The following is a 72,089-nucleotide window of genomic DNA, read 5'->3' on the forward strand; positions in this document are numbered from 1 at the left end:
CAAGGCACGTTTGGCATAGTAGAACTCAAAATTCAGATTGGGCTGTTTCCGAAAAAGTTGTAGAGAATCGAATTTTCCTTCAGGTGTAAAAATTTCAGCTTAATAGGACTTTTGAGTAAAAAGATCTAATCCAAGTACCGAAACTGGTTTTTATATGAAAAATCAACTTATTCTTATGCAAATCTTTTTCTTTAAAGGATTTTCCCCATACGTTTTTTGCTTATTTTTTAAGCTGATTGGACTTAATTTTTAAGCAAACCTGGCTTATTTTCTAAGAAACTAATGTTAGGATTAGTGCCCTAAAATCCTATTGTATGATGCTATAAATGTTATTTTGTATGACATATGTATGGTAACATTATGTATGACATAATGTTATGATTAATAAAGTTGCTTTATTATTATCTAAAATAATTGTAACATGAATATTTGGATATTATCATATAGTCCATGAGATGCATACCATGTGATTTATGTGAAAAGTCATCGAAGATATAAATCATAGGTTCTTTGTAAACTCAAAATTTTAGTTCGTAGTCAGTGATGAAATTGGGCATTTCATCTGTGAAGACTATAACATATCAACTAATATGATTTTTCTTGATCATGGAAGTGGAAACTTCTAGTTGATGTGTTGATATGTTTTAAGAGTTAAGACATATTGAACTGGATCGCTGTGAGATTTATTATTTTTGTAACGACTGTCAAATGAATAATAAATCTCACGACTTCTTTTTACATAAACTCTTAATCCTGAGAGAATAATGGACCTAATCATGAAGTGTAGGTTGTTTTGATATATCAGGAGTGAGATCTAAAGTAACGGTCAAAATCTCAGTATGTTGGGCAACCACATTTAGTGTTGATGGAACATATATTCTCAAGATGGAATTCATAGTCTCTTAATGAAGATACAAAATATTCCCTTGAAATAAGTTTAATGGGTTTGTTATTTAGAATGTTAAGTCTAATTACTTTAGTAAATAGTTACTAAAGTATATATTTATGAAATTGGATTTCATAAATATATGATGAATAACTTAAAGGATTAAACCGGGTACTCAATGATTAAGATACAGTAATCTACAAAGTGGCAGTCTATATTTATGACTTTGTATTATTACGAATATTTTATGAAGGGGTTGCGTGTACAATAAAATCTTGGGATATAATTTATTAATAAGACCTAGAGTGTAATTATATTTATATAGTGGTATTAAATATAATTAATGGTAACTTTGCATTTGTCAAGATTTGACAGAAAAGCCCAAGGCCCATTGGAGCTAGTGTCTTCTTTGTTCCATTTTGGTCTCACTCTAAGCCATATACTAAAGCTCAATTGGAAAGGCCCAAAAGGCTAGCCCAATTAGATAATCAGTTGTAAGTAGAGAAACATACAAAATTTCCTTAAGAACATGAAATGGTATGTATGTGAGTGTTAGACAGTTTCTAATTCTCCCTTGAACAAATTCATAGAAACTGATTGAGAGACCACACTTCTTGGGCACAAGTGGAATTGGAGTGAAGATTGAAAGTGTTCTCAAGAACTTCTGATCTTTGGTTTTGAAATTCACCATACCAAGGTACACTCTCTTATTCTTGAATTCTGAAATTTACATAGCACATGTTATCAATTGCAAATGAGGTAGATCTGTTAATTTTCCACTGTGTATGTTTTGTATGCGATACAAACATGTATTTTTCCATCAACTAACACCTCTATAAATAGGGGAGGCCTCCCAACATTCAGGGATCTCTTCTGGACCCTTTTTCTGACTTCTCTACTCCCCTTACGTTAAAGACATCCTAGAGACTTTTGCTTTAAGAACTTCTTTTTTGTAAGTAAAGTATTTTAGACCTCAAAGAAGTGAAAACTTCTTTGATTTCTAAAATATTCTTCTGTTGAAGAGCACACTCATGCAAGAGGTATCTAGTTTCGTTCTTCTATCTATTTTTCCTTTCCATTAATTAATATGTTGTGATTGTTCATTGCATGAATTTGGTTAATATGTTTGATTTTATTATGCCTTGTTCTTAATTCATGTTTGCCATGCTTAGATACTTAGTTGGAATTTTTTTGACATGTTCTTTAGTTGATTGTCTGTTTGAATTTTTCTTTGATTTCAAAATTTGCTAATGATCATCAAAACCTTTTTTTCAAACACAAAACTGATCTGTATTTTATACAAATCTAATTTTTTTTTTTCAAACACTAAACTAATCTGTATTTTCCTTAAATACAGATCTGAATTTTTTTAAACACAAAACTGATCTGTATTTTCCTTAAGGCAAAAATGCAAAACTGACCCTCTAACTTTTAGCTTTTGTTATTTCAGTCCTCTAACTTTCAGTTTTGTCATTTCAGTCCTCTAAGTTTCAATTTTTGTCAATGTAGTATTTTGTTAGGTATCAGTTACTCCTCCAGTTAAGTTTGGCATTTTTTTTTATAAAAAAAAAAATTAATTTTCGCAATTAACAGAAAATTTAAAAAAAATGTAAAAAAAAAAAAAAAAGTAAGGGGAACAACGTTGTTCCCCTTCCCCTAAAATCAAAACCGAAAAACGGAAAAAGTGAATCTCAATCTCTCTCTCAAGATCAGTCTCTCTCTCAAATTGTAAGCAAACAATTTGAAACAGACATATTACTGTCTAGACCAACCTTAACAACCATAAAGACACATCCGAAGACTCAAATGCACCAGAAGCATGCACAAAGATAATAACCCCAACATTGTAACTGAATCAACTAACACACCCGCCTCCCTCATTTTAAGAAACAACAAAACCCCATCATAAAATCTTGAATTTGAGTTGCACCTAGATATCAAAGCATTGTAACAAATAGTTAGCTTTCTTGATTCACCATTTTCATCAAACACCTTACGTGCATATTCAATAGAAGAGCATCTACAGTACATTGAGATTAAAGAAGTTTGTACAAAGGGATCGAGGTCACACCCAGTTTTGATGACATGGCAATGGAGCTGTGAGCCAGATATTGGAAGGGAGAGAGCGGAGCAGGACTTGAGAATGAAAGGGAAAGTGAAGGCATTGCGGGAGAAGCCAGAGCAGAGCATTTTGAGGTAGAGAGTACAGAGAACGGGGAGGTTGAGGATGAAGACTGAAGGGGCCTTCCATTTTTATTTTTTTTTAGTTTTTTTTTCTTTTAATTACAATTTTTTTTTTTTTAAAGTCAAACTTAATGGAGTAGTAACTAAGACCTAACAGAATACTACATTGACAAAAATTGAAACTTAGAGGACTGAAATGACAAAACTGAAAGTTAAAGGACTGAAATGACAAAAGCTAAAAGTTAGAGAGTCAGTTTTGCATTTTTGCCTTTCCTTAAATACAGATCTATATTTTTCTGGTCACAAAACTAGTTTGTATTTTCATTAAATTCAGATCTGTATTTTTCTGGTCATAAAACGGATATGTATTTTCATTAAATACATATTTGAATTTTTTTCTGATAAAGTTTTTTTTTTTTTTTTTTTAATTTATAAAATTGCAGATTTTGAAATTTCAAAGAAGGAATTAAGAGTTAAGTTAGAGCCTTTCTTTTCAATATGTGATGCATGCATAGTAAGTTTGTCTCATGAATGTGAATCCTCTTTTAATTTTTTTTTTCCCTTTCAAAAACAGATCTGATTTTTTACAAATCAAATCTCTTTTTTTTTTTTTTATCTTACAAAAACATATCTGATTTTTATTAACCCAATCCCATTTTTTTACTCTTTACAAAAACATATCTGATTTTTACAAATCAAATCTCATTTTTTTATCTTACAAGAAAACAGATCTGATTTTTCTTGATCAAATCTCTTATTTCCCTTTGCAAAAAAAATCTGATTTTTACGAATCAATTCTCATTTTTTTAATTTTCAAGACAGATCTAATTTTTCTTTGAAAAAAGGACATATTTATAAGACAAATTTGTCTAAATTAATTTTTGTCAAGTGTCTGTCATTTGTGTTACAACATATCATTCAACATCATTCAAAGTATGATGGTCATTAGAATCTAGAAGACCAGACTTTTTCTAGGTGGAATGGGTGCCTAACATTTTACCATTCTGTAAGTTAGCCCCTGAACTTAGGATTTTGGTTAGTAGATTAGTGTTTTGTCTTTAATTTTGGTAGAATGTACCTAGAACCAAAGTTTCGTATGTTTTCGCATAGATTGTAACTAGGACCAAAGCCTTGTAAGGTTAATCTACCAAATTGTACTTTTTTTTATTCAATCAATGACATTTGAAGTATTTTTGGACATGTAATTGTATTTTATTTTTTCTTATTTTTTTGTATAAAAAAAATAAGTGGTTACTCCACACAATTACCCAAAAGAAAGGTGCCCTAAGCACCCAAATCTCTTTTTGAGAGCACCCCTCAAAAAGTGAGGTCTCTCATACACATGGTAGACAACTTGTGGTACATGTCACTTCTCAAATGTCACGTGACAGATAACTATTGGCATGTGTCAATCATTTTGCTATGTGTCACAAATAAATAAAGAAACTTAAATTTGCACTGTAGACACCTCATCCTATACCTCTTACGACTCGGGCTCCTGTTCTCCAATGACAACATCATTCTGAGGTCCAAGGTTGATTTGGGGCCCAATCTCACAAAATCTTGACTTTGAGAGTTTTTTTTTGGAAAAGAAAGACTACAAGAAACCCTAAGTTTGTGTATGCATATGCACAAGCACACTTGAAACATGCATATGCATACTTAGGGTATGCGCACGCATCTAGGGTTCTAGAAACTATGAAATGAAAGCTTTTTGGACATAAATTTGTGTAGAGCGAATCCCACATCATCTAAAAGCCACCCCACACCTCTATTTTACCACCATGAAAAATCTATAGAAGGCACTTTTTCAAAGGAGGACAAGATATACAAGATTCACTAGAAAATATTGAATCAAAGAGGGAGTTTTTCACACAAAAAAACATCATCAAATCAAGTTTTCCTTGGTTGGGACTTATTTTGGTCTTGGCCTTTGAGTTCTAAAGTTTACTAACCTTTTGGTTTTATCATTGATTAGATTGACTGAGGAGAACAATCAAATCAAAGATCTAGAGAGTTTTTGTGTTAAGGTAAAGGTTCAAACTTTGGCTTCTTCAATTTCTTCTGTTTTTTTTTTTTTTTTTTTTTTAATTGCTTTGATCTACTTGTGTTAGTTTAGGTTTATTCTGTGTTCGTTTTATAAGCATGATAGGTTGTCAGTTTTCTTGTTTTGCTCTGTTTTTCTGTTTTGTATTTCTAGGTTTGTTTCTGGGTGTGTATGCGTGTGCATGCTTCATGTATGCATATGCATACTTGAAGTGTGTATACGCATATAATTGGGATGCGCACACATACCCGATGCCCAGAAACCCAGATTTTGTTTTCTTTGCTTTTTATTTGTTTTCTTTCACATGTTTAGGTTCCGTTTAACTTGTTATCCACATATTTGCGTCCTATGTTAGTAATTTAACATGTTTTGTTTTATTTTTGTTTAGAAGTATAATTAGGGTTTGTATCTTTGTTGAATGTCATGAACATGCATTGATCCATGGGTGTTGTGATGCAGTGAGGTAAATCAAGGTGAGTCATACATAAATCACATAAACATGCATTTTAGTATTTTGAACATGAGTTGTCTAAATATTTGCTAATATGTTTGTTTGAATGCCATGATGTGATGTTTGCTGCCCTTGGTGATATATACTTGTGCCTTGATAGACGAATGCTAGGTTTGGGGATGATATGCCATGTTGATTGCTTTAGATGCATGTTAGTTAGTGTGTGTGTGTGTGTTTAGAATAACATATTAGAAGACCATTTGATGGGATTAGGATGCGGAACACAATAAGTGGAGGTTGACCCACAGGTCGGGTGGGTTGGGTGCCTAACACCTTCCCATCCCCATACCTAAACTCTAGATACGTGCTCTGGTAAAGATCATTCATTTCACAAGGATGCTATATATATATATATATATATATATATATATGATTCCTAGACCTAATATAAGTGGCGACTACATTTACACCCCCTCCCATGGTCCACCCTAGGCCAAGGCGTACTTCCCACGAGGAGAACCAAAACTCGTCGTGGGCACTTGCACCCACATGCCCTATCAATTCCACCATTTTAATAATTACCCATTATAAACTTCTTAATTGCTCCATAAATATTTCCATTCTTATTCCACAATAAAAGTTTCCTTAGTAACCTAAAATCCATGAGTTGTAAAAATGAATATTTAAATTACATATGATTTGCTGTCAAAAAAAGTGGTGAAGAAAAAAATAAAAAATAAAAATAAATCTCATTTATGAAGATAATTAATTCTCCATTATTCTATAATTGAATTTTTAATGTAATGACTTTTAAGCCAATTTAATTCACATTTTTGTGGTTATTTATGTCAATTTTTTAGTAATTATGTATGTTTCAAATTATCTCTCTCTTCATTGTCTTCATCTTTTTCCTAATACCGTTGATTCCTCCCAAAGGGAAAAAAAAAAATTATGATTTTTTTTCCTTTCCTTACATCTCAATACCTATTCTCTCTCACCTCATAATTACTTCATTTTCCTATTACCCTATTAATTTCCATCAACATTAGAAATTGAGCAAATCTCTCCGCGTCTCTTTCTCCTTCTTAATTACCATACGGATTGACAATTGCTTCTTTTTTTCCCCATTACGATGGGGAGTTGCTGTTAATTTTCCATTTCTAAGACTCAATTAAACATTTTTTTTTTTAACATTTATATTTATAGGTTTATCCCAACCTTTCATAATTTGATGTGACGGTTACCAAAACGTATGAAACTACTACTCTTCTATAACTATTCCCATTCCTTAAAAAAATATACAAACTCAACTCTCTATATTTATAAGATTTGCATTATCTCAATGATGCTTAGGAATTGTAATGGGGAAATTACAATTCCTAAGCATTTTCTATTTTTATCTCCACTGTCAACTACTCCTCTATCTAATTTTTTATTTATCTTTAACCTTATTCTTTGATATATTTTATGCTCTCAGCTCAAATATTTTATTGATATATTTTCATGTTTTTAGCTCGCATATTTCATTTATGTATTAAAACTTTCAGGTTGACCGAGTATTTTATGGCCAAAGATTGATTGTTTCTATGAGCTTGAGAATAATTGTCATTATTTTGAGGTTAGTATCAAATTTTGATCGGTGCATATTGGATAAATATTTAATACAGATTATTAGAAGACATGATTATTAGAAGACATCCAGTATGGTTATTCAATTTAATATTTGTAAAATTTTAAGCAAAAAAATTAGTTTTAAAGGGTGGGGCCAGAGAATTTGTGGTCTCGGCCCACTTTCCATTAGGGCCCAAGGCCCGCGCCGAGGAGAGTAGTTGCCAAGAACAGGTAACGAAAGTCCAAATGGCCCAGAGATGCAGCCGAGGATGACCCTGTCCTCAGCATCCCAAGGCCCAAAAGGGAAGAATGACACGTCATTAAAGGCAGCCTCTAAAGCGCTCCCAAAGGAAAAGGCGAGTAGAATGGGACTCGCACGGGGGTACAGTGTGGGAGTGGTTCAAGGAAAAGACGTCACCTCCACATTGAATGTGCTAACAAACGTCCTAGCCATATTAATGGGAAAAGACCCCTGAACAGTGTGGCTTCGGTTATTGCAACTAACAGAAAGTGGGGGGAAGCGACTGATGGGACAGGCACTCGAGTAGTTACCTACCTGATCAACAGATGGAAGGTCAGGATCAACTGAGAAGGGCTATATAATGTAAGAATTCATGCGCCAAGGAGGAGGCGGAAAAAAAGGGGTACAAAGGGTGAAAGGAATAATAAGAACATGAAGCTCATCGGAGGAAGGCCAAGAACTAGAACCTCTCAGGCCGTGCCGAGGAGAAAACCTTTTTGGGCAAGCACGGTTCACCCTTGTGTGATTACCATGAACACCATGACTAACCACTGTCTGGTGACCAAGGCCTAGCCTTTTAACCCACTCTCTACAAATTTATTGTTTGGGCCTTTAACATTCGAACTCAATAAACCAATTTGGAGTCACTACAAATTGAGTCCTTACAAAAGGAATCAATTTATTTGTACAATTTTTGTGTGTCTTCGGTATAAAATTTGTATTTAGTATGTATTATTTTTTGTATGGCATGTAGTAGTATTTCAGGTCTTTTTTTTATATGTATTTCTTACAGAATCTGCTAAGGTTCTTATGATGCCTCATTAATCTAAGCTTAGGAAGATTGGGATGAAAAGCATGGTTCAGAAAATGATCACTCTAAATTACCATAAAGTAATGTTGCTTATTGTCTCTATGGTTGTTGCTCTTAAAAGTTGTGTAAATTACCTCTATTTCTAATACACACACATAAGACAGACACACGCAAACACATACTTTAGTTTCAAGTTAGATATCAATTTCACTATGTCATTGAGTTTTTGTAATAATTAGTGTAAGGGCGGTTTTTTGGGCCCAGGCCCAGCAAGTAAGTGGTTCTGGCCCAAAAGTCCCTAGACAATGAATTTGTAGAGAGCGGGTTACAGAACTAGGGCTGGATGAAGTGAACGTCAGTTAGATGTATGCCATGCAACAGACTGAACGTGAGAATATTCCATTTAAGTTCACAGGATATTGGTCCGAGGAGACGTATAAGTGCACCTCTTGCTCTGGCTACAGACTACAGAATTCTTTCACCTCTCTCTTTCTCTTTTTCCTAAATTCTCTGATCCCCACTGCATGGGGATCTCCTTCTCTTATATAGCCTCCTTAATTTGATAAGGACCTTACACTTGTTAACCATCTGGACCTTCACTTGAATACCTGTCCCATCGGATATCCACCTATCTTTCTGTGAGTTGCACTGGCCAATGTAACACTGTTCGCCTGTCTTCTCCACATTAATGCGGCTGAAAAAGTAGCTTTCTTGCATTTAATGCGGCAGTTGTGGGTTCTCTATGGACGTCTTACCTTTTCCTCTTTCCTACTGTGTGTGGCTTATCCTACTACCCACGTTTGTCTAGGATGGTTCTTCACTGTGGAGGGGGCGCACATTGGGCCCATATTTGTGTGTCCGAGGAGACATTCCTCCTTAGACGTCTTTTAAAACAAACTGGGCTCCACAGGATTGGGCCATGAGCTTTACCTTTGGGTCGTGGTTGGGCTCCGTGCGGGGCCCAAGGCCCGTTGTTGACTTTGGGAATTTTACCCCTACAATAGCCCCTCAAAATTTCGGCTCCTTCTTTCTTGTCCGAGGAGGAAAGGCGGGATTTTGACATTCATAGGACTATTTATCGTGGATTCCTGCTTCACCCGTGCGGCAGTATGCTTATCACGTGACTCATTAATGACGGAGGTGTTTAATGACCCATGAGGCGCTAATTATTGCTTTTAGCGGTTTTATATCTTTTTAATCCGACGGTTGGATGTTAAATCAATGGTTGGGATCATTTCCGTTTCTCTAGGCGGGAGTATGTCTGTCTAGCTTCTCCCGGATACATAAGATTTTCGAAGGCATTTCCTTCTCATTTTTGGACAAGCACTCAAGCACTCAGGGCACTCCAACACTTTCCCTTTCGAAGTGTTCAAGCCTTCACAGTCGTCCCCTTGAAGATTTCCTGCAAGTTCCTCACCCGTAAGTGCACATTCCTTTTCCATTGCCTTTTTCGGCTTTATTCCTTAAGTAAATCGTCTTTGCGTCACTTAGGATTAGGGGGATGGGTAAGCTTGACAAATAGGTAAATTCCCCGGCCGGTATGGAAGGCTTTAGGGCTAAATACTGTATTCCACCGAATGTAGGTCTAGAGTATTGTTCTCTGGAGGAGGTCTTAATCAAGAGGAGAACGGGGCAGGTTGCCATTCCAGTGATAGCTTTTGTGGAAGGAGGAATGACCATCCCTATGGAGAGGATAACTAGGGATTATTTGCGTGGTCATAGGTTGGCCCCTCACCAATGCGTCGCGTATATGTTCCGGATTCTGGGGTGCATAGAGGTTTTGAACGATCAGATGAACCTCGGCTTTACATGGCATGACGTGGTTTATCTATATGAATTGCACAGCCTCGGCGACTCATATTACTTGAAGTCCAGGTCCGATGAGGTGAGGTTGATATCCTACCTTCCCAAGTCCAACAAAGGCTTGAAGGACGACCTTTTGATCGTCTCCGGACAATGGCACGACGGTATTCACTACCCAGTCAGGGCAGGAAAACCAGGTGGGATACCATAGAGTTAGATCCCTTGGAAGGGATCTTAGTTTTGATCTTTCTTTTTCTTCATTTCAATTTTGACTTTGCTTGTTTACCTCCTCGGATTAACATAACCCTCTCTTTGGGCTTTGCAGACAAGGCGCATACGACTCCTCGGCTAAGTTTGGTCAACGTCCAAGCACTCAATTTCCTTCTAAGGTCTGAGATTTACGTGAGTGCAGACGGGCAATTGCGGGCTGCACCTCTGATTTTGGACTACGAGCCCCTTACTCGTGCTCTAATGGAGGCCGGCCAAGCAATCAGGGCTGGTAGTCCGCGATTGGCACGGATCAACGTCTCCGTACCAGGTTTTCTTGCTTCGAGAGATTTACCTCCCGTCCAACTGCCTGCTCAGTGTGCTTTTCCCGCAGTAGTTGTCCCAGCGGAAGAAGCCGGTTCCTCGCACTCGTCTTTGGAAGATCAGATAGACAAGTTCCATTTCGCCGAGGAAGGAGAGGTGTCGGCCAGGCCAGTAGAGCTTTCGGACTCTGATTCAAATTTAGACCGCGCCTCGGTAGCCCCTGATCTTGGTTTAGCAATCGCACAAGTTGATACCAGTCAAGAGCTTGAAGAAGAAGGAATGGACCTGAAACAAAGGTCTGGTCTCAGGGACCTCCTTTCCAATAGGAACAAAGGGCAGTCCTCCAAGGATGTCCCGAAAGAACAGCCGACCTCCAAGGCTCCTCCTCATCCTCCTCCTCCTCCCACATCGGATGCAGCACTGCAGCCCATGCCCAATTTGAGGCGAAAGAGGCCTGTGAGGGAATTGGAGGAGGGCGAGGTTAGCCAAGTAAAAGCCAAGCCTCAGAAGAAGGGCAAAGAGACCAAAGAGCCCAAAGAGAAGAGGACCAGGTCCATTGACAGCCGAGACGAGGCGGCTATTCGGAGGGAACAGCAAATATGGTCACCACGGCTCGAATTGGACGGCGCTCCAATTTCCTGGGATGCGACCCTGTGGGAATCCCAGCGAGGGCAGGCGTCATTCTTGGCTGAGGCCCTGCAGCAGCCTCTTCTTTTGCCTCGCGACATGAAGGGGCTCCGGGATACTCGGCAACCAGACATCTTCATGTCACTGAAAAGGGACATGGCTATGGTAAGTGAAAACTTCTACTATCTCGTTCTCTTGTTACGTATCTATTTATTCGTCAGTCTCTATTAATTAGGCCTTTACTTTTCTGGCGCAGGTTACTCAGCAAATCTTTATTGCTGAGGAATGGGCCAAAAAGGCTCGTGAGGACCTTTACAGTGAGGTTCAGTCCCGCTGTGCTGCCGAGAGGACTGCTGGCGACCTCAGGCAGGAAAATGATAGCCTCAGCAATGAAGTGAAGGAGGTCAAGAAGGGCCATGCGAGCGCGGAAGCCGGCCTTAAAAACGCCACTAAGCAGGCTGAGGATCTGCGCCTACAGCTCTGCTAGTCCGAGGAAAATCTCGTGACAGAGAAGCAGGCGGTTTCAGATCTTAAGGCCGAGCTTGCAAAGGTCAAGGGGGAGGCCCGACTGGCCAGGGAGGCGGCCGAGAAAGCAGTAGCAGCATCTTATGATCGCGGGGTCAAGGACACTAAGGTCAGGCTGGCCGAGGAGGTGGCTGCTGTATGCAGGGAATACATTACCCTGTCTTGGGGTGTAGCCTTGGACCGGGCGGTAGTCCCAGCGGATTCCGATCTCAGGAAAACTAAGAATATCTTTTTTCCTGAGGACATTCATGAGATCCCTGACACGGTTGCGCCTGAAGAGCCTCTCCCATTGAAGGCTTTAGCCTCGGACTCCGCTCTGCCTGAAGCTGAGGATGCACAGCCGGCCGTGAAGGATAAGTTGCCCGAGGACAGTCTTTCAATCAGGGAGGTTGTTGCACAGGCTAAGGAGACTGTTCCGAGGCCCCAGCCAGCAGACGACCAGCCCGGGCCTGCTCAGGGATCAGATTTAGGAAAGTAGTGTAGGATTTTACTTGTTAGACCCTTTATTTTTTGTTCTGTTTAATGGTTGTAAAAGGATCGCTTTTGGGGATTTTAATGAAAGGTGTCGTTTCCTTCTATTCTTGTTGTTTTACTTTCTCTTCTGTTTTCATCATGAATGGATGTCTATTCTGCCATTAACTGTTGAAAACCAAGCATGAGTGAATGAATGTGTAAAATATGATAGTCGATAATTAGACAAAATGGCAGCAAGGCTAATTTCCCCCAAGTCTGTGGTCTGAGGAGCCATGCAGGACTTGGGTTCTGTTTAACACTTAGTAAAAATGGTTTCGAGGTTAATTTCCCCCAAGTCTATGGTCCGAGGAGCCAAGCAGGACTTGGGTTCTGTTTAACACTTAGTGAAAATCGCCGTGATGTTAATTTCCCCCAAGTCTGTGGTCCGAGGAGCCAGGCAGGACTTGGGTTCTGTTTAACACTTAGTGAAAATGGCTGCGAGGTTAATTTCCCCCAAGTCTGTGGTCCAAGGAGCCAGGCAGGACTTGGGTTCTGTTTAACACTTAGTGAAAATCGCTGCGAGGTTAATTTCCCCCTAGTCTGTGGTCCGAGGAGCCATGCAGGACTTGGGTTCTGTTTAACACTTAGTGAAAATCGCTGCGAGGTTAATTTCTCCCAAGTCTGTGGTCCGAGGAGCCAGGCAGGACTTGGGTTCTGTTTAACACTTAGTGAAAAATCGATGCGAGGTTAATTTCCCCCAAGTCTGTGGTCCGAGGAGCCAGGCAGGACTTGGGTTCTGTTTAACACTTAGTGAAAAATCGATGCGAGGTTAATTTCCCCCAAGTCTGTGGTTCAAGGAGCTAGGCAGGACTTGGGTTCTGTTTAACACTTAGTGAAAATCGCTGCGAGGTTAATTTTCCCCAAGTCTGTGGTCCGAGGAGCCAGGCAGGACTTGGGTTCTGTTAAACACTTAGCCCAAGTAGCTGTACAGTAATACGGCGTCAAGAATGGTGTCTTTCATTAATAACAGTACCTTTTCAGGTTATTTAAATTCCAGGGGCGTGGCACTACATGTTCATCCAAATCTTCCAAAAAGTAAGCTCCTACGCCAGCTACGGAAGTGATACGGTATGGGCCTTCCCAGTTTGGTCCAAGCTTACCCCATGCAGGGTTCCTCGCGGTGCCCAGGACCTTCCTCAGTACTAGATCTCCGGGCGCCAATGGCCTTGACTTCACTTTGGCGTCGTAACCCTGTTTGAGCTTTTGCTGATAGTGCGCTAAGTGGACCATTGCACTTTCCCTTTTTTCTTCGAGGAGGTCCAAGCTTTTTTCCAGAAGTTTGTTATTAGCAATGGGGCTAAAGGCAGTAGTCCTCTGTGTTGGGAAGTTTATCTCCAATGGGATGACAGCCTCGGCTCCGTAGGTCATGGAAAAGGGGGTTTCCCCCGTGGACTTGCGAGGGGTGGTGCGGTATGTCCATAAGATGTGGGCTAACTCTTTAACCCATCTCCCTTTCGCATCGTCCAACCTCTTTTTCAGCCCATTCACTATGGTTTTATTGATGGCTTCCGCCTGTCCATTACCCTGTGGGTAGGCCGGTGTGGAGTATCAATTGATAATTCCCAGCTCATTACAGTATTTTCTGAAGGCATCGCTGTCGAACTGGAGGCCGTTGTCCGAGATCAGGGTGTGCGGGGTCCCGAACCTAGTGATAATATTTTTCCAAACAAACTTCTTAACATCGACGTCCCTAATGTTTGCCAGCGCCTCAGCTTCGACCCACTTTGTGAAGTAATCGGTGCCGACGAGAAGAAATTTCTTGTTCCCTGCCGCTTTGGGGAATGGTCCTAGTATGTCTAGGCCCCATTGTGCGAATGGCCAAGGGCTGGACAGTGGGTTAAGTTCTCCGCCCGGCTGATGTATGTTTGGGGCGAACCTTTGGCACTGGTCGCACTTCTTCACATATTCCAGAGCCTCTTTATGCATGCTCGGCCACCAGTAACCCAGCGTCATGGCCCTGTGGGACAAGGACCTACCCCCGTATGGCTTCCACAAATCCCTTCATGTAACTCCTCTAGGATGAGTTCTGTAGCCTCTGGGTGCACACACAGCAAGTATGGCCCCGAGAACGAGCGTCGGTAAAGTTGGGAGTCCTCGGACAGCTAGAATCGAGAAGCTTTCCTCCTGATTTTGTCGGCCTCAACCTTATCGTCTGGCAAGGTGTCGTGCTTTAAGAACAGCACCAGAGGGTCCATTGAGCTAGGTCCTGCCCCAACGTTGTGCACCCGAATTCCGTTGGCCTTCTCTGTTGTTGGACGGCAGAGATCTTCAACTAAAATAACCTGTGGAAGGGGCTGAGCCGAGGAGGTGGCCAGCGTTGCGAGAGAATCAACGTGGGTGTTCCCACTCCTGGGTACATGCATTAGACGGAAGTGATAGAAATGGGTCTGCAGGTGTTTAGCCCGGGCAAGGTACTCTTGCATTCTTTCATCCTTCGCCTCCAATTCCCCGTTTACTTGTCCCACGATGAGTCTCGAATCCGAGAATATATTTACGCATTTTCCACCCAATTTCCGGATCATTGACATCCCCTCCAATAGCGCCTCATACTCGGCTTCGTTATTCGTGGCAGAGAATCCGAGCCTCAACGACTTTTCTATGGTTATCCCTTCGGGAGAGACTAGAACGAGCCCCACCCCTAAGCCCCTTTGGTTCACTGCACTGTCAATGTGTGCTTTCCACCAATTGTGTTCATGCTGAGAGACTGTGCTGATCAATTTCTCATCAGCACTTAGTGATCCCGACATTTCCATTCCTTCTAGGGTGGGCTCCGCAAATTCAGCTACTAGATCGGTGAGGACCTGACCTTTTATGGCGGTGCGAGGCATGTATCTAATGACGAAGGCGCCCATGATCGTTCCCCATTTAGCAATTCTACCTGTGTAGTCGGTGCTGCGGAGGACGGATTTCAGCGGAAGTTGAGTTAGCACAACTACTGTATGTGCCTGAAAATAGTGGGGGAGCTTCCACATGGCTTGTACGACGGCCAAGATAGCTTTTTCGAGGGGGAGATACCGGGTCTCTGCCTCCTGCAGCGATTTGCTCACATAATACACGGGTCGCTGCGTGCCGTTGTCTTCTCGAATTAGCACTAAGCTCACTGCATGAGAGGCTACTGCGATGTATGCGAACAACACCTCGTCGGCATCGGGACTGGACATGATCGGTGGTCGGGCGAGGTATTCCTTGAGCTGTTGGAAAGCTAAAGCACACTCCTTAGTCCACTCGAAGCCCTTCCACTTGTGCAATAGGAGGAAGAAAGGCCTGCATCTGTCCACTGAGCAGGAGATGAAACGGTTTAAAGCAGCTATCATGCCGGTAAGCTTCTGGACCTCTTTGGGATTCCGAGGGGGCTACAGGCTATGAATCGCTCTTATTTGGTCAGGGTTAACTTCTATTCCTCTATGGGTCACCATATAGCCTAAGAACTTTCCTGATCCCACCCCAAATGAACATTTGGATGCGTTCAGTCGTAGCTTGTACTTTTCTCAGAATTTGAAAGACTTTGTCGAGGTCTCTGATGTGATCGGCCACCAATTTACTCTTTACTACCATGTCATCTATATACATTTCAACGCTCTTACCCATCTGCTGTTCAAACATCCTAGTCATCATCCTCTGATAGGTCGACCCGGCATTCTTCAAGCCGAAGGGCATCACCTTATAATGATAGTTTCCAACTAGGGTGACAAAAGCGGTTTTTTCTTGGTCTTCGGCAGCCAGGGATATCTGATGGTAGCCTTGGAAAGCGTCCAAAAAACTCATTCGGGGGTGTCCGACAGTCGCATCTACCAATCGGTCTATCCATGGCATTGGGAAAGGATCCTTCGGGCAGGCCTTGTTTAAGTCCGTGAAGTCTACGCAAACCCGCCATTCCCGCTCTTCTTTTTTACCACGACTGTGTTGGCTAACCATTCGGGGTAGAATACTTCCTTGATAGCCCCAGCTTTCTTTAATTTTGCGACCTCTTCTCTCACAGCGTCTACATGTTCTTTTGACGGCCGCCGAGGAGGTTGCTTCTTTGGTGTTATAGCCGGGTTAACATTAAGGTGATGGCATATGAGATCTGAGTCAACCTCGGGGGCCTCATAGGGATCCCAGGCGAATACGTCCTCATTCCGTCGAAAAAAATCAATTAGCGTTGACTTCTCCTGTGGTGGTAATTCCGAGCCGATCTGAAAAAACCTCTCAGGGTCTGATCCGACGAGTACTTTCTCCAGCTCCTCACAGCTCACCTCCATGGCTGGTCCTCCACCACCCGCAGTTGGGACCGGGGTCATTGATTGCTATAAGTCGTTCTCGGCTGAAGTGGAAGGTTCACTATTTGGTCGTCGTGAGATTGCCGACACCATGCATTACCTAGCCATTCCTTGGTTCCCTATTATTTCTTTGACTTGACCTCCTGACGGATACTTCACTTTTTGGTGCAAGGTTGATGGCACAGCCCCTAGTGCATGAAGCCACGGCCGGGCCACAATAGCTGTGTAGGGGGAGTATGCATCTACGACAATGAAGTTCACCTCTACCACGTCTGAGTCTGTTTGCACAGGCAGCCTAATCATGCCTTTCGGGATGACGATTTTTCCTTCAAAGCTGACTAGAGGGGAATCGTATGGCGACAGGTCTTCTAGCTTTAAGTTCAACCCCTTATACAAATCAGGGTACATTACCTCCACAACGCTGCCTTGATCAACTAACACCCTTTTCACATCGTAACCTCCAATTTTGAGCGTGACGACTAGGGCATCGTCGTGGGGTTGAAGGGTTCCTTGCTTGTCCTCCTCCGAGAATCCGATTAAGGGCGTGGCACCTACTCTGGCACTCTTGGATTCCCTTTCGTCCGGCTCAGTCAGATACCTGCCCACTGACATTACTCTGAAAGGGCTGGAACTGGTCCTTCCAGGTGCGGTAAGAATGACATTTATTGTGCCAATGGGTGGCCTCAACATGCCTTGTCTGGTTTCAATATTTGACTGTTCCTGCCATCCTTCAGGGCGGTGCAACAGATGCCTCAACTTCCCTTCTTGGACAAGCCGATCCAAGTGGTTTTTCAGATTCCAGCAATCATCGGTGGTGTGACCTAGCTCCTGGTGGTACGCACAGTACAGATTCTGGTTACGTTTTGAGGGGTCACCTGCCATCCTGTTCGGCCACTGAAAGAAAAGTTCGCACTTCACCTTCTCTAGGATCTTATGCAATGGTTCTCGAAACACAACATGGACTGCTTGAGCCCCAGTAGGTCCGGACTGTTCCGCGTAGTCTCTTCTCGGCCTGTTACTGCTGTTAAAGCGGTCCGACCTGAAGTCCCTCCTCTCTTGAGGGACAGCCTTCGCTTTACCCTTCCCCATCTGCTGGTCCTCCTCGACCCTTTTGTACTTGTCAATTCTGTCCATGAGTTGGCGTACACTGGTGACTGGCTTCCCAGTGAGGGACTTTCTTAAGCCATGTTATGTCGGCAAGCCCCTTTTGAACGTACTAATGGCGACGTCGTCGTAATTTTCTTCTATCTCATTATACATTTCCCAGTACCTGTCCGAGTAGGCCTTCAGCGTTTCTCCTTCCCGCATGGACAAGGATAGGAGGGAATCGAGGAGCCGAGGGACTGTAGTGCTGGTGATGAAGCGGGAACCAAAAGCCTGTGTCAGCTGTTTAAAGGAATCTATGGAATTCGGCTGGAAGGCATCAAACCATCTCATCGCCATGGGTCCCAAGTTGGACGGAAACACCTTACACATTAACGCCTCGTCCCTGGAGTGGACAGCCATCCTCTGATTGAATTGGCTTACATGCTTTACTGGGTCGGTCCGACCATTGTATATGGCAAACGTTGGTTGATGGAACCGCTGAGGAAGCACTGCCCTCTCTATTCTACGCGTGAACGGCGACTGGGAGATGCGATCCAGGGCCTTGCTCATGGCATCGTTGGCCAAGCCTTGGTAAGATGGGCTTTTGTGGCTGCGTTTGCGAGGCCGCTCTTCCTCATAGGAAAAAGTCTCGCTCGGAGGGGTTCTTGATCTTCGCCTGTATTCGTTATCCTCATCACTGCTAGTGTCCGAGCCGGGTGAAGGACGTTTTCGCTGCGCTCGGCGCAGCTTCTTCTTCAAATCATCAATCTCTTGTTGTAGAGCCTTTCGATCATTTTGCTTATGGGGTGCGTGGTCTTTCCCCTTTGAGCGGCTTCTACTCGTGTGAGAGGTGTTCACACTGCCCTCTCGTTGATTATCTTGGTCCTTCTCTCGTTCGAGATTCAAAAAATTGTCCTGCCGTTGGGAATCTGCATGTCCAGTTTGGCGCGGACCTAATCCTTCCATTTCTTACTATTTCACTTATCGAGACACAAGTTCTTCCCACAGACAGCGCCAATTGTAAGGGCGGTTTTTGGGGCCCAGGCCCAGCAAGTAAGTGCTTCTGGCCCAAAAGTCCCTAGACAATGAATTTGTAGAGAGCGGGTTACAGAACTAGGGCTGGATGAAGTGAACGTCAGTTAGATGTATGCCATGCAACAGACTGAACGTGAGAATATTCCATTTAAGTTCACAGGTTATCGGTCCGAGGAGACGTATAAGTGCACCTCTTGCTCTGGCTATAGACTACAGAATTCTTTCACCTCTCTCTCTCTCTTTTTCCTAAATTCTCCGATCCCCACTGCATGGGGATCTCCTTCTCTTATATAGCCTCCTTAATTTGATAAGGACCTTACACTTGTTAACCATCTGGACCTTCACTTGAGTGTCTGTCCCATCGGATATCCACCTTATCTTTCTGTGAGTTGCACTGGCCAATGTAACACTGTTCGCCTGTCTTCTCCACATTAATGCGACTGAAAAAGTAGCTTCCTTGCTGTGTGTGGCTCATCCTACTACCCACGTTTGTCTGGGATGGTTCTTCACTGTGGAGGGGGCGCACATTGGGCCCATATTTGTGTGTCCGAGGAGACATTCCTCCTCGGACGTCTTTTAAAACAAACTGGGCTCCACAGGATTGGGCCATGAGCTTTACCTTTGGGTCGTGGTTGGGCTCCGTGCGGGGCCCAAGGCCCATTGTTGACTTTGTGAATTTTACCCCTACAATTAGCATGTAGAGTCCCCCCCCCCCCTTTTTTTGTGCATGTGTATGCATTTTTATTTCCACATTTATAATCAGCAACCTAATACTTTTTTCTATCCATTTGAAAATTAAATTTGGAAGTATATAGTTTGGTGTACAACTTACAAGACTAAAAGTGTTGGGATTATTTTTATGAGAATAGAAATGTTTGATAAGGGAAAATGTTCAAATAGGGATAATCTTTTCATTATTCAAATAGGGATTGGTTAATAATTTTAAACAATAATATATAAATATTATTTATATATTTTCTTATAAATATGGTTAATAATTTTAAACAATAATATATAAATATCATTTATATATATAATTATAAATATATAAATTGTTGTAAATATTTCTAATAATAGAGCGAGAATATGTTACACATTTATTTTTTAAACCGTGCAATGAACGGCCTATCATTAGTATGGTTTAATATTGAAAATTGTGTAAAGGCATTTAGATGTCGCATTTCTCATGACACACTTCAGCATAGGAGTGCACAAGCAAGGGAAGTATTAACCCACATTCGCTTTGATGGCCACTTACAAGAAACGCTACCTATTTGAAATGTCACATGCTTTTGCAAAAGTAAATCAATAATCTTTAGTTTATTAATTTAAATATACAATCATTTTGTATTTAGTTTGCATTTTGTTTAAGGGTATAGTTTATCAAAAATTTGCTAATTAATTGAAAAAATTATAGTTGAAAATTTTTATGGAAGGTTGGTGACTTTCGGTAAAGCTCGTTAGCAAAATAAGATTATAGATACTCCATTCTGTACTTGTTAATAATTTTAAGTATCTGGCCCCAATGAAAAGCTTAACAAATATCAACCATGGGGTAATTGAAGTATTCACAATAATTCAGAAATAATCACAACTTAAAAGTGCTTGTAACTACTTAAAATGCTTTCTTAAAAAATGACCTTTGATCACTCATTTGCTTATATCTTTTCAATCATAAAGAATTTTTCAGTAAGACTTGTTTCATTAGAATAGACATCCAGAACTTCAACATGGACATAAATTCGACCTAATTTGGATTCAAAATGAATGGGTGTTGAGGCCCATTTTTGACAAAATGCGCAATGGTAGAAGAAGCCCAACAATAAGGAAAATGGGAGAAAATGAGACTAATAAGAAGTCAAGGTAAAGTAAATGGACCGGGGAAGCCCAAGGATAAAGGCAGTAAACCCAATGGGCCAACATGGCAGGAATGGCAACTAGCAGGTCCATGGGATTAATAAGAGGTATAGGTAAAGTAAATGGGTTGGGGAAGCCCAAAGATAGAGGTAGTAAACCCAATGAACCAACATGGCAGGAATGGTAGCTAGCAGGCCCATGGGATTAATAAGAGATAAATGTAAAGTAAATGGGCCGAGAAAGCTCAAAGAAAGAGGTAGTAAACCCAATGGGCCAACATGGTAGGATTGGCAACCAGCATGCCCATAGGCATGGTAGGAAGAGGAATAGCAGAAATAGAAGTCTAGTGGGCTAGACGGGCAGGAACTTCTACCCAAACAGTACCAAACCCATGGAAGAATAAAAGGAGGCAGGGTAAGCCCAAAAGCCCACACATCCTCCATGTCGTGGAAGATAGGCACAAACCCAGTACACACAGTAGAACAAGACAATGCAAGAACGGTAAGAACGAAGTGGGAGTAAAAAAAGACAAACTAGAGGACAGTGGAACTCAAATAAAGGACAGGACACCACCTACCTGTACCTAGCCAATACAGGAGAAGTGGGGCCTTGGTTAATAGATTCAAAGGATGTGGTTTGACGGTGGAGAGAAAAGAGGTCTATTCTGAGGTTCCTGCCGAGACCTCTTTTGGAGAAATGTCTTGTTGGGATGGCATTTCGCCCAAAAGAGATAAGCATGGCTAGCCAACAGGGACTTGGCTCAACTGATAAGGTTCGGATACTTCGTCTAACCCACCTAGATTCGAGTCCCGCTACAAGCAGGAGTCCATTAGTAGGCATCCACACAGGTTAGCCCCTAGGCTTTAACCATAGCGCCCTGCCCGGGGGCTGGTGTAACCTAGCTAACCCTATTTTTTTTCACCAAAAAAAAAAAAGAAGAGGTAAGCATGGTTGGGGCCACTTGATGCATGCCATAAGGGTAATTATAAAGAGAGCCTCCAATCCTCATCCATGACAGTTAAGGCAAAAATTGGGGAAAGGGAGTAACAAAATAAGGAATTTTGTCTAGAAATAAAGAGTGCTGCAGCCAAGGTTGTCAAAATCTGGATCCTACGTAAGATCATGGGAGGTAGGTAGGATCATAAATCATAGGATCGGATCGTTGATCATAAGATCCTACCTATTTTCATATTTTAAGCAAAAAACACATTAATAATAACTTTATATATTGAGTAATCACGTAAAATATGAATTCATCTATTAAAAAACAAAAATTTGCATCATATAATGTAATTTGCATGCCTTACATCGTTATGTCTATACTAATGAAACAAATATATTTAAGTTTTGACACAATGTATATAAAAAGTTTGGTACATATTTAATTAGCAACTAAGTACCAAGACATTATTGACACATATTGAAAACATTTTCCAGTTTCTAAGTTCCAAATCCAAAATAAGTTAGGCTAGTTAGCAAATGAAAATTACGATATGAAATCCAAAATAGAATTTATATTCTAAGATAAACTAGCTAATTATAAATATGAAATCCAAAAAGCAATGTTATTGAGAGTGCTAACTGCTGAGAGGTGATGGGTTTTGGGGTTCTTAAAAGGAGGAACAACTTTGGGATTGATGTTTCTAAATATTTGGGTTTCTTTTTTTGTTTGAACTTTAAACTCAAGTACCGTGGGTTTTTTTTTTTTTTTGAGATTTTCTTTTGACAAAGATGTAAATTTGGGACTTCAATTTGTTATTGGGCTATTGATAACCAATTGGGCTTGTGGGTTTAGTTGGATTATCTTAGCCCAAACCAATCCCATCAAAGAAAAAAAAAAAAAAAAGCTGAAACCAAAAACACATGTTTTGGTAGGATCCCATATGATCTTATGATCCTATACAATCCTACATGATCCTACCATTTTTATGACCCTACTACGATTCTAAACGTTTTGGTAAGGTGAGATTGTAAAATTGTGTGATCCTACGATCCAGATCACAATTTTGACAACCATGGATGCAGCAAGCACGCTCTGAATAGAGGTAGTGGCTGAGCAACCAATGGGTTAGTGGGGAAGCTTGGAAAGATGCTCACAAGGAACCAAAAACGGTTGGTGAATCCCTAGGGACAAAAAGGAGAAATCTCATAGAAATTAAGAGGTATGAAAAGGGGGAGAGGTAGCTAGGAAAAGAACAACAATGGAGAGGGAGATGGAGAAAAGAGTAAGAAAGAAACTAAGAACCAGAGAACAAAAAAAAAAAAAAAAAAAAAAAAACTAAGTGGTAATAAAGAGAAGGAAGATAGAAAACACGACAGAAATAGGGGCACGCATCAGTAGACCACCTTTTCTCTCCCTCATGACATTCCCACCCTCTGAAACTCTGTGAATCAGAACCCAAAATCATTTAGGCCCTTTCTCCAACACGGGTAACTTCAATGGCAGAAGTCTGTAACGAAGTTATCCATATTGGGGTTCGGTTCCCTTTTTAAACCCATTCCTGCTAAACAATCTTTAGTTTCTTTGACACTGTCACTGTTATTTTTTTTTGTTTTTTCGCTGTAGCATTTTATGATATTAACCCTTCTGCTGTGATATCTTTTTCTCTTTCTGCTATATCAATTGCTCTGTTGTAAACCTCTTTTATTTCTGTGGTATTGGCTATTCTACGGTATTAGTTATTCTGCTATATTAGTTATCTTATCTGTGGTATTAATTATTTTCTGCTGTACCAGTTGTTCTGTTGTAGCCTACACTTAGCATATTTTATTGTAGAAGTCATTTTGCTACAATATCATTTGCTGTGCAAGACAGTTATTCTGTCACGACTATATCTACCATGCCCAGCCTGCCGCACTATTCCTGAGTTGTCTCAACATTGGGCATGCTTGGCTTGCGTACAAACTGGCCTACAGTATAACCATCAATGGGCCAATCTCAACTCCTTTACCCATTTAACTTCCAGGTCTTGGTGTAGCAGGCGGGCCCAGGCCCAGGCCCATCAACGCAGAAAGGCCCCCACAATGGGATATGTCCATTTTAAATTAAGGCAATAGCATTATTAATGTGTCAGAGAATCTATATGCACTATCGAAATTGCATACAAAAACAGGCTAAAAAATACCTCAACTTCTTACAATATTAAAGTGTGAGAAAAATCCAGTCCAATCCAATTTGTATACAGCGTAGGCATGTATGGATAAATTCACAATCTATATGAGAAACAAGCCATGCATCTATAATTGATGCAAGATAATTGTTTTTTAAGGCCATCTTATTATTAGAAGTGTTATTACGGTATTTACCCTATTTTGCCACTAAGCTCTATACCTCCCGAACAATTGTCACCAAATAGAATTGTAAGATTGAATTTTACAGTTTCGACCCTTAAAATTTGGAATAATTTTTATTTAGACCCCCTTAAAAAAAAGAAAAAAGAAAAAAAAAAGATTTCTTTCTAATAGGTATATTTTTAAAAAAAATTAATAATAAATATAAAAACTAAAGAGAGCAGAATTATTAGTTTCCAGAATTGATCAAGCAGAGTGGCCATCAAGGCGAGTGTGGGTTAATACTTCCCTTGCCCGGGCGCTCCTATGCTGAAGACGTTGGTGTAGCATCTCTGACATCTGGTTGAAAAATTCAGCATCCCATCTATGAATCAACAATGGATCCTCTGCATAACAGATATATATGGATGTAACAGCACTTTCAACCACCACCATTGCCAGTCCCACCTGATATTTTTACATTCATTCAGTATGTATCATCATGATTATTAATGAAATTAGTTACATTATTACAACATATTTGCATTTAAATTCCAGCTCCTGAAGGGACCCGTTATAAAACTAGGGCTTTCCAGTTAACTAGAATTTTCAGAAGCCAATTAGTAACAAAAAGGAAGAAAAATAAATTTGTTTCAAGTAGTAAGGCTTACCAAGACCATTCCCATCAACATTGCAGTGGACCCAACCATGCTCACTCTGTCCCTCGATTCAAACCATGTCCAAACTCCTGTGCAGGTTCCAGTAACAAGCCCACCCATAAGAGTGCCCATTAGTAGAACAGCACCTGAACAATCATAGGCAATAAGTGCTTCTACTCCAGTTGACTGAAATAACTCCCAAGCATCCCTTGCTGAATGATTAAAGCTTTTGCCATACACAGCAATCTGAAGAGAACAGGGGTTCACTTAAACAGTGTTTTAGAAATGACAGTAGATGATGACAAATGAATTACATTAAGAAACATCATATTATTGATTGAATCCAAAAGGAAGAAAAAAAATTATTTATATAAGAGTCAACCATCCCAGACTGAGGCTGCTCAAATTGTAGAAGAAAGAGATCATGGTAATTGCAAAAGGTTGATATGGTAACCCTTAAATATTATGAGGGGAGCATTTTGAAAGCAAGAGGTGCTAATTTATTGTTTTTGACATTCACATGCATTTCCAATCAGATATTTTAAAGAGAGAGGCAGAGCAACATATATAGGGAAGGCAAAAGCTACTTAAGGTAAGAGAATTTAAGATATTAACTTGAAATGCAATTCAATTTGCAGTAGAAGTTCAAGGCTAGGGTGCCATTTTGTGTTTCTCTGAAAAGGTGGGCTGTTTGTGCAGGTTTTTTTTTCCCTCTTGCACCATCTTTGAAGGTTAAGAGGTTTCTAGGTATTTTTATTTTCTTCAGATGATGACCTTTCCTAAAATAATAAGAAAGAAAAACAATTTAATTTTTTTAAATTTATTATTAAAAAAAAAAAATTTTAAAGGTTTTGTTAAATAAAACTCCAGTCCATACTCCATATTTACATTGATTATTTATAACAATGCACTACTACCAAATAATTATTTTATAGACAAACACAACTAATGCACCCATATGGAATTGAAAGAAGAGTTTTGGCAAACTAATGAATAATGATGTTTTGGCAAAATGCACTTTTTGAAAAATTATATAGGAGACTAGCCTTTTCTTAAAATTGCAAATAGAAGACAGAATTTTTGCCCTTGGAATCATGTCTTTAAGACATGATTTCAACTTTTATGCTACTAAGTTTGCAAAGCTAACTTGGCTTTTAAAAAAATATTTGCAGTGAACTCCTGTTTTGAAGATGCAATTTTAGTTCTGAAGGTGAAATCAATCAGTACACCAGTTTCTGGTTTCAGTCCACTAGGTCATTCTTCCACAACAAATGTATCATGCTTGGCAGCCAAATTGGAGCTTCTAGAAGGGGAGAACAACAGAAAACTGAAGAAACAGAAAGGACCACATGCCTTTACTTTTCTGACTATGCTCAAAACTAAACATTGATGCCATCATCTTCAATTACATAAATCCTGCCAAAGCTGCCGCAGCAATCAGCAGCCCCACCACTGCTATCAACCCCTAATTGCCAACTTACACAAACCCCATGCCACCATCACAAAAGCCAGCACACAAACCTCAACAACCACACACAAACCAAATCTCTACCACAGGCCACCCTTCAAAAACCTCACAACCTACCCAAACATACCTGATACCACAACTGAATCATCACACAACCCCACAAACCACGAACAAAACGCATCTACCATCATGGACTTGCCAAGCTCCACCCCAAGCCATCACAAACACAACCAGCTGAATAACATCCACACAAAGTCAAACCACCCAAACCAAACACCAATCAGCAAAGATTGTTGCCAAAGGCCATCGGTTAGCCCAACCACTACCAACCCATCAAAACCATGCTCAAGAACTACCAAATGACAAACACAATTCACAACCAATTCAACTCTCAAACTAACAAGCACAACCTCCAATCAAATAAATCAATCTGAATCCATACCCAAAATCCAAATGAACCAAAACCCTTACATCACTTGAAACCACCAACTTCTTTTTTTCTCTCCGTATAGCTTTTCAAATTCCATATATTCTATAATTCTCTTGTACCCATATCATTTTCCTCTTTTTTTTATCTATTTTATTTAGGAGAGAAATAAAAAAGAAAAATATTTGATATAACAACATAAACCAAGCCTTAGTCCCAAAATTTTGGGATCAGCTATGTAATCTTTTCAGATTAGTTGTCAACCACATGTATTATTTTCCATTATTCTATGCTATTCAAAGTCTTATTTACTACTTTTGTTGTTTTAAGTCTTCTTCTACCTTTCTTCATTCCCTTTACTAAATCAACTCACTTTTTCTGATTAGTGTATTAATCACTCTCCTTTGCACATGACCAAACCATCCCAAGTGCGCGAGTCACTCTCCCTCATCTTTTCATCAATGAGGATCACCCCTATCTTTGAGACTCCACTTGGTTGGGAGGATGGAAAATTAAGAGGATAGAAAATGTACCCTATGTGTGTTTTGGTAAAGAGGATGAAAATGTGAAAGGATAGAAAATGTTATTTGAAGAAATTTACTATTATACCCTTATTAAATAAGGAGAGGATAGAAAAGATTGAGCAAAATAGTAAATTCCAAAGATACAACATTTTCTCCCCAACTTTTCCTCACAAATACTGAGGAAATATTTTGGTAGGCTTCACCCTCCCCCTTTTTCATCCTCCCGCTTTTCCACCACACCAAGTAAAGTAAAACTTCCAATTTTCCATCCCATTTTCCACCCAAACCAAACCAACCATAAGCAAATTTCCTCATTTCAAATCCTATCTTCCCTTCTAATTCCGCTTATCCATCTTGACATTGATGAGGGAGCTGAGATAGAGGTTGAGGGCAGCTAAGAGGGGGGATGATGTTTAGTAAACTATAATAAAGTTAAAATGTGGAAATCATGTCTTCCACATGGATTTTTTTTTTTTCAAATGCCATGTAAGCCTTGCCAACTCAACAGAAATCACGTCTTTAAGACAACATTTAATTTTTTAAAATAACATTTTTCCAAATTAAACAATAACAATTTCCCAACTTTTTTAAATAACAATATTTAGCAAAAAACCGTGTGATTGGACCCTATGATTGCTTTAGTTATGTTGGGGGGAGATTCCATTTGGTCTAATTAACATTGCTTATACTCACATTCTCACGAATGAAATGATCACTATTTCAAAAACCAAATAAGTTTACCATCCAGATGCAATATCCCAATGAATAAAAAGTCCAAACAAGAACCCTTGTCAATTCAAGTTTAATAGCACAAACCCAATTTATTTGGTTGCATAAGATTTTAAATCCTTTTGTAATAACTCTTGCCGTCGCCTTTTGGGTTGCTCCCTAATACTAAAGCCTTCAATGTGCTCTAAAGCACCTATTTTCACCATGCATGAACCATAAGCATTTTAATTTACTTGAATGTTCTATCTCAATTGGACCATTTTTTATTATGACCTAATGAGCCTATAACCTATTGTTCACATTTTTTGAATCTACTTTCCTAGTGGACCCACTGAACAATCCAAACATCCAGATTCAGATAAATCAACAATGTAAAGTTTGTTAATTGGTTGCCAATGTTCAGCTCCACAAACATAGGCAACACTAAGCTTTCCTTGTACCTTCTTTTTTTTTTCACTGAAATGAGTTGATTGCATGTCCTAATACCAGAAATAATTTTAGCCATTCATATAGCTTACTTACATGACAGAGAAGACAAACAGAGAAGTAATACCTGAACATAGGCATACTTGTTGAAAAAACGAACAAGAGTCTCCACAAGATGAAACAAGAAATCAACACAGCAAAGTAAACACTCATTGTTGCCAATCTTTGACCGAACTCCCCTGATCTGAAATATATTTTGAAAACAAAAAAGGTACTAAATAAACACTAAAATTTGAAAGCAAGATAGTGAAACAGCCACAAAAACTGACTTGCGTACCTCCCACCGTAGAGTGCGAATAGCAGCTGTGAAGAGTGATCCATAGCAAATGCTGCCAAAAGATGTTGTCACAGCATACTGTAAAGACTTGATCAAGGAATTTGGAGGTATTGATGATGCTTCGCGACCACCATGGATGAGAACAAGAAACACCATCCCAGAAACTATAACATGTACAGTGTTACAGAGGACTGCACCAGTCCAAAATAAGCTTACAGAGAGAACCTGGATGCACAAAAGAAATATTTAGTATTATCACTAACTCAGGCTCATTCCAGTGGAAATTTCTTGCAATTCTCATCACAATAACCGATGGAATTAAGAGCAAAACTTGCCAGCTCACCACAAGAAGCCACCAGCATCCACTTTCACCCAAGCTTGAAGCCACAACACCAGCTGCTCCAAAAGACCATAATCCCATCCATAAAAGCATGACAAACATGAATGCATATGCTACTCTCATAACTTCAGGAAGACTCCACACCATCTTCACAGATTTTTGCAACACCAGCATAGTAAATGGCAGTCTATAGATGAACAACATGTACTTAGGTGAACAACTTTGTAGTAAAAGAAGACAGCAGAAGATCTGATTTCTCCAATACTGATTTATCCACAGAATTCATGAGAGAGAGAGAGAGACAACAAATAACTAAGGATAAAAATGTTAATCAAAAGTTGAAAATGGGTCTGTTTCGAGCTGTATTACACAAATCTAGGATGGACTGGTAGGGCATTCATATCAAGGTCCCTAATGGAACTACACAACAACAACAACAATAAAAGCCCTAGTCCCAAACTTTTTGGGGTTGGTTATTTCCAATCATAATAGAGTGACTAAATTTTACACTGGCTGTCAACCTAGTAACCTATCACAACCCTCCTTTTCCCGGGCTTGGGACCGATTGTGAACAAAATATATGACACTAAGCACAAACACAGGTGGAGTTAAGGTCCCTAATGGAACCAAAAACCAAAAATATTGGTGAAAATACATATAAAAAAGAAGTAAATAAGACCTCTACAAGTTACAAGAAAAAAAAAATCAACTAAAAGAAAGCTTCAAACCCCAACAACTTGGTACTACCTGCAGCACATCTCTAACATGTATAGGGGGATATTTGCCCTCTAGCATGATTTGAGAAACTATTTCGTTAGTAAGCACCTTTTTAGAACTATTTAGGAAATTAGCATCTCGAGCCTTGAAGGCTCGAATTTTGAGTGCATATGTGGTCTATTTTCCACGTGGAACTAGAGTCTAAAGAGAAAGATCTGAAGAAAAAAAAGAAGAAGAACCCCGAAGGAAGCAACCCAGAAGAACGAAGAAGAAAACGCCTAGCACTCACAAATTGTTTTTTCTCAGCAAAAGAACTTGAGTTTCTAAGACTAGAGTTCCATGTGGATTTTTTCTTCCACATCAGATTGCCACCACTTACAACTTGAGTTTCACATTAAACTCGAATTTTAGAGCCTCAAGGTGCTAATTTGCTAAATAGCTTTGCAAACTTGACAACTAACTAAAATGTTCCAAAAATAATGCTAAATGCAAAAATCCCCCCCCCCCCCCCAAAAGCAACCAATACAGTACCTTTCCAAATAAGCAAGAATCAGTACACGAAGGCCCCATTTAAAATTTGCCACCCCAAAATTATCATTCACACAAACTCCAACACATTGCTGATATGATAGGATCCCCATATAATATATGCCTTCAGGACCTAGAAAAACCCTGTCATCTCAATTATAGCACGGACAAAATTTTAGGACCCCTTCAAAAGACCACCTATGATTTTAAACCTCATTGAAATGAATGGTGGGTGCTACTTACAAAACATTCATCTCCACTATTCCTGCGAAATCACAATTTTCACATCTGTAGTTTATTTTCAAAATCAAGAAAGGATACAAGGCATTAGAGGTGGAAGCCAAGGCATTTGAATCTAGTCTACTCTTTGCCAAAGATGTAGGATTACAGGAGTTTATTTTAGAAGGGGATTCCATTAATGTGGTTCGTGCCCTTCAAGGATTGTCACCTCCATCAGTTTCTAGGGGTGTCAATTCGGGTTAGCGTGTCGGGTTCATGTCGTGTTGAGATAGAGGTATTCGACTAAATGGCTCAACCCTAACCCAACCCATTTAATAATCGTGTCATGATCCTTCAACCCTAACCCGACTTGTTAATAAGGCGGGTTGACCTAACCTAACCCATTTGACACGCTTAATAAACGAGTCATGTTGGGTTAACACGAATGTAACACAACCCATTTCAACCTGCATAATATTAAATATAACATCCATCTAGAAATAATTTTTTTTACATCCCAAAAAGTAGTGTATACACTTTAAGTCTTCAACCCACATTCAAAATAATATAGTTTAACAAAAATATAGCATTCATCTTGAAATTAGTTCTTTACACTCCAAAAGAAGTGCATACACTTCAACCTAAATTCAAAATGACAAAGTTTAACAAAAATAAAATAACATAGTTCAACAAAAATATAATATCTTTGGAACTCGTCAAATGCTAAGTATCAATATTGAAAAAATTGAGCAAACAGTGAACTAATCATAACTATGACCACGATTATCATCCATAGATTCTTTGTTGATGTCCAAATTCATAACATCTTCCACAAGCTCTTCCAATTTTATTTGTGCAAGTTCTATGCCAAAAAAAAAAAAAAAGTATTAGCAATTCTAGGTTTGTAAAGTTTCAATTTTCAATTATATCCCTTGTAAATTTTTGTAATTACTCACTTTTCTTTTTAAATTTTAAAATATATGTTGGATATAAAAGGTATTTGACATGTCTAAAATAAAATAAATATTTATTTGTTATACGAGTTAAACAGATTGTATTAAGTGGGTCATTTCGAGTTGATACAAATAAATTGGCGTGTCAAATGTGTCTATTGCGAGTTACTCGGATTTACCCACTTATGACACGTTTTTTATCGTGTCGCTTTCGGGTCGACCTGTTTATGACCCAAACCCATTAAGGCCCAACCCGAACCTGAAGAAACCCGTGTTGGGTTCGTGTCGTGTTCGTGAGTTGGGTCGAACATTGACACCCCTATCAGTTTCGGTGACGTCTCTCATCTATGGGATCAAAAGCTCTTGTAATGATGTTTGGAAAGTGTTGTTTTCTCATGTATGTAGAAATGGAAATAGACCTGCCCATCTCTTGGCAAAACATGCTATTAGTATTGTTGACTTTATGGTTTGGATGGAAGAGAATCCTTGTTTTTTGGAACAAGCTCTCCATCATGATGTAATGTTTTCTTTTGTTTAATAAAATTTTTCATGTTACCCATCAAAAAAAGAAAAAAAAAAAAGAAAAAGAAAGGATACAAGGGAGCAAGATCACCAATTTCATACTCATTGTCTAGCATTTTATGAAAAGCCATCAACGAGGAGCAACAATTACAAGGAAATACTAAACCCTAATCCCAATCAACACATCTCTTTAACTCACCGATGGTTCATGAATATGCTTTGCAACAAACACTTCTATTTATTGAAAGTTAAAACATTATGGTATATTTTTCACAAATCGGGATTCAATGATAAAGGTATTCTACAATCATGCACTGATTAAAATATTTTAGGAAAATGCCTTCGCAAACATCTTTGTAAAAAATAAGCTTAATACAAACTCATAAACACAAGGCAGATTCAAATTTTATACCTGTCTATTACCGATATGATATACAAGAATTGCAAAGCAGCACCAATTGCAAACACAACACCCCAGAAGAACTGCTCGCCCCAGAAACACAAAACACTAATCACAGCAAGATATGTAGTCAAAATGTGCACCGTAAACTTCATCATTTGATTCGCACGTGAACCCAGTAACAACAACCAAGCACATCCAAGAGCAGTCCCAACACCACCAGCAACAGCATACATTGGCCAGTAATGCTCCGTCAAGCCCTCATGGTGTTTTGTTATCCCAGCAGCATACTTATCAATGTTTAGCCTATCCTTTTTCTGAAACCTATTGAGCCCAAGAACCGTTAGGCCAAATCCCAAAACAACCATATGAAGCATAAAAACCGCCAACCAGAAAATATCACGCCAGTGACGTGATGACCCGGAAGCCAACGTTTGACCACCATCACCACTTCTCTGACTCCGGCTCACATTCTATAATTATTCACATATTAAACAATTACAATCAGACTAACAAGTTTTCAGTAAAATCATCAAAACACACACAGATTTGGCCACTAATTACTTTTTTTTTTTTTGATAAGTAAAAGATATATTGATAAAAAAGGGAACACCCTAGTGCACAGGAAGTGTACAAGGGAAAAGAAATCAAATACAAAAATTACAAGAGTCTAGGAAATCAATAAAAGAGGGGAAAGATTTATCTTGCAAAGCAAACAACCAATCCCTTAAAGTTCTAAAAAAGAGAAGCTTGAGGGCAGGAATAGAATTCTCAGTATCTTCAAAACATCTACTATTCCTCTCCCTCCAAAGACACCACAATAAGCAATGAGGAATGATGGACCAAATATAACCATTTCGATGACGACCAAAGCTGCCTTGCCAACACCATAACAGCCCCAGAACAGAGTGCGGCATAACCCAAGAAACTCCAAAAAGGCCCAAAACCATAGACCATAGATCCGAAGCAAAAGGACAATGAAGAAATAGATGGTCAACCGATTCACCATTTCTCTTACACATGTAGCACCAATCCAGAATCCACACCTTCCTTTTACGTAAATTATCAATCGTCAAGCATTTCCCTAAAGCAGCAGTCCAAACAAAGAAAGCTACTCTAGAGGGAATCTTTTGCTTCCATATACTTTTCCAAGGAAACCCAATGGAAGCGGTGCCAGCTAAAATTCTATAATAACCACTAACCAGGAAACCCTTAACTTTGTTAGGAATCCAACACATTTTATCCTCACCTCGCCCCCTTATATGCGAACCATAAATAGATGCCATGAAGTCGGACATAGACTCTAGATCCCGAGCATGCACACTCCTAATGAATCTCACATCCCAAAAGAGGACACCATGAGCGAACATCATAAGCTCAGCCACACTAGCATCCTTATTCCTACAAAATCTGAACAAGTCTGGAAATCTAACAGCAAGAGAAGTCTCTCCACACCACCGGTCTTGCCAAAACTTCACTCTAGATCCATCGCCAATATCATACATAATATGGTGAGAGAAAGAAGGCCATCCCTGACTGATATTTTTCCATAAACCAACACCATAAGGGCCAATCACAGCTCTGGAGAACCAGCCCCCCCACATACAACCATACTTTGACTCTATCACTTGCCTCCAAAGGGCATCTACCTCAACCCCAAATCGCCAAAGCCACTTTCCAAGTAAAGCTTCATTGAAAAGTCTAATCTTCCTTATCCCTAAGCCACCCGCATAAATAGGAGAACAAACGGTAGCCCATTTAACCAAATGGATTTTAGGATCCTCTCCAAGACTGCCCCACAAGAAATTCCGCTGGAGCTTCTCAATACGGTTAGCCACACTAGCAGGAATAGGAAATAAAGAAAGAAAATAAGTGGGTAGATTAGATAGGGTGCTTTTGATAAGGGTGACTCTACCTCCCTTAGATAAGTATAAACGTTTCCAACCCGCCAATCTCCTCTCCATTTTCTCTAGAATAGGATTCCATATAGACTTATCCTTGAATTTAGCTCCCAAAGGAAGACCTAGATATTTCATAGGGAGAGAGCCCTGCTTGCAGCCAAGAACAACCAAGAAAAGGTCAAAATCATTGACTACCCCAACCGGAACCAATTCTGACTTGCCCAGGTTGATCTTAAGGCCAGACACCGCCTCAAACCAAATAAGAATCATGCGAAGGAACAAAATCTGATCTAAATCAGCCTTACAGAAAATAAGTGTGTCATCTGCAAAGAGGAGATGAGACACCGCCATGGATCTTCCCTCCAAGTTACCTACACTAAAGCCCGACATGTGACCTTCAAGCACTGCTTTGTCCAACATACGACCAAGAGCTTCCATCACCAAAACAAACAACAAAGGAGACAACGGATCACCTTGCCTCAAGCCTCTGGTGCTACCAAAAAAACCACAAGGAGAGCCATTGATCAAGATGGAGAAGCGGACAGTAGAAAGACAAAAGCGAATCCATTGTCTCCATTTGGCAGAGAAACCACTTCTTTCTAACATCTGAAGCAGAAAATTCCAGTTTACATGGTCAAAAGCCTTCTCAACATCCAGCTTACAAATCAGCCCCGGCAACCCAGACTTCAATCTACTGTCAAGGCATTCATTAGCAATAAGAACAGGATCAAGGATTTGTCTGCCCCTCACAAAAGCATTCTGAGATGCAAAGATTATATCCCCCATCACCAAGCGGAGACGATTAGCCAAAACTTTAGCAATAATTTTGTAAACCCCCCCAACCAAGCTAATGGGCCGAAAATCTCCAATCTCATTAGCTGCATGTTTTTTAGGAATAAGAGTAACAAAAGTTGTGTTTAAGCTTTTCTCAAACTGACCATTGGCAAAAAAATGATGAAAAACAGCCATGAGATCCGGCTTAACAATCCCCCAGCAAGCTTGGAAAAAAGCCATAGGGAAGCCATCAGGACCAGGGGATTTATCACCATGAAAACTTTGAATAACATCAAAGATTTCTGCCTCTTCAAAAGGCCTCTCTAACCAATCCGCATTCTCCCCAGATATCATTGGAAAAACCAACGAATCCGGAAACGTCCGCTCAACCTGCTGCTCAGAGTACAAATTCATGAAGAAATGAGAAACGTAGTCTGCAATTATACCCTGATCCGACGACAAAGTACCATTAACCATAAGGCTTTCGATGGCATTATTTTTCCTGTTGGAATTAGCCATTCTATGAAAGAATTTGGTATTGGCATCCCCTTCTTTCAAATGCAACACCCTAGACTTTTGTCTCCAACTAGTCTCTTCCATAAGAGTCAACTTTTCAATATCTGAACGAAGGTTAGATTGAGCTAACTTCTCCTCAGCAGATAAACTATGAATCTCCTCTTTAGCATCCAAATCAATCAACTTACTCCAAAGGGCCTGTTTCTTAAAAGTGACATTGCCAAACTCAGTTTCATTCCACTTTTTTAAGTCCGACTTCAATGCAGCCAACTTCTTAGCAAGAATAAAACTAGGGGTACCAAGGAACAAATAGGAAGCCCACCACTCCTTCACTTTGTCTACAAAGTTATCCACCCTTAACCACATATTTTCAAAACGGAAGGGAATTCTGCCTCTTCGCTGACACCCACCCTCTAACGAAATAGGAAAATGGTCAGAAAGAACTCTAGGCATCCTTTTTTGGGTGAACTGAGAGAAGTGATCAGCCAAAAGAGGGGAGAAAAGGAACCGGTCTAGCCTAGAAGCTGAGGAAGTATTAGACCAGGTATAAAGGCCCCCTACCATATGAATATCCAACAACCCATGCAAAGAAACAAAGTCAGAAAAACCAAACATAGACCTGGAGAAGCTGGCAGCCCCCAAACGCTCAGAAGGAAAGCGGATAATATTAAAGTCCCCTCCAAGGCACCAAGGCAAATCCCACCAACTGATCAGCCCGGTTAGTTCCTCCCACATCAACCTACGCCTATTGTTCAAATTAGGCCCATATACACCTGTGAAAGCCCACTCAAATTGGTCGCCTACATTTTTAAACTTGCAGGAAACTGAAAAATGCCCCACCGCTTCCTCCACCTTTTCCACAACCCGACTATCCCACATCAATAAAATTCCTCCCGAAGCACCTTCAGAGCCCAGGTACAACCAATTGACATAAGGACAACTCCAAATACTTCGAACAGTACCTCTAGAAATCCACTCTAGCTTGGTCTCTTGCAAACACACAATATCAGCCTTCCAGGATCGCAACAAGTTACGAATCTGAAGCCTCTTGTCAACTTCGTTCAGACCTCTGACATTCCAGGAAATAAGCTTTAAATTCATTGAGCAACGGAAAGAACCCGATTCCTATTAATACCACATCGCCTAGAAGATGAAGAGCCATAATTAATAGAACTAAACAACCCTTTCAACTCTCTTAAACCTTTCACCCCCGAACCTTTTGAACCACACGATTTCTTTTTCACCTCAGCCCTCCGATATAATTCAGCTTCAACAGCCAATAAAAATTCTGTTGCTTGATCTTCTAAACCCACAAGTGACGTGCCAAGGAAGCTATCAAAGTTATTGAATCTCTTTTGAAACCAATCGGAGTAAGGTTCCTGACTCCTTGAAGTGTCCACACCCACAACACTATCCCCATCTACAAGAGACTGCTTCTCCTTGGCCAAGGGTAGAGAAAAAGCAATTGGATCAACCACTAGGGGCTGATTAGCTTCCTCTGAGAAGGAATCCGAAGCCCAATCCTCCACCAAAACATCATCTTCTTCGAACAGAGCCAAAGACATGTTCGTGACTTCAGAAAAATCCAACGTAACAAGCTGTTGTTGCTTTTCCAAAACCTCTGTAGCTTCACAAGGAGGCAAAGCAATCTGCACCGGAACCTCAACCCTCCTCCCATCGCGTAATTCAAGAAACCACTGCTCCGAGTTTCCCCATTTCTTGTCAAAAATGCCGGAATGCTCCTGGAGAAACAGTCGGGGATCAAGCATTAAGCTCTCATCGTGAACTGTGGAGCAAACCGACCCATTCCTGAACTCCTCGGACTCGTCGGAGCCGAGAAGCACAGACTCGGCTACATCGGAAACAAGATTCGAGTCCGTCGTCGCCGGTGGCTCAAACCTGGCTTCGACGGACTTGTCGGTTCTGAGAGAATGGGCAGCGGCGACATCGGAGACCTCATTCCTGGCCTCCTCGGACTCGTCGGAGCCGAGAAGCACAGACTCGGCTACATCGGAAACAAGATTCGAGTCCGTCGTCGCCGGTGGCTCAAACCTGGCTTCGACGGACTTGTCGGAAAAGAGAGAATGGGCAGCGGCAACATCGGAGACCACCGACGACCTCAGAGGCAAAGTCGAAGGGCACGGCGACGACTGGAAGGATCTCGCGCCAGGACTTAACCAATCTGGAGGATGGGTCTCTCGCGACGGGCAGGTCATGGTAGTCGGAAGTTCTTTACAAGCAGTTCTTCTGGGCTGCCAGACCAACGAAGTCTTGGGCTTAAGTTTGGGAACATGAGGTGGGTTAAGTGGGGGGGCTTCAGCTAGAGCATTGGGCTTAAAGACAACTTTCAAGGGCCCAACACCAGAACAGCCCACTTCCTTAATGTTTGAACTCTTAATGTCCCACTTGCCATTCAGCCCACGTACCAAAAGTAAAGAAACTTCCAGCGAGAGGGGAGAGTCAGCCATTGTAAGAGCGTCATCCTGAAGATTAAGCGTGACTTCATCCTCAGGAACTGTGCTTACCTGCCCAGCACCCCTATCACGCAAATCCAGGCTCTGAGACTTCTGACTGCTCAATCTAGACTTGTGAGCTAGATTTGATTTGATAGAATTTTGAATATTGGGCATTGCAAGCTTACCAGTTCTACTACCACCAAAGGATTTCCGATCACCTTCCACCGCTGCCGCCAGAAAAGACTTATGCTTTCTAGACTTTTGCAAAGACGGAAACGGGGCAGAAAGAGGTGGCAACTTGACGCCAGGAGAGACGGGAGCAATGGCCTTGCGAAGATGAAAGCCAAAACCTCTCCACCCACTACCCAGCTTTCCTTCTGGTACAATGATGAGGCCCTTCCGACGACCATGAAGAAGCTCAGAGATCATAAGAAAGCTTCCATGTGTATTGAATCCCATTTGCAAAATCAAAACCTTATTACCATCCCTGAAGGTTCTAGCAAAGTTATCAGGACGGGTATTTGACAAGTGATCCTCCATATACGTAAGCAACCGAAAAGCACTCTCTTTTCCCATGAAAACCGATCGGAGAGAATCCTTATACCTTTCAAAAATGCGTAACAAGAAGAAAGAACCACCCTCTTCCACAGAAAATTCAAACGATTTGGATTCGAGAAAAAAGAAAATGGAACCACCCATAGTTTCAGAACTCAAATACAGAAGATCACAAAGAAAGAGTTTGAAAACACAAGCCTCAAAATCCAAGAAAATAAGTCTGTACACTTGCTACCTCAGTTAGAACAGAGGTTTCAGAAATTGAGATTCATTAAATTAAATACATGTTTTTATTAACTTTTAAAAATTAGAAACTGAAAACAGCATTTTGCATGTTTTCAGTTTCCTTCACATATTGAGATTTGGCCACTAATTACTGAATTACAATCAGACTCACAAGTATTCAAAAAATACATCAAAACACACATATAGTTAGTTTTGCCACAAATTGCAGAATTACAATCAGACTAACAAGTACTCAATAAATAGATCAAAATACACATAGTTAGTTTTGCCACAATTGCTGAATTACAAACAGACTCACAAGTATCCAATAAATACATTTAAACACACACAGTTAGTTTTGCCACTAATTGCTGAATTACAACCAGACTCACAAGTATACAAAAAAATAAAAATAAAAATACATCAAAACACACATAGTTAGTTTTTCCACAAATAAAAAGCCTCAACTGTGTAAACACAGAAATTAAACTGATTCTAAAAAAAAAAAAAAGCAACTTTTTTTTTTTTTTAATAAAATTGGAAATGAAAATTGGGTTTATAATAAATCAGCAATCAGATATTGATAAAATGATGGGTGAAAGAGTCAAATAAAAAAGAAAAAAGAATTTGAAGCAATGAAATTAGTAAATAGTAATAAAAGAGAAGAGTAGCCAATGGGTCTCACCTGATCGGTGGCGGAGGAGGAGGAAGAGGAGGAGATGGGGCTCCGAGACTGAGAGTCGCTCATGGTGTGAGAATCAAACACCAATTCAGAGCCATATTTATGGTCAGAGACAGAGAAAGTCAATGGAGACTTTGGGGTTTTAGATTAAATAAAATGGAGGAGAGGGGGAAAACTGAAACTCAACGGCTAAGAGAGAGAGAGAGAGAGAGAGAGATATGCGAATGTGCCAGTCAGTAGTCGGTTTGTCTGTCTGACCTCTCACTCTCATCTCATTGGAGGCGGAGGTTAAGCTTTCTATGTTTTACCCAAATACTATTTATAACCCAATTCCAATTCCAATGCAGAAGACATGGATTATAAAATCTGGTGTGGATATGGATATTCAGTTATTTCAACCTTAAAAATCTCTTATACAAAAACAATATATTTTACAGTTGAGCTAACTCATATCCAATATTTAAAAAAAAAAATTTATCAAGTGTAAATAATTATCTCACTAAAATAAAGGGTAAGATTTCTTCTTAAAACTAAATTAAATTGATAATTTTAAATTGAATTTTAAATTGATAATTATTTATAAAAAGAAAATACTAAAAAATTGATAAATCTAAAATTAATATAATCTTGATAATATTATAAATTAAAATTAAAGTTGATAATATTATAAATGAGAAAAACTTGAGAAGCGGAACTACTTGGGTTTTCTCCTCCCCGTCAATGTTAGAGCTTTTCTCTGCTTCTGCGTTTTTTTTATATTATCTCAATTAATTTTTGTATGTTAAATATTATCCCTTAATTTAAGAAATATATCCTAAAAAATAAAAAATAATGTTAATTTTATTTTATTTAATGATAAGAATGAATTAGAGTCCCAATAGTATACTATTCCTTTTTAGTTCTTTAAAAATCTAAAAATTTAATAAAATTTCTGCAATTTGATGAAGTCACGTGACTCAACCACGGCGTCTAAACCCAACTTTTATTATATATAATATGATATTAAAAAGAAGTTTTGAAAATGGTCTATTTGTTCTTGACACATATCAAATCTATTTGTTCATAACACATCAAATTTTGTATACTTTTATGTTATTTACACACATTGAATTTCATATATTCTAGTAATAATTTTTTTTAATTCCCCTCTTAAATATCATGCATTTGTGGGATCCTCTTAAACTTCAAAAGTAAGGGCCGTTTGGATGGAGAGGAAGAGGGAGTGGAGGGAAGTAGAATTGAATTGACTAAAAATAGACTAATTTTTTACCAAATCTACACTACTCTACTCTACTCTACTCAATCCAGATGGATCATAAGTAATGTCCCCTATTTCCTCTCCAAAAAAAAAAAAAAAAAAAAAAAAAAAAGAGTAATGTCCCTTCGTTAACTATGGCAATAGTCAAAAGTTTTGTAAATCAATTAATTGGCACTTTTTAGTATTTTCAAAGAAAACATCCAAGTTTTAAATTTTCTCTTCTTCAACTATTGAATTATCAAAAACTATTAGTATTCTTTCTCAAAAAAAAAAAAAAAAACCTATTGGTATTAAACACTATATCTCAAACCTTTAAATTTCGGTCAAATTTAAATCCAAATAAGTATAAGCGTGTCTAATAGAAATTTGAATTTTCATCGAATTTTAACGGAAGGAGGGCAAGTGCTTATTTCACTACTAAGGGATACATTGCTTAGTTTTGTGGTTTATAGAAGACATTGCATCGGCAACATAGTTAAGGGGAGAAGTGCAATTTGAAGAAAAATAAATAAAATAATTGTATGTTATTAAGTATTAGCCTTATCTAATACATGGTCCAGATTTTTTTTTTTTTTTTTTTTTTTTTTTTTTTGAGAAGAATGTCAAAAACTTTGTAATTCAACTAGCACATTATGACATTATGTTTTTCCTCGACACACACACACAAAAAGAAAAAAAAGCACATTATGTTATTTTTGAGAAAAACAATTAAAATTTAAATTTAAATTCCCTATGTCCATTATAACTAACAAATTTATCTAATATAGGTAAGATTGGGTGTAAACTTCAAAGTGAACAAATTTTTATCAGTTTTCATCTGCACCCACTATTAATATTACATTTTTATTCACCAATAATCACTCACTTATCATATGTTTGTAAAAATACATTGTAATATAGTTTGTGGTTTTAGCTTTTTCCAAAACATATTGATCGAACGTAGATAGAATGAAATAAGAGCAAGTTAACACTTACACACATTGGGCAATTTCTATATAAATCTCAGCCCCCTATGCTTTTTTTTTTTTTTTTTGTTCGTTGGTAATTTTCATTCTCTCTCTGTTGTGCTCTTTATGTATACGATATACCTTCTTTCTTCTTGTCCTGTTTTTTTGTAGTTTCAGTGAAAGGGACTGTTTGAAGGAAGCTAGGATTCCATGCAAACGATCGATAGGGACTGTGGAACAAGAATTTATCTATACTATTTGTAGGGACTAGGTTGAGCACTCCTCTATTAGATGAGTGGACTCAAGCCCAACTAGCCCAATACAATAAATTTATAGAGAATGGGTTTAAGAACTAGGCCTTAGTGAGGGTTACAACAACTAGACATGGTTATGTGTGGGTTGAATAATAAGGACGTAGGCTAAAGTATGAAATTCTATCCTCGGGCATTTCTTCTAAGGAACTTATTGTTCTTATTCTTTCTTCCATGCTTGGTTACAAAGGTTTCCAAGATCATGCAAATTGCTCCCGTCTTCTCCTTCTAATTCCCAATCCCCTTTTCCTGGAGTATTTCTCACATTATATATCCCCTTCCAGTCTTTCTTGGCCCTTCATCTGTTGATCATGCAGGTCATTACTCGAGTGCTTGTCCTATCAGCCACCTTTCCAAACCTTTTGTGAGTTGCAGCAACCAAGACCGCACTGTTCAGGGGTCATTTCCTCATTAATGCGGCCAGAACGTTAGTTGAGGGCATTTAATGCGGAGGTGACAGTTTCTCCATAAATTGCTCCTACACCATGCTCCCATGGATGTCTTACTGTACTTGTCCTTTTTCTTGGGACGCTCTGGGAGGCTGCCTTTGATGGCGTGCCGTTCTTCCCTTCTAAGATCTGGGATCGCCAAGAACAGGATCGACCTCGGCGATGTTTCTAGGCCATTTGCGCTTTCTTCGTTCGTCCTCGGCCATTTCTTCCTCCTCAGCATGGGCCTTGGGCTTAGTATAAAGTGGGCCGGGGTTGTCAAATTCTTTGACCCCACACTATTATTTAAGGGGCTTCTCCTGTTTGGATTCCTCATTTTTTTAGTTTAAAAATGTCCCTACACCCCTATGTTTAAGTAAAGACAAAACTAAAGGACAATCCGGTAAAAATGCAACTCTAACTCCCACTAAAACATTGCCTAAAAAATAGGATCACTCTCCTATTAATTTTCAAATTGGTTTATTCACTTATAAATTAGATTTTTGAAATAAAAATTATATATATAAAAAATAAAAAATAAAACACAATTTTTTTTTCTATAAAATAGGACCACTAACCAAAAAAAAAAAAAAAAGCCTCATTGCACACATGAAGCGCGTGTGATGAGGCTAGTTAAAAATTTATGAATCTTATTCTGAAGTGGAAGAAGAAATGATTAATTCTAGCATCATATGTTAAACCTTCTAAATATTCTACATATGTTTTAATTTTTTTTTTTTATATATAATGTAGGTATAGATTTCTTCTTCTTCGTGTTTTTTTCCCATGAAAGGAAGATCGATCCATAGAAAATATTATGATCAAATAGTTCATGCGCGCGTATGACTCATATATATATTCAATAGGTTTTTTTTTTTTTTTTTCTCGTTTATCATTTTAGTTAGAATTTGATCAAAAATTAGTTAATTGGATCATTATCATTAATAATTAAAAATTAATGGGTACATATGTATAGTATGACCTAGCTAGCCTGTCAATTTTTTTGAAACAGAAGCATTCTATTCAATTAATCAGAAAAATTAGCATCTTGGTACAAAGTTTTCCTAGCTATTAGAGGTACATCTTCCATCTAATACATATCATCACTAATATTCCTTGCAAATTGAGCTAATACATGAGCTACCCTATTCCCCCCCCCCCCCCCTCCTAGTGCATTCAATCCTTACCCATTGCAAATTTCTAATCAAATGATGAATATCCCCAATTACATTCCCAAGCATTGACTGATCATCATTCAGAGCTGAAATAGCTTTCTTGGCAGAGCTATTATCCCCTTCGATGACTAATTCAGAGAAGCCAGCATCCACAGCAAACTCAATGGCTTTTCTACATGCAAGTAACTCAACCTCCTCATTGCAAAATACCTCAGGTCCCTTAGTTGCCATAACCGCACCTTTTTCATTCCGGATGACTGCTTCAAATCTAGAGCTGTTGAGGGCCGAGAACAAGGCTGCATCAAAATTAATCTTGAAGACTGAAGGTGGAAGGGGCTGCCAGGTATCCCGATTAGGCTGCCTTACTTGCTCAAGTCCCATCAGGTCTGTTGCAGTTCGAAACTCCTCAAGAAACTCTCTTGCACAGTTGTTTAACCACCCCGGATCATGAAACTTACCTCCATGCACAACCCTATTTCATTAATTCAAAATCAACCATGCTTGGACTAGCACTACCTCCATTTCTTGAGACTCAACCTAATCCAGCAAGTACTCCATTAATTGAAGCATATCAGCCATGCCCGAGCCTCCTTTCTATAGAATTTTTAAGCTTCTAGCCCACACATCCTTAGCCACAGCACATTCCCAAAGAGCATGGACAGCTGATTCCGGAAATCTTAGACAAATTGGGCACATTACATCATCAATTATTCTTCTCTTTGACAGATTCAGCTTTGTTGGCAAAATATCATTGCAAGCTCTCCACCCAAACACTTTAATCTTATTTGGAATTCGAAGCTTCCATAGTGCAGACCAAATTCCCTTCCCAATATAGCCCTTTGAACTCTCAGCTACTTCCTCCTCTCAGTACCTCCTTAGCCACCTTGTATACGGACTTAACAGTAAATAACCCTTTCTTGTGATGCAGCCAGATCATAATGTCTTCCACATGTCTTCAACTGAGCTGTATTCTACAAATTGCTTCAGCATCCTCTTTCTCAAACATGTCCATGATAAATTCAGACCTCCATGCATGCAAGTCTTGATCAATCAATTCAACAACAATCATCTCTCTAACTTCATCCTTAACTAGATGCAAAGGCGCATTTGTTGGATAATTCAATATCCATTTATCCCCTATAATCCAAACTGAATGGCCATTCCTAAGCTAGCCTGTCAATTTTATCTTATTTAAGTAATAATAATAATAATGGGATTACTTCACATTAATAAACATGAAGTGGGGGCATTGTATATTAGAATATGGGACACACTATATATGCTCAGGAGTAAATTTCGAAGTCAGCTAAAATGTATTGAATGTGTTGGGAAATTAATAATTGCATGAAAGTAGAGCAAGTTGGAAAATGAGTTGAGTTATAGAGGTTTAAAGCTTGTGTTGTATATCCAAGAGTTAGATCATTTTGGATACATAACACTGTCTCTTTCTTTAAGACCATTTTTCCTCTCCCCGTGTGTGTATGTGTTATACTTAATATTCTAATAAAAAAAAAAAGTAGAGCAAGTTGACACGCATGCATTTGGCAATTTCTATATATGTAGTTCTTTATCTGCCTAGCATTTTTTTTTTTTTTTTTTTTTTTGCTGAATAAAAATTTTATTTATGAATATCATAGTACAAAAAAAGGGAGAGCCTAAAGCCATCTTTCTCCACAGCCTGAGTAACTAGGGGAGGGACCCTAGAGATAGGAACTACCCAATTAACAAAAGCCGCCCATTGGGCTAAAAGATGGGATCGAACATTCCAGTTTCTGTACATAAAAGAAAAGGAAAAAACATCAAAACACTTTACAAAATCCAAAATATCTGCAATCACCTCTGCAATACTCCAGTGAGGTTTCATTCCTGTATTACTCAATGGATCTTTCACATTACAAGCATCTCCTTCCGCAACGATTTTAGAAAACCCATTTTCAATGGCTCTCTTAATGGCACAAAGTGCTACCTTTGCTTCACCCACCAGAGGACTACTCGGTTCAACTTGTTCAGCCCAAGCAAAAATCAAATCTCCTTTTTCATCCCTGCCCACTATAGCTAGAGAAGTTTTTTCTTCTCTTACAGTAGCATCAAAATTTAACTTAACCCACCCATTTGGGGGAGGCTTCCATATCGCTTTCCTTATAGGGCTATTTAGTTGTCTTTCTAGGCTTGCTTATCTTCAAAAGATCTCAAAATTTGTCTAGAAAGCTCCAAAGGATTGGAACTCTTTCCTTCAACCCTGGTTTTGTTCCTTGTCACCCAAATTTGGTCTAAGACTATTAAATCATAGAGCTGGAAGTACTTTACATCAAAATCATCTAGACCAAGCAGGGCTTTAGGATTTAGAATTATCTTTATCCAATCAAAGATGGAAATGTTACCTATATCCTGGAGATTGAGTGGCCATGGAGCAAGGAGTCAGATTTAGGATGCCCAGTCACATTGAAGGAAAATTGTGATCAAGAGTTTCCGGGACATTTTTGCACAAACAACAATTAGTGGAAGGAATGGAGAACCTATTGTTTATAACTACACAGGTTGGAAGAACTCCCCAAGCTAGTTTCTAGCTAGCTCCTCCTAATTAAACACAATGTATCTTCTTAATTTCTTGCTACTACCCATTTTCTTTGTATGTAGTTTTAGCGACAATGAAGCTAGCTAGCCAGGGACTGGACAACTATATTTTTATTTTTGGTGTTTTAAGAGAAAGCCATAAGATTATATATGCACTTGTGGTGCTGCCTGTTCTGCTTTTGGTTTTGAGGTGTTATTAATTACTAGTAAGGGTTGCATGTGCAAGGCACGTGTTGCACCTTAAGTGAGAAAATTTAATATAGATTTTTTTTTGAAGTAGTATCAAACTATGTATTTAAATTTAGAATAGTTATTTAACATATGGCTATCTATTTAATATGATAATTTCTTAGGAGAAGGTATTGGTAGTAAATGATACCATGTCAGCGGTATCAAAATCCAATAAGTATGAGACATGTCAGTAAAAAATAACTAACCCACTAACAATTGAAAGACATGTGTTAGTGGGTAGTTATTTTTGCACACATGTCTCTCGTTTATTGGATTTTGATACGGATAACGTAGTATCATTTGATACAAAATATTTTTTCATTTCTTAGAACCTATTTACTAAAGATAGTATCTACTCAGAAAAAAAAATTTACTAAGAATGATAACAAATGTCATCATCTTCCAACAATTAACAACTAAGTTTTGATAAAAAAAAATTGTCACAATATTTAAAGTTTCGCAATAAATGATGACATATGCTATAATTGAAACTCTTCGTCAAATTAAATACCTACAACCATTTGCAATGAATATTTTATTATTCATACTTCCTTCTTTATTATTTTATTTTATGAGCCTAACTACGATACTTAGCTTACTTAATTTTTAATAAAAACCTTTTTAAGAAAGAAAACAAATAAAGAAAGAACAAAATAACAAAAGACATATGTCATTGAAGTTTCTATTAGATAAAATTATAAATCTAGAATATTTAAACCACTAATAAATTAGTGTTCTCTAGGTAACAAATAGAATACCATACATCACTATTTTTGCTTTCTAAGTATGACTAACACATAAAACTCAAAAATAACGAAGAAAATTTTTGAGACATTAAAATTTAGTGAGGCATTTTAGATATTGCACCATGAAATATTTTAGGAATCATAATATTTTGTTAGGGTTTAAGTAAGAGAGTAACAGCAGAGACTATATACTAGTCTACAAAATATAAAGGAGAAAATTATTCAATTTTAAAGTTGGGGGATAAAACTACCCCAAACATAAAAGAGGAAAGTACTTTTTTCCATAATTCTTTTTTGTTGGGAAAACTCTGTGTTTTTTACTTTAAACAATGTGTTAAAAAAAAAAGTCAACCCAAGAAAACTATTCTTAAAACTATGAATTTTGGCTCAACAAATTGGCTAAACAAGAAAAAAAAAAAAGTCAGGAACACAATAAAAGTCACGATATTTTTTCAATACCTTTATTTCAGTTATGGTGGGCCCTGTTATGATATTTTATAATTTTATCTTAGAGTAATACTACATCCACAATATTTTCACAACAAATTCTATGAGGTAAATTGTTATTAGTTTTTAATTGGGACAACCACTTTAAACTATGCATTGAAAAAAAAAAACCAACAAAAGAAAATTGTGCATGAAACAGTGAATTTTTGCTCACCAAACTTGACTAAACCAAAAAAGAAGTCTAGGAACACAAAAAAATGTCACAATATTTTCACAATACCTTTTATTTTCAACCGTGGTAAGTTTCAGTCTAATATATTATTATTTATTTTATAGAAATGCTATCTCCATAATATTTTTATAACAAATTCTAGTTGTCAAGTTGTTATTGATTTTAAAATGGACCCACGACTGATATCACTGTTTTATCCATCAATAGTAACTTACCTATGATTTGTTGTGAAATTAATGTGAAAATTTTGTGGACTTAGTATTTTTCTATTTGATCTATAAGAAATTAAGATCTCAACAATTGTAAAAATATTGTGATAACAACAAGTGTTACCACACTTTCACAAAACATTTATTTTCAATTGTGGTTGGTTAGAGTATCATATTTTATTATTTTATTTCGACTTATAAGAAATTGACACCTCAATAATTATGAAAATATTGTGAAATTTTTTGTGTCAGTATAATATGCAAGCTCATATAAATATTTAAAAAAAAAAAGAAAAAAAAAAGCCAATGACGTGATGAACAGTACATATTGAACAAACCAAAAAGTACTGTAGTTTTTACACATTCACACAACAAGCATTACAACATGTTTACAAAACTTTTATTTTCAATTATAATTAGTTACAGTTTCATATTTTATTATTTTATTTCGACTTATAAGAAATTGACACCTCAATAATTGTGAAAATATTATGAAATTTGTTTTGTTAATATAACAATATATATGCCAGGCTTGTTAGCTCATATAAATATATATATATATATATATATATATTTTTTTTTTTTTTAAAAAGCATTGTAGCTACAGTGACAATTAAACAAACCAAAGAATCACTACGGCTACTGTGGATTTGCACATTTGCGCTTTTTTATGTATACTAGTGTAGGCCGCATGTGCAAGGCACATGCTTGCCTATACATGAGTATTTGTAAATATATCCGGAACTTTAAAATTTAAAATTTAAAATTGACACCTTATTTTAGTGTTAAATTTTCAATTTCCATCCCATTGTCTATATTAGTGTAAAAATTGACAACTAACCAATACAAAATAGCATTTTGATCCAATTGTATTACCAATACATTTAGTAAAAACATGCCCTTAAAATCCCATATTAATCTATGTTGTAAACCCAAAAGTACCAATACATTTAGTAAAAACAAGTCGTTAAAATCCCATAATAATCTATGTTGTAAACCCATAAGAACCCATAACAGAAGAAGAAAACAGGATTCTAGCCGATCATTGATGAAATTTAAAACACCTTGACAAAGTATCACTACCAAATATAGTTACACATCCACTACCAAGCACTATGCATACCTTGTAATCATAGTTGACTTTAGCCAATGTTTCTTTAAAAAATCAAACAAGGCATGTTTTCTAGCTAAATTCAACCACTGTAAAAACTAAGCTTTCAGATATAGCTCTATGTTAGAAGGTGATAGTATGTAGTACATATTCACATTCTAATGAATTTGTTTACATAACCTTCAATAGCACAACACTATGATTTTCTATCATTGTGAACCACTTGATTTTATTGCACTTCATCTTCCACTCTTGTAGAAAACCAAACCTTAGCATCAAGCGGAGGAAGGGTGCTTCCACATCTAATGTGAGAGGAATCTCCTTGACACTGCACAACGTCTTTGGTATGCTTCATACATCAATCTCTTTGCTACCTGTTCCAGCTCCTAGATTGGTTTAACCAAAGCGACTTCCTAGAAAGGAGGAAAGAATTAGAGAGTTCAAGCTTTAAAGGTTAACAGTAATAGCATGTTTGATTAATTCAAAAGTCAAGCAAACAATTGACACTCATTCAAAAATTGATAAAATAAAAAATAACATTTTTTTTTCTCCTGTAAATGATAAAAATGCTAGATTAATCTCCATTGTGTTAGTAATGAGGTAGAGTGCAATGAACAGTTTTTTGAATTAAGACACAATAACCACTTTTGGCCTTTCGCAATACACAAGGATCTCAATAAGACGGGAAAACTTAAAAACAACAACAATAATAATAATTACAGAATCTTAAAGCATGACAAACCTCATATGTGAGAGCATCCCCCAATTCATCATTAGCAAGGATAAGATAAGAACCTCAAGGGAAGCATCAATCTTTTCCTCCTGCAAGTTTTATAAGGATGTCAGTAGCTAATTATTCACAAAAAAAAAAAAAAAAAAAAGTGAAAATGAGAAGCATGAAAGGGGCACTCTTAACTAGACTAAATGTATCAACCAAAGCTCTCTTAAAGAGGGACTTGTACTACCATTGATAGGTGTCAATAAACAATATTCCTCTAGCAGAAAGCTAATTCACATATGTAGGTACATTGAGAAATGCCAGTATAAATTTTGTACATTTTCAAATTAAAAAAGATTATTAGTACCTATAATTATTCTTGCACACACAAAGATAATTACAATGCAGGCATAATAATATCAGCAACTTCATTTGTTTTTCTTCTTAATAATAATAAATAAATAAAGGTGATCTTAAGTTTTCATTTGAATCACCATTTACCATAGTAAGAAAGTAAAACTTCCTTTACATACTAAGCATCAAAAGTCAATGTTAAGAATCACCTGTACCTAAAATTCTAGATTGGAAGCAACATATTACATTGAGAGTCTATCACCAACTGCACAAGAAAGCAAGAACTCCTCCAATTCTCCAAGTTTGTTTGATATGATTTTAATCACCAAGACACATGTTACTAAATCACCAAAAATCTTGAAAATTAATGTTTGATCAGCCTACCAGCCCACATAACAAATTCACCAGCATTCCCCAATCCATTATGGCTCATTAGTTTGGTCTAGTTTGCGATCTAAAGAAACAAAAATAGTTGCAAAAAATCACAAGATGATAAACAAATGAGATAAAAAGTTAGCAGAATAGGAAACACATAACATTTTAACCAAATCCTCTCACATTAAAAAGGTTTTATATATTATATATTGTTTGCTACTCTCCATTATTAAATGGTCAATACATCATCTACAGTGGCGCACTTATCAAAGGAACTCATACAATTAAATCAACTAAGTCTCCAGGATAATGAGAAACAAATCCTTGAAGGGATTTCAGAGTAGCAACAAATAGCACTCAACTATTCAGAAATGAATAAAAAACAAATGACACAATTGAGTATTTTCCTAAAGCAAGCCAGAGCTTTGGTAGTGGTAGTAACTCCAAAGAAATTGGAAATTTGGTAGTGTATCTCTTGATAGAACTCAAAATGAATAAACTAAACTCAAGGGATCAGAATGCATTTTTTGCTTTATCATTTTTTGTTCTTCTTTCCATTTGAATAGATAATGAGGGTCGAATTTTTTTGTTCGTTAAACATTACCTAAAGCATTCAAAAACATATATTGCAATATTTTTATAGTTGATCAATCTTGATATACCTTAAAAGTTAATTGTGATTTAAGGGCTGAATTAAGAATTTATTAGGGTGGCATAGATGGAAGCTCCAAAGTAACCTATTTGTGATCTCAAAAATCAGCATGGTGAAGCAAACTACCGATCACCCATATATTCTCTAAAAGCTAGTTTCAAAGTGGTCTGCATCGCTTAAGTCCCAATATTGCTAGAAAAAACATTCACATGGATTATAAATTCAAACACAAAGAGATATGATTATATAGAGTGTTCCCCAAATAATAGAATGTGACAAAATAATTAGCTGATAAGGAATACCACGTCATCCATTTCTTGGTGGGATAATGTCAGCAAAGATGGTTTAAACATGGTAAAAGCTGCTGAATTCTAGTTTTTTTTTTTTGCCCCTATTTTCTTTTGGCTGGGACAGTAAAAATAATAATAAAGGCACATTAAACTTTAATTAATTCTTTAAATCATATGAAATATATAACCATTCCATATCACATCAGACATCATAGGGCCTTTTCACTTCAAGTTATATAAAAGTCGTGCAATTTTCTCTACATATTGGAAGATTTATAAAATCTATAATCCCAAAACCAGGGGGTTTGTATCAAAATACATAATTTTCAAATGGGTAAAATCAAGAACAATTACCATATGTGTAGCTACATGATTGGGCACAATTTTTCTCCCTAAACATGGCCACAAACTCATCTAAAAATTCATGCATGACAAAACAATTAGCTCATTAACAATAAAACAAGCTACTACACATCTGTTTTTCTAAGATAAAATAATTTAAGTCAAACATTCAGACTCACTATAAAAGTAAAAACTTGAAATATCAAATACCAAAATTTTAAGGAACTAAGTTTAGAGCTTACACAACTTAGCATGAGATTTGATTTTGTGCACTGTGAATAATGGTCAATCACACTATCTCTAGTGTCAAACGCATTTGAGTTTCATCTAATTTTCCACCATTTCCATAGCTTGAAGAACAAAGCCTCCTATTTTAACAAATATTTGCTTTGAGGCACATTGTTTCATTGCACCTTTAATTGTGTTATCACCAAAAGTGAGAAACTTTTTCACATCTTAAACAAAGAGATGGGCAAGAAAGAAATATAGGATAGGAAAAGAAATACACCTTATAACAATAATTTTAGGATAGAAAGAAGAAGTACGCCATTGACATCTTAGAGATATTTATGAAGACCTTTTCCTTTGTGTTCTCTTTTGTGAAACATATATAGGATTGGGGTGTGTTGTCATAAGGTTCTGGGCTTTTGATTTGGAGGATTCCCTGGGTTAATTAAGAATTGCAAACTATGTACCAAAATCTTTGGGCTATAAATATAAAAATGGAACCACCCGCTGGTTCATATTACTCTACCATTTCTTCACAGATCAGCAATGGAACCACGGCAAAGCTAGAAGGAAGTGAAATTGAATGACAAAACTTCAGGAAAAATTCAAATACCAACACAAATTAAAGAAGGATATCTAAAACAAGAAGGAAAAACCCACTAAAATTTCAGAGAATTGGGTTTTGGCGAAATTCCCAGCCTTAAGTCAAAGCTTTCATCAAACATGTAAAAGGCTCACTACCAATTTTGCGAAATCAGTATCTCAGTATAATAAACAAAAGAAAAAGAGAGATAGAAATCAATCAAACTTTAGAGAAATTTAGAGATAGAAAATACCTGTCGTGTGAGCTGAAAGAAAACACCAAAGCCAAAAATCAGTTCTCTGCTTTTCCATTTCCTTCTTTCAACCTTCAAAAAAACCATCATCAATATCTGGTGAAAGAAAATTGGCAATTTTTCCTCACTCAGTCTTCTTGCTTCATACGATGAGTTGTGAGCTTTTTTTTTTTTTTTTTAATTTATTTTATTTTAATGAAACGGCGCCGTTTTCACTCACCACTTGACTATTCCTAAGCTTCATCATGCTTGGCTATGATCTTGGAAGGGACGGAAGAGGGTAGGAGGAGTCTTGGGAGGGTCCTTTCCAGAATTTTTTATCCAAATAACATTAAATATCAAAAAATTTAGTTAGTTGTCACGTTTCAAAACAATGTTGTAAACTAGCATCTTGAGTGTCTAAAACTCGAGTTCCAAGATATAACTCAAGTTTTTAAGACTCGATTTGTAAGTGGTGGGAGGTGATGTGGAAGAAAATCCACGTGGAACTTGAGTTTTTAAGACTCAATTTTCACATTTTAAGACTCAAGTTTCACTTCTTCCTCGCGTTCTTCTGAGTACCCAGCGTTGCGTTCATCTTCGTGCAGATCTTCCTCTGTTCTTCGTCTCTTCGTCAGATTGTTCCTCTATTCGTCAACATTCTTCGTCTCTTCATCAGATCGTTCCTTTGTTCGTCAGCATTCTTCGTCTCTTCTTCGCGTCTATTCGTTCTTCCTCATTGCTTAAGACCAGATCATCCACCCAGTCGCTAAAGATCAGATCGTCCACCAGTGTTCTTCTCCAACCAAATCGCCCACCCAGCACCAAATCGTCTTCTTCGGCGTTGCACGTCATCAGTGCCAACCAGATCGCCCACCCAGCATCAGATCATCAGCGTTCTTCATCTTCTTCAGGTTTTGTTTTTCTTCAAGCCCGACAAAAATCGAGTTGCGAAGACTCAGTTTTGCTTTTCAAAACTCGAGATGCTAGTTTCCAAATTCCTTTCCAACTTATGTTAACTTATCATATATTTTCGCCTCACTGTGCTAATGTGCAAAATCCCTCGTCCTTTCCACACCTACCCATAACACATATCAAAGATCTGGAAGAAAGAAAGAAAAATAAAAGCAAAGTTTAGAAGCAAAAAGAAAGAAAGCAAAAGATCATACCTTTTGTGTGGGTTCCTTTTTTAGCACAAAGGCCCAAGTAGCCAAGCTGGGATCTTGGGCCCAAATGCTTACTGTTTTAAGGGATAATTAGGCTGATTTCAAACCAAGTGGTGCACAGAGCACGAATCTTACAACACATACATACTAACATACAAAAAATATACACATTGAATAGCAAGGAACAGCAAAGAATGAAATAATAAAAAAAAGAATAAAACAGGACATTAGGGATCCTTAAAATAATGTGAAATACTTCATTATTTTCTTAATTCTTATAATACATCATGCCCACTAGGACATGTTACAAGGTCCAAATAAGTTCAAAAATCACAAACTTAGATAGCTCTTCAGGCCTCTAAGACTTGCAAAGTTTGAATCCCTTTAAATCCGAATGTGTTTTCTATTGGCTATTTGAGAATCCTGAACAATGTTTTCCCTCACTTTTCTCTCTTTTTGAATTCTAAAAAAGTTTTTTCTCAAGAATTTTTACTCCAATTCACCGTTACTGAACGTCTTTTACTATTGACTGCTTCCCCTTTTATAGTGCCATCCTAGGGTTTCTAGGGTACCATTGATTCCCTCTATTTGTTCCCCTAGGTACCAGAACCAATGTTGTGTTAGCAACATTAGTGGTTGGTCCCTTTCTCATTCTTCATTATTTCCTTTTTTTAAGGTTCCCTCTTCAAAAGCCCCCAGCTAACTTTTCCCATTCTTGGGGCTTTTAAAAAGGGCTGACCTTTGATCTCTCTTTTTTCCAAAACTTCTAAACTTCACCTTTTCAGACCCACCTTTTGGATGCTTTCCCCTTTGTCATTTTTCCCAAATAAGCTGATTCCTTCCTACTAGACTAAAAGATCCCTAGCCACCTTCCTTCATGGTTCTTCTTCTTGGGTTCCCCGACATACCAGACCCTTGCTCATGAGTTGTTGGTTCCCAAGTCTTCTGATCCCTTTTCTGCATCATTGGGTGGCTAATAGGAACATATCTGTCCTTGTTCTTCGTGTTTCTTGGCATGCCTCCTTGAACTGTCTTAATCCCAACCTGGCCTTTCTACTCGTCCCGAGGATCCCAGGCTCCTAGGAACCCTAAGTATCCTGGGCTAGTTTTTTCCTTAGGCTCCCCAGTGATTTTTCTAACCTTTGAGGGTTGGGCTGGACTTTTTTCTTTCCTTTGTTTCGTGAGTTCCAAGGCTTGCCTATCCATGGATTTAGGTCCCTCCTTATGGACTCTTAATGGATTTGGGCCTTCCCCCTTTTTTTATTGAAAACCTAATTTTTTTTTTTCTAGATTTCAATCCTATATGTTGTTTTGGGCCTTGGCACAACATTGTGATTTTTTGAACCTCAATACTTTTCAACTCAAAGCCTTCCTTTGCTCTATTCAGATCGGTCGATATACCACCACTATCCCTGCCTTCTTTTTCTTTTCTTTTTTATTTGGTTTTCACATTTCAACCGAATGAACCGTTTTGTCTCCACAAAAAACAAAAATTGACTAAACCAAAAGCACTGTAGATTGAGCGATTCACTCTTTTTATATAGTTAGTAGAAGTAGAATTGGCTAACCTTATCGGGGGGAGTAGTAGTACTTGTCATTTTTAGATTGCATATTAATAATAGTCCAATCCATGCATGGAGCATGTTTTGGTTTTGTGGGCTGTCCTGTTAAATTGTTAATTAATTAATAGGGTTTCTCTTCTCAGAGCCTTCTATATTTTATTCTAAAAATTGGTCTAAGCCAGCCGCCAGAGATCGCATCCTATTCCTATGACTCTTTAAGACCGCCAAAATCCAAAATAAAACATTGGATTTTATTCTTTTTCTTCTTGTTTTCAACATTCATAATTTGAGAAACTTTTTTTTTTTTTTTTAAGGAATGCCACATCCTAAAATTTCCCATTGTAGGAGTCACTAACCTCTTCGTTGACAATATTGAATGCTAAGGTTTTCCTTTTGGGTTAAGGTAATGTTATGTTTTTTTTTCCCCCAAAAAAGGACCAGTTAATGGGTGTGCTCTTAGAGCATCTATTAATTAACTATTTTAGAAAACATTTTAAGAAAAATTGAAAAATATTTCAAACAAATCAATTACTTTTTCATTTTTCTATAAGAATTTTCCTAAATTTGTTTACTAATAGATGCCCATTAGTAAAATTCAAAAAAAAAATTGAAAAAGGAGTAATATTTATATCTAAGAAAGTTTACAAGAAAGAAATAACAGTCCCTAAGTACTCTCTCAGAGTGCCCAAATACATCATGTCCCATACTTAACAGACTAGCCATTGTAAATAAAAGATGGACAACTATCATATTAATTTTTTTTATGTTGTGTCATAAGTGCTTCTTGTCCCCGAACTTCTTCCTCCACACGGATGCGTGTGATCAAAATCTCCAAGAGTGTCTCATTTTGTTTGTGCCGCAAAGTCTTTTGAAACTCCCTCCAAAATTGTGATAATTTATCAACTATGCCAGCTACTACAAGATTATCTCCACTCTTTATGCCTTCAAATCTCAATTCCGCCATGATCATCTGGAAGTCTTGTGCTTAATCCACCATCGATTTCCCATCCACCATTTGGTAATAGAAAAATCTACTAGCAACGTATTTCTTACACCAGCCTCCTCGATATCTAATTGCTTTGTAAAGTTTTCCATATTTTATTGGCAAAATTATAAGTTGTATCATAATAATTATAGAAATAATCGCAAGGCAGTTCAAAATATAAGAGCGATAATTGTATTCATCTTTTATATACATATCTATTTTTGCTTGATGGAGACCGAGTTCTTCCTCATTCATCTAATCGATATAAGCCTTTGAAGGATTCTTGTCAGTGACAATGTAGGCGACCTTGAGAAGACTCAAATAGAAGATGATCTTTCCTTTCCACCTCTTGATGTTGGCTCCCTTGAAGTGAAAGGGCTTGTTGAGATCTCCAACAATCTCATTTGATTTCTCTTGTGTATGCTCCATCCTCCATGTGATGATTCTTCTTAAAATTGTTGGTACAAACACAATATTAATGGAAATAACACAAAGAGAAACTGAATAAAATATTTAGATATAATTTTGAACCTCCTCCCTTCACATCTTCCTTGCTCAAACCCTAGGACTAGGCCATTTAGGCCAGGCCTAAGGCCTCCTAATATAGAAGGGCCCCCAAATTAATATGAGGCAGTAAGTTTTTTTTTTTTTTTTTTCTAATTAAAAAAAGAGAGAGTTACTTACACATTTTTTTTAATCTTATAGGTCTTATAAATTGTTATGTAACCAATCACAATAAATAATTCAATACTTTTTTTTTATTGAAACGTCACATTAGTTTGTAAGTTTTTTATAGTAAAATTTGTAGTAATTTTAGCATATTTTCCACTCAAAAAAAAATTATGAATTAATAGAAATACAACACAATCACTAATTCATCATTAAGTGAATGAAAAATGCTAAAAATAATACAAATTTTATAACAAAAAACTTACAAATTAATGTGACAGGAATATGATTAGTGTCACTAAAACAATATAATAAAGGAATGTTTTGAATAACTTTTTTTTTATTGGTGACACGACAGTTTGTAAAATCTACATAGTATCACTAACTCACCCGGGGTGAATTAGTCTTATTAATTAGTAAGAATTAATAATAGATTTGAAATTAAAAAAATTATAATACAAAAAATAAACTAAATATTATTTAAATGATATTTAGATATAAAAAGGCCCCTTTAAAATTTTCATCTTAGGCCTCAAACTATCTTGGGCTGGCCCTATCCTTGCTCACATATTTAGCTCAATATCTACTCCAATACATTTCAGCCCATTAATAACCACACTTAAAAATGATAAAAGAGTCTCTCTCTTTTTCAACATGGGATTAAAAATTTTACTAACTCCCTTATCTTTCATATTGACTCTCATATCTTTATATTTATGTTGTCATATTTATTCATTTTAATTAAATAATAGTAAAATGCTACAACACTTTGTTTACTAGATCAAGTAGACCTAATTCAATATAACAACATTTTACATCATAAAAGTATTGCATAATTTCACAAGAAATTTTGAATAATTATTTATTTATAATGGAGACATCATAAAATATCATGTTTGGCAACTTTCTAACATTCTAAACATTATATGTACTTGTGATCAATTCACACCTATGCAAGCTACTGTTACTATCACATTCCTAAACATACAGTCCTTCAATTTCCGCATCTAGTGTGATAAATTATTTCCAAGTTCTTGCAAAGAGATGAGGTTCCAATGAAATCCAAATATCGATGAAACTTTAGAGACAGATTTTTTGACGCCCCGTTTTGTAACATATGTTTCACTTTACATCAAGGGTAAAACCATCATTTTCTGATGTAGGGATGAAATCATTATTCATAATTTTGAAGCATATTCATGTATTAGAAAAATATTTTTGGTTTATACGCATTCATATTAAATTCTTATAATGGCGGCTCTACAAATTTTTTTTAAGGTAGTCATTAAAAAACTTAAATTATACCAAAAAATCTAAGAAAAAGAAAATTTGAATATATTGACAGCATAAAAAAAAAAAAAACGAAAATACATGAACTTTTACAATTTTTTTCTTTTAATAAAATGAGAAGGCAAAATGCACTAATAAAAGATAAAGTAAAAACTGAGAATGTTAAGATACTAAGTTGCATGAGTATAGACATGGGTACATGTACAGGTATGAGGGTACATCATTTTTTTGAAAAACTATGGGTTATGGAAATTAATCAATTAATTAATATGTTTTTAAATATCTTTGGACATAATTTATGTTTATTTTAGGTTTTAAAATTTAGTAATAACAATAAAATGCTTGAGACCATATATGAAATTGTTATTTATGTTTATTTCAATTTAATAAATAAATAAATAAATTACAAGATAATAATAACATTCCTTAAAACAAAAGCATTGAGGAGTATAAGGCTAACCAAATAAATTACCAAATGCTCTCGAAAGAAAATATATAAATAATGCTATAGATTTTTTTTAGAAGAAGAAAGAAAAAAAAAAAATGCTATATATAGAGGATAGATTTTTTTTTTTTTTGAGAAACATATAGAGGATAGATTAAATGCATTGTTTCTATTATTTAATAATAATAAAAACTCATTCTTAAGGTTTTAAAAAAACGCTACTAATTGCTTTTCCTTTTTTTTTTTTTTAAAAGGGTAAGATTAAGACTTGGTCACATAGTCTGATGGGTAGGTGGGAATAAGAGCATCCACATCAGTGGATGTAAAACTTTGCAAAATACAAAAAGCAACAAATTTTACACATTTTGCCCCAAAAATCTTCCACATCAGTCTTTCTAAAACTATGTAGATTTACACATGTGCTACAGTAACCGTCCATATATTCATAGTTACTGTAGCTATGTATACTATTATTTTATTAATTTCACATTTCGCACCTTTTTTTCTCTCTCTTCTCCATTCACAATGAACTCAATCTCAAACTTTTCCTCTCCTCATTTTCTTTTTCCTCAAACACACAAACACACCCACACACAAAACACACAAACACATCCACACAGACAAATTAACATAGAGATACACAAACACACTCACATGGACAAACCAACAGAGAGACAGATCGATGGTGGTGTTGGTCGCTTGTGGATTGGTGGATCGATGCTAGTGGCGCTAGATCAAAGTTCATGGGTCAACAAAAATGGGCCTGGATGCTTGTGGATCGATGTTGGCGGTGGAGATTGGTGCTTGTGGGTCAACGGGAATGGGTTTTTATGCTTGTGGATCGATGCTTGTGGGTTGACTGGGACGAGTCTTTGCATGTGCATCTGTCATTGTGGGTCGGCACTTGTGGCGGAGATGGATGCTTGAGGCGGTTTAAGGGTCGAACACAAGTAGAGGAGATTTGACCAAGAGGGTGGAGATTAGACCAAGAGGGAGAGGAGATCTAAGTAAAGGATTGTCTATAAAGGTCTATGTTTAGAAATGGGTATAGAGAGAGAGAGCAACAAAAAATCTGTGTTCAGAAATAGGTATAGAGAGATGGGTATAGAGAGAAAGCAACAAAAAATCTGTGTTCAGAAATGGGTAGAGAGAGAGAGAGAGAGAGAGAGAGCATATCTATGTACAAAAAGGTAAAAGGATAGTTGAGAGAAATAATAAAAAAAAGTGAGAAAATTGATTATTTAAATAAAATAGATTGTAACATAGATGGACTGATGTGGATGATTTTGAGAAGTGGGTATGTAAAATAGAAAAAGTAGGTTTTAAATGTAAAATAGACAAAAAATTTTAGCCGGACTATGCGAATGCTCTAAGACCGAGAATCAAAAACTTAGTTCCAAACGTATAACTTATAAGAATCTCACGCTGGAGATAGACAATAAGAAAAGGGTGAAACCAACTCAGGGTGATAAGTATTGGGTATTTTGTAAACTTATAACTTGTTGTTGTGGATGTAACATTACTCTACTTTTTTCTCTAAAAAAAAAAAAAGCATTACTCTACTTTTGTTGAACCTAAATTCTTTAGATTCTCAAGTCATGGTTTTCAATAAATTTTTGTAAGGTAGACTAAATAGGTTAGTTTTAAAAAGAATTATATTATATTATATTATATTATATTATATATAGATATATTTGCAAGTATATATTTTTTGTTTTGCAAGTCAAAGTGCTCATATAAACAGCTTGAGCTGCATGTGGGGTCGCTACTGAATTCTCATGTTAGCTAACCCTTACTGAGCTTTGTTAGTCTCTCTTTTTTCTTTTTCTTTTTTTCTTTTTTTTTTCTTTTTTCTTCTTCTTTTCTTTTCTTTTCTTTTCTTTTTTCTTACTTTTCAATAAGTTGGTTTTACCCATTGGAGGAGCAATACAAGCTTTAATTCATTTTTTGAAGGATCTAACTTTTAGTTTTAAATAGTATTTCTTTCTATTTTAACTTTTAGTTTTAAATATTATTACTTTCTATTTTAATAGTTATGTGATTAACTCAGTAGAAGTTTTGTACTTAAGAATCAATTGATGTGAGTTGGAAGCTTTAGTGTAATCAAAGATTTTACAATTATGAACTTGTGGTATTTAGTATTTTAATAATTAATGGTTTTGTCATCCCTTGAAGAAAAAATGTTAGATGTTTTTAATATCAAGTATCGAATAAATGAAATTTTGTACACACATTTGTGAGAGACCATGACGTCGACCCACTTATAACAACCCTCTTTGTTACATGATTTGTCACATGAACTTTGTCAATTCTAAAATTTAATATTTCTGCCTAATATGTTAAAGAATATAAAATGTGTTATTAATAAGCCCATATGTAAACTCTCTCTCTCTCAACACAAAACGCAAATTACCATAATTTCTTCCTATCTTGGTCTCTCTCTACTTACAAAATGAAGCCCAAGTAGTGACTTGCCTACTTCTGACAAGTCAGATTGGGCTCCTAATTGGATTAGATTGACTTAAGATGGGCTTAGCTATAATCTTGATCGATAGATTGCAAGAATTGGATTTTTGTTGAAACATTATAGAATTAACTACACTAGCTAAAGTCCGGGCTAAAAAAAAAAAAAAAAAAAAAAAAAACTGCATTGTAAACCCAAATCAACATCAACCAAGACAAACCCACAATCAAATTAGCCACCCCCCCCCCCTCTCTCTCTCTCTCTCTCTCTCTCTCTCTCTCTCTCCCTAAGACTTTGATACTTGTTATAATTATTCAAGCCATTGAGCTACTAAGAGAATCGGTAAGCCACTATCATATCTATCTTATGGGATATAATTAATTGACAAATATATATTTTAAATATCTTTAGACATAATTTATGTTTATTTTACATTTTAAAATTAAGTAACAACAATAAAATACTTATATAATATATAATAATAAAAACTATCATTTATGTTTATTTCAATTTAATAAATAAATAAATGACCAAATAATAATACCATTCTTTAAAAACAAAAGAACTGAGGAATATAAGGCTAACCAAATAAATTACCAAAAGTTATAGAAGAAAATATATAAAAAAAAAAATGCTATATATATATTGTTTGAGAAGAAGAAAGAAAAAGAAAATTCTATAGAGTATATAAATTAAATGAATTTTTTCTATTTTTTAATATTAAAAAGAAATTATTGTTAAGGTTTAAAAAAGGTACTAAATGCTTTCCTTAAAAAGAAAAAAAAAGGGTAAGATTAAGAAGTGGTAGCTTGATGGGTAGGTAAGACTAATGGCATGTTTGGATGGAGGGGGGAAGGAGGGGGAATGGAGGGGAGTAGAGTAGAGTTAGCTAAAAATAAGCTAATTTTATGCTAAATCTACTCTACTCTACTCTACTTCCCCTCCCTCTCCCTCAATCCTAACGGATCATAAGGTTTGACAAATTACTTTCAAACTTATAACTTATCAGCATCACACGTAGGAGGCAGAAAAAAACGAAAATAGTGAAGCCAACTCAAGGTGATATGTATTGGGTATTTCACTCTTTTGTAAACTTATAATTTTTTGTTGTGAAAATATTGTGGATACAATACTACTCTACTTTTGTTAAAACTTGAGATTCTTGTGTTCAAATAACCTTTTGTAGGCTAGATAAAATAAGTTCGTTTAAAAAAAATTATATTATATAATTTTTTTTGCAAGCATAATTGTTTTGTTTTGCAATATGAACTTTATGAGTTGCATGTGGCACCGCGGCTGAAATCTCATGTCAGCTAACCCTTACTGAGTTCTGTTAGTACCCTTTAAAAAAAAAAAAAAATAAATCATTAAGTAGGTTTTATCTGTTGGAGGAGCAACACGAGCCTTATTTGAATTTTGAAGGATCTCATTTTTAGTTTTAAACAGTGTATCGCTTTCTATTTTAATAGTTATGTCATATGTGATCAACTCAGCAGTAGTTCTGTACTTAGAATCAATTTTTGTGAGTTGGAAGTTGAATTTTACAGTTATTAACTTGTAGTATTTTAATAATTCATGGTTTTGTTATCCCATGGAGAAAAAATGTTAAATGCTCTGAATAACAAGTATCGAATAGATGAAATTTTGTACACAGATTTGTGACTTGTGAGAGACCGTGACCTTAACTCAATTATAACATCCATCTTTGTTATATGATTTGTCTCGTGTACTTTGTCAATTCTAGCTAAATTTTAATATTTCTGCCTATTATTTTAATAATAGATGATGTATTATTAATAAGCCCACTCTCTCAACACAAAAATACCAAATTACTATAATTTCTTCCCATCTGTATCACTCTCTACAGTCTACCTACAATTAAAAAGAAGGATAAAAGAGGGGTAAAAAACCTTTTACAAAGGCTAACCTTTGTTGTTGAATACTTCAAAAGTTGTGGTCTCATGGTTTTATAGCTTAATATGTTTCTCTCTCTCTCAAATAAGGTGTCTTTGTCCCCACATGGACCAAATATCACACTTTTACAACTCAAAACTCTTGTGGTACAAATTGTACCATTTTATATGATACCAATATTACTCCTCAAACCTGTTACTAAGCACATGAAAAACCCAAGATTTAACCATTTGATAATAAATGTAAAGGATGATAAAAAGTCAAAATCCTCCCCCATTTAGGCACAATGGCTCAAATGTCGTGAAAATGCACGTGAACTGTTCCACCTAATACTCTTTATCCCAAACAATCGATTAAATAAACAGGGGTATTGTTTGCACCGCTATATCTTCCTAATTAAATTCCATATATTAATGAAAAAACATACTTATATAGAATTTTTTTTTTATGGGTACCATATGAGATTTAATTAACTTGTTCATAGTTTGATCAAGTATGCTATTAATGCTTTCTCAAAAAAAAAAGTATGCTATTAATATCTCAGAATTGATTAGGTAGATGGAGAATGTTTTACCACAAATTTATTTTTAATATAAATGTTAATTGTATATTTTTTTTTTTTTAAAAATTGAAAAATTTTCTTGTCTTAAACGCATTAATTGAAAAAAAAAACATAATATAATTTATCATGATAGCTGAAAAAATAATAAAAATAATACAAAAGGATTAGCTGTCAATCAGTGAGTGTACAGTTTATAGAGAGTGACATTAAACGTAGAAAGGCGTAGTTTATAAAAGATTTCAATGACATTAAACACTTACACTGTTGTTGAGCATCTCCAGAAGAATAGAATCCTACGCTACAGTACACTGAGTGCACTACGAATACCATTATCATATCAATATTAATATTAAAGGAGTAGCAAGGAAGCTAGCATTTAGTGGAAGAGAATCCGATGAGAGAATTAGCGAGATCGAAAGCGACACGTGTCTGTTGCTGTTGGACATTCCCAATGATAGAGAAGGCGGAGGAGGTTGGAGCAAACGCCAAACAAAAGGTCCCCGTTGAGTCAACCGGTATCAACACATTCTTGGCCGCTAATGCCAACACTTTCCCATTCGGAAAATGAAACGCCACCGTTGGAACCTCCACACTCGTCTTTGACGACAGGTCGTAACACGTGTCAAATAACGCCACGCCGTTAGTTGACGCCAACCCCAACCTCCTCGTCCCTTTCACAAATGCGTCACGGAGCGAGTTGTAGGTCCCCGTTTGTAACCGACTCACGGCTGTGCCCGAGTCGATGATTATTCCACCGTTCCCTCCCGAGTCCACTTCGAACGCCGACTCCGGAATCCGAAGCGACTCACCTCCGACACTGAGCCCGCTTACACCGACGTAGTAAAACGTGTCCAGTTTAGGGTTACGGTGTAACGGAGCTGTGACGGCGTTAGGAGGTAGCGGTGAGTTGAACTCAAGAGTCGAAGCCGAGTCCGAGTCACGGTCAACTAAACAGTACGAAAACGACGTCGCGTTCAGTTGAGATGGTAGCGATAACTTTCCGCCGCCGAGTCCGAGCAATCCTGCGGCGCCGATGAACAAGCCTTCGTTATTGTGACCACAGCCAATGGCTACATTGTTCACCGAAGCCGATCCGAGAGTTAGGGTTTCGGTGACGAATTCACCGACTGTGTACGAGCCGTCACCGTAAGCGACCTCGTAGAGACACGTGCCGTTGCGACACTCGGACACGTCGAGGGACTTGCATTGCTTGGTTTCGCAAGAGAGCGGCGAGTAAGAAGCCGATGAAGCCGGCTCGAAGATCGGATCGGCTTGTTGGTAACAATCGGCGCATGGAGCACATTGAAGCCAGTTGACGTCACTGCCAGTGTCGAGAACCATGTACGCCGGAGTCGGTGGTCTTCCGATTGCGACTCGGCAGAAGTACTCGCCGCTTCCTTGACTCGTTCCTGAAATGATGGGACCTTGTAGATCTTGTTGTTGTTCTTGTCCTCGTCCTCCCGAAGGTTCGAGATCTGATTGGAGAATGCCTGTAAGGGCTAGATGTAACCGAGTGGTTAAAGATTTGAGTCGGGCTGAGTCGCGCTCGAGTCGAGCTATAGTGAGTGACTTGTAGTCAGTGTGACTGTGAGTGTGAGTGTGTGTAGGCCGGCTAAGAATAGAAGTTCTAGTATGTAGCTCAAGTGTGAGGGATGAGAGAGTCTGAGACTGAGTCTGTTTTTGTTTTTGTTGGTTAAATGCTTGCGGCTTTGCCTTTGGATTGTAACTACTGAAAACGCTTTGGGTTTTTTGAAGCGAAGCTGTTACGTCGAGAGTGGTGGTGGACGTTGTTTCAGTTAAGGTTCGAGAGTGAACAAAGTTGAGAGTGGAGAAGATGATAGTAATAATAATAATGTAGAAGAGGGAACTCATTTTTGGGGGTACTGAGATAGAGATAGAGATTAGAGATTAGAGAGAGGTAGAGCTATTATGCCTACGCCTATGGGGGGGTTGGGGTTTTTTATTTATGCCACAGGTTTGAGATTGAGAGACTCATGACAAGGACATTGGGATAAAACAAAAGATAATAGGGTGGGAGAGGAGCTTTGAATGTTCGCTCTTCTGATTAATTTGGTAGGGTTGGGTGTTAGGGGCATTTGCATTTCTCATAATTTTCACCCAGATGTTTATTATTAGTTTAGGTGTCATTTATAACCTTTACATGTTTCATAATGTTGCCTTGTTGCTAAATCTTTTATTCATGGATATTATTATTATTATAATAATATAAAGCCCTTCCATTTAGTGCTGTTTATTTTCTTTTAGGCTTTGACCGCATTTTAGAACAAATTTTTAGTTAATATTTGCCCAAAAAGCAAATTGATTGTGACCTTCGGGAAACATATATACATATACTGATACTGGGTCAAAAAAAGCAAGGATAAAGCTTGGACTGTATGAATTGCTTTTTATGAGGACTATTGAAGCAAATTAATCCCATGATTTGGTTGCAGGTTGATGGTACTGGTGGTTGTGGTTGTGGTTGTACTCATTATTATGTCAATTGTCAAATTAAACTTTTTCTTTCATTCAGGACGTGCTTTTGTTGGTTAATATGGGCCTTGTTTTGGGCCGAATGCAACATTGTCTTTTTTAGTAGCCCAAATTTCTTCAAACACTCACTTGTCAAGCCAAATTGCAGATCAAAACTGTGCGGAACTTTAGGGGCTGTTTGGTTTTTAAAAAACCATCACTCATCAGTCATCACTCTTCACTCAATTTTCGGGCTCATTTGATTTAGAGATAGCTCAGTTTTCAAAACTTATAACTCCCTACTTAAACCTCACATTCACTCAAAAATGGCAAAATACTTGTTTGGACTCATAACTCAGTTACATATCTCTACAACTTTTTGCCAAAACCGTGGACTCCACCCACTGACACTACCCAGTGTTGCTACTGTTGCTACCCGCATCTCATTAACAAAAAATCTTCCTCCTTTATTTCTCCCCCTGTGGCATTCTCTCACCTTTCATTTCTTTGACTCTCCCTCTTTTCTATCAATTTTTTTTTTTTTTTTTTTTTTGTCTATCTCTCTTTCTCTGTCTCTCCCCTCTTCACTCTATATTTGATTTTTTTTTTTCCACTCTTCTCTATTTCTTTCTCAGCTTTCTCTGTCTCTCCCTTCTTCAATCTGTATTTGATTTTTTTTTCTCTCTTCTTTGTTTCTTTCTCAGCTGTTTTTGGTTGGTTTGAATCGATGGTTATTGGGTTTAAAGTGGGGGGTTGTTTCAGTGGTTGCTTGGTTCGGATTGGTGATGGTGGGTTTCGGTGGTGGTCATTTGGGTGTTGGCTGGGTCTTCACGGTGGAGATCTAGTTTAAGTCACGGTGGAGATCAGGTTTGAGATTGGGTTTTTGGGTTTCAGTTGTTTCTCGGCCTTAGTTCTTGTGTCTCAGTTCCAGTGGTGGTCAGTATGGAGAGTGGTGGAGGCGTGGCTTGAATCGGTTGGGGCTGGTTTTGTGTTTCGGTGGTGTGGATTGGCAGTTGGTTTTGTGGGTTGATGCTGGTGTTTTGGCGGTGGCTGAGTTTCAATTTCACAGTGGTTGTTGGCAGCGCTGGGTTTGTTATGGTGGTGGTGTAGTTGTTTGCAATGGTAATATCAAATAGCTCTGAACTGACGTGACAACACACAAGGTATGGGTCCCACAGAGTCTGAATATTTACGTTGGTGCCACTAAGTTTCCTATCTCAATTTTTGAAAACACCTATTTCTTGTTTCCTATTTCCATCACTCTAACTCAAATTTTTGAGTTTTGAGTGATGGAAACAAAGGTTGAAAATCAAGCCAAACAAGAATTTTTGTGTGGGACCCACATGTTTTGAGAACTTAGTTACAGAAACTAGGTGATATAACTCATCACTTATCACTTAAAATACCAAAACTTTCTAAGGTGGCATGTTTGGCACTTATTTCCAATTTTGATAACCCAAAAAAGTTTACTTTTTGTGGGACCCACAGATTAACTTGGTGCAGCTTTTACTTTCATTTTTTCCTTCAACCCCCAATACCCAAACTCACCAAACCTAGTGAAAAGGAATGAAAAAAAGAAAAAGAAAAAAAAAAGAAACCAAACCCAGAAACCCAATGTGAAAAAAAAAAAAAAAAAGGAGAAGAAAAGAGAAACTAAGCCCAGACCCAATGTGAAAGAAAAAAAAAATGAAGAAGACTAGACTGGACTCAGTGTAAAAAAAAAAAAAAAAAAAAAAAAAAAGGGGAAGAAGAAGAAGACCACCCAGCGTGAAAGGAAAAAGAAAAAAAGAAAAAGAAGAAGACCACCTAGAGTGAAAGGAAAAAAAAAAAAAAAAGAAGACCGGATTTGAATACTTACATGTTGTGGGTCCCTCAAATATGTGTGTATTTATCAAAATGCCATCATAATTCTGTTTCCATAACTTGAAAACACCTAAAATGTGTTTTCAGTTTCGATAACTCATCACTCAAAAATCAGAGAATTGAGTGATGGAAACAAAAACTGAAAACATATCCAAACAAACTACTCAGCCGTGGGACCCACCAATTTTGAGTTATGGGTGATGAAAATTGAAAATCCAAGGGCCTGTTTGGGTAACCTTTTTTCATCACTCAATTTCCGTCACTCAATTTCCATCACTCATCACTCATCACTCATAATTCATAACTCATCACTCATCACTCATTTTTTCACACTCATTTGGCAACATCACTTTTATTTTCATCACTCAATTTTTTCACACTATTCATGGGTCCCACACCTGTCAGCCAGTACAGTAGTTTTTTTTTTTTTTTTTTTTTTTTATTAATACCCAACTCACCGAAGCTTAAAAAAAAAAAAAAAACCGAACAGCCAACCCAGGAAAAGAAAAAGAAAAAGAAAGAAAAAAAAAAAAAGAACAACGCCAACCCAGAAGAAGAAAAAAAAAAAAAAAAAAAAAAAAACAGCCAACGCCAACCCAGAAAAAAAAAAAAAAAAAAAAAAAAAAAAAAAAAAAAAAAAAAAAAAAAAAAAAAAAAAAAAAGTCAAAAGGTGGTCAAAAGTTGCGGCTGTGGATCCTTCATGTGTGTTTATTTACGGAAATACCATTGAGTTATGAGTTATGGAAACTGAAAACAACCTTTTGTTGTTTTCAGTTTCCATAACTCATAACTCAAAAATCAGAGAATTGAGTGATGGAAACAGATTTATGGAAACAGAGTTATCGTTTGGCCAAACAACCTTTTTACTATGGGTCCCACCATTTTTGAGTTATGAGTTATGGAAACAGAGAATTGAGTTATCAAAAAACTCAATCCAAACAGCCCCCAAACAACCCCTTAGATACCTCACATCATCTCCCTCCCAATGGAAACCAACTCATTCTAGGCTTCTAGCCCATTACTCCAAGGCTGAGGGAAATTTTTTAGATTGAGTTTGGTTTATTTGTAACAAATAAATTTGGACAAATTCGAACCAGCTGTTTTTTTTTTTTTTTTTTAAGAAAGAAACCAATTGTTTCTGTTGGTAGAGGAAGCGGAATTTAGAAAAAGTTTCCTCGTGTTTTTCTATTTCACTAGTGAAAGTCTTGTGCGTTGCACGTCTTAGTCATGAATTTTGTATATTTGTTTGTATATATAATATATCTAATTACAAATTAGAATGATCAATAACAACTTTTCAATTTTTTTTTAAATAATTCTTTATTTATTTATGAAGAGGGGGATTATCCTAAAAGAATTAATTTCAAATTTATGATTAAAAAATCAATTGTACTTGTACACCTAAAATAAATTTAATTTTTATGTCTTATTTTGATATTTATATTATCTGTTTTAGTGTTAACTTCATTCAAATGGTTATAACTTACTAATAAATAAATATAACACTCTAACTTAAATTAATGTTTGTAATTGTATTGTGCTTTAACCTTTAAAAACACATATATTAATATTACACATGAAAAAAATAATGAATTAATAATTAAAACATTTGAAAACAAAATTAAGCTAAAATCCCAATTTATTAATGAAAAACAATCCAAATTTCTAAAATTTTTATAAATAAAAAAGAAAAAGAAAATGGAGTTAAGTAAATATAAACTTACATAGGAATTTGGACTGATGGATATAATAACATTTTTAAATCATTCTTTTTCCCTTGTATCCAATTTCATGTTGACAACAAATTTTGCTTTTAAAGAAGATAGATTATGTCAGTTTTTTAGACCCCTTAAAACACAATTGGATTAACCCTAGATAATTAGTCAAGTTGTTACTTAGTCAAATTAACAAGTCTAGGTTAACACAAATATATCATATCATGCATAGCAGCGGAAAATAAATAAGACAATGATATGATCACCCAGGAAACCAAACCGGTAAAAACCTGGGGAGGATTTGACCTAGCTATCCTCAAGGTAAACTTGAATCCACTATCAGAAAGAATCGAAGTTCATACAAAAGGACTTACAAGCACCCCCGCTCGACTTCCTAATGCTACCAACCAGTAGAACTTACTGACACGACCACGTGCAAGCTCCGAATCCACGGACTCCTTCTTTCTTTGGATTCCCACCAGCTACAAGCACCCCCGCTTGTGTATTCTTTAAGCTTTAATGGCAGCAACTGTTTTGATCATCAAGGTTTAGAGAATGTCTCTTCCTTGAAAACCCTAAGTTTGTGTAAAGGAAAGCTCCTCTAAATCTCACAAGAGATTTACACAAACCGCAATATGAGCAACCTTTAGAGAGCCTTTGGGTACAAAACCCTAAAAATAAAAAGAGGCACAAGAGGCACTCTAATCTCTCTAAAAACAACTTCAAAAAACGTTCTAGGGTTTCCCTTATATATAGAAGAGTTTTACTTGAACCCTAATACGTTTAAGTAGAGTTTGGGCTGAACTGGAACTCTGCAGAAAAATAAATCTGCACGTGGTTCGATCGATCGAGTCTAATTTTCGATCGATCGAGCCTTGCAGATTTAGTCCAATAAATTCTGCAATCACTCGATTCCAATTTCACAAATAAACATACTTTGAGCAAGCCTAAACCTAGACTCTATGTTTTGATCATGGTTTGCCAACATAATACAAATTGAAGTTCTAATACATTAGTTCCTAATTTCTTAGAACCTAACAATCTCCCCCTTTGGCAATCCGTGACAAAACACATCACAAACATGAAATGCTCAAAGTTACATATAGCCCAAAAATAATTCAACCTAACTACTATCTATCAGTTGCAAGTGTAGACATCAGCATGACTGAATCAACCTGTATATGTTCTGAAACACTCAACAAACGCATAAACGCATGTGTGACAGAAAAAAACAATAAATCAACAAATATGCAATCTAACTCTCCTCCTAAGTTAGATACATCAAAAACAATGTTAACTCCCCCTAAACAGAACATTCTTGTATTTTCCACACATTTCATCTAAATCTCTCCCCCTTTTTGTCACGCATTGACAAAGACAACTCAAACAAAGAGTTGACAGAAAACATACGCAACAGAGTAAGAGAAAATAGAGAACGAAGGGAACACAAAACAATTCAACTCTATAGGAAATAGAGACAACTCCCCCTATGAACAACAAAGGTTAAAAACAAAACAAGTTTTGGGAAAAACAGTTTTAGGGAAAAATAAAAAGACACAAACCAAGTTTTAAAAAAAAACTAAGTTGAGGATACACATGAAGAAAAATATTCTCTCTTTCAATAAAATGCAAACATAGCACTATGTGACCCATAAACAGTTGCATGAGTAGAGAAAATATTTGCACATTGATTATCCATCATATCTCTTAAGAAAATAATTTTCTACAATTCACACATAAAAATAGCATATACTATAAAGTACATAACTCAAAAATTAATCAATCAATTTTTAAATCAAGTTGGGTACCCAATGTAGCAAAGTGTATGCATGTTATGTGTGAAAACAATGAGAGATATGACCGCAAAACTGCAAGATGAATACAGAAAACAATGTAATTCATGTGAATCCTAAACATAAATGATGCATGATAAAAGTTTGGTCAAAAACTCAGAAACTCCTCAAAGCATAGTATTTCATGAATAAAACGCATGAGTATGAAACGAAAAGTTTTTCAAAAACACTTGAATTCAACCAAGATCTTTAAAAAACAAGTTTTTCAACCAATTGTCCTCAAAAACTCAAACATTAAGCACATTTTGCATCAAAATCAAGGAACTTTAATCTTGGATGGCCACAACAAGATCACACACAATATAATGTACCAAGTTTAGCAAAGAATAACTTGTGTAATGTGTGCAACTAGCAAAAACTTGAGATACATGTGAGGTGATATGTGAATAGCAATCAATCACAAAGTCTACAAAATTCATCACATAGAATTTAAAAGAGACTATCACCTAAAGAGTTACATCATATAACTCCCACATCTCCTAGATCATAAGCTTGCAATCATGTAAGTTTCTTGTATTTATGCCTCATAATATACATACCAATTTTAAGTCATGTGAGTTTGGCAACAAGCCTAATAGTACACACCAATTT

The 72,089-nt window shown here is 37.0% G+C and overlaps 3 protein-coding genes and 1 long non-coding RNA gene across 5 annotated transcripts; all 4 read right to left on the reverse strand.

Annotated features, from left to right (window-relative positions):
* Positions 1-15,432: 15,432 nt before the first annotated feature.
* Positions 15,433-17,578, reverse strand: LOC126712369 (uncharacterized). The gene is made up of 2 exons (XM_050411677.1): positions 16,901-17,578; positions 15,433-15,507 (listed from the first exon to the last, which is right to left on the reverse strand). The coding sequence occupies exons 1-2, from the start codon at positions 17,576-17,578 to the stop codon at positions 15,433-15,435; spliced, it is 753 nt and encodes a 250-aa protein (XP_050267634.1).
* A 6,001-nt stretch (positions 17,579-23,579) lies between these two features.
* On the reverse strand, positions 23,580-39,455 carry LOC126690296 (uncharacterized). Of its 2 annotated transcripts, none has more exons than XM_050385411.1 (7): positions 39,099-39,455; positions 31,999-32,459; positions 28,651-28,834; positions 28,308-28,532; positions 28,098-28,214; positions 24,409-24,642; positions 23,580-24,205 (listed from the first exon to the last, which is right to left on the reverse strand). In XM_050385411.1, exons 1-7 carry the CDS (start codon positions 39,159-39,161, stop codon positions 24,005-24,007), a joined length of 1,485 nt encoding a protein of 494 aa, XP_050241368.1. In that variant the 5' UTR covers positions 39,162-39,455; the 3' UTR covers positions 23,580-24,004. The 2 variants fall into 2 exon arrangements, with proteins under 2 accessions (XP_050241368.1, XP_050241374.1); XM_050385417.1 differs by having other exon boundaries at positions 31,999-32,310; positions 39,099-39,454.
* Positions 39,456-48,669: 9,214 nt separating this feature from the next.
* On the reverse strand, positions 48,670-52,727 carry LOC126690308 (uncharacterized). Its single transcript, XR_007644623.1, has 3 exons — positions 52,560-52,727; positions 49,507-49,586; positions 48,670-49,177 (listed from the first exon to the last, which is right to left on the reverse strand). It is a non-coding gene; the product is annotated as an uncharacterized LOC126690308 (long non-coding RNA).
* An 11,074-nt stretch (positions 52,728-63,801) lies between these two features.
* LOC126690316 (protein ASPARTIC PROTEASE IN GUARD CELL 1) lies at positions 63,802-65,677 on the reverse strand. Its single transcript, XM_050385427.1, has one exon. The coding sequence runs from the start codon at positions 65,465-65,467 to the stop codon at positions 63,965-63,967; it is 1,503 nt and encodes a 500-aa protein (XP_050241384.1). The 5' UTR covers positions 65,468-65,677; the 3' UTR covers positions 63,802-63,964.
* Between the last annotated feature and the right edge of the window lie 6,412 nt (positions 65,678-72,089).

This window comes from Quercus robur, chromosome 1 (genome assembly GCF_932294415.1).
Source record: "Quercus robur chromosome 1, dhQueRobu3.1, whole genome shotgun sequence".
NCBI classification, from domain to species: Eukaryota; Viridiplantae; Streptophyta; class Magnoliopsida; order Fagales; family Fagaceae; genus Quercus; species Quercus robur.

Coding starts and splice junctions, on each gene's coding strand:
- LOC126690316 (XM_050385427.1), bottom strand. CDS start 65,467: ATGAGTTCCCTCTTCTACATTATTATTATTACTATCATCTTCTCCACT.
- LOC126690296 (XM_050385411.1), bottom strand. CDS start 39,161: ATGAGCGACTCTCAGTCTCGGAGCCCCATCTCCTCCTCTTCCTCCTCC. Junction 32,460..39,098: donor CCTCCTCCGCCACCGATCAG/GTGAGACCCATT, acceptor GAATAATTATAG/AATGTGAGCCGGAGTCAGAG. Junction 28,533..28,650: donor GATGCTGGTGGCTTCTTGTG/GTGAGCTGGCAA, acceptor TTGTGCATCCAG/GTTCTCTCTGTAAGCTTATT.
- LOC126712369 (XM_050411677.1), bottom strand. CDS start 17,578: ATGGGGAAGGGTAAAGCGAAGGCTGTCCCTCAAGAGAGGAGGGACTTC. Junction 15,508..16,900: donor ATCAAGGCAGCGTTGTGGAG/GTAATGTACCCT, acceptor TCTCCTGCTCAG/TGGACAGATGCAGGCCTTTC.